Genomic DNA, 72,089 nt, shown 5'->3' with positions numbered 1-72,089 from the left:
CTGAGGCCGCGAAACTTGAACCGCGAATAATCGAGGGATTACTGTATATAGGTTAGATTGCCGCCCGGCACGTGACGAGGCACGCCGTTGCTCATGCACAAGATGCCGACCGAGGGCGGTTATCCCTGGCAATGGACGGCGCACCGTCGCTGGAGGGCGGACGCCATTTCTCACTCGCACACGCGTTAACACGCGACGCTGAGGTAAATTCTTCAAAGTTTCACGTCCTCTTCTCCCCCCACCCCAATGAGTGCAATTACTATTATAGGCTCGGTAGATAATACAATTAAAGCGATTAGACAGTATTATTGTAGCACGCGGGGGGGGGGGGGGGGTAGCGGCCCAGCCCACAGCCTCGGCCGGCTGGGCAATCTAGGCGAGGCCGGAGGCTCTGCACGGTACTAGGTCTCGACACCCCACACTTGTCAGGCGAAGACTTTGTGCTATAAACTCGATATACCCAGCGTTGCCCGGGGGGGAAATACATTAAAAATTTTCTGAAAACTTTAAAACATAACATACGAATGAAAATAAAACTCTGTAATACAAATTTTAAACCTTATCGCGCCAAGAATCGATTCTTTGATCGAGCAAAGGAATCCAAGGTTGTAGATTCATTTATAATCGCCCTATTCCCGTTTAATATACGTTGATGATATAGTCAATGTAAACTGCCCGGGGCAAAATATATTTAAAAACTTCTGAAAACTTAAAAACAACATATACAAATGAAAAGAAAACTCATTAATTAAAATTAAACCCGAGCGTGCCAATAATCGATTGTCTGGATCGCGCAAAGGAATCGAAGGTTGTAGATTCCTTAAGGATGTAGACAGTAGAAATTGTTATTAAGCTGGGTTAGTGTACTGGCAGTCTATAATGTAAACTGTAGCCTGGTTATTAAGCTGGGTGAGTGTACTGGCAGTCTATAATGTAGACAGTAGAAATAGTTATTATGCTGGGTGAGTGTACTGGCAGTCAATAATGTAGACTGTAGCCTGGTTATTAAGCTGGGTGAGTGTACTGGCAGTCTATAATGTGGACTGTAGCCTGGTTATTAAGTAAAGTGAGTGTACTGGCTGTATATAATGTAGACTGTAGCCTGGTTATTAAGTAAAATTAGTGTACTGGCAGTCTATGATGCAGACTGTAGCCTGGTTATTAAGCTGGGTGAGTGTACTGGCAGTCAATAATGTAGACTGTAGCCTGGTTAATAAGCTGGGTGAGTGTCCTGGCAGTCTATAATGTAGACTGTAGCATGGTTATTAAGTAAAGTGAGTGTAATGGCAGTCTATAATGTAGACTGTAGCCTGGTTATTAAGAAAAGTGAGTGTACTGGCAGTCTATGATGCAGACTGTACAAATAGTTATTAAGCTGGGTGACTGTACTGTCAGTCAGTAATGTAGAATGTAGCCTGGTTATGAAGCTGGGTGAGTGTACTGGCAGTCTATAGTGTAGACTGTAGCCTGGTTATTAAGTTGGGTGAGTGTACTGGCAGTCAGTAATGTAGACTCTAGCCTGGTTAATAATTAAAGTGAGTGTACTGGCAGTCTATGATGCAGACTGTACAAATAGTTATTAAGCTGGGTGACTGTACTGTCAGTCTATAATGTAGACTGTAGACTGGTTATTACGCTGGGTGAGTGTACTGGCAGTCAATAATGTAGACTGTAGCCTGGTTATTAAGCTGGGTGAGTGTATTGGCAGTCAATAATGTAGACTGTAGCCTGGTTATTCAGCTGGGTGAGTGTACTGACAGTCTATAATCTAGACTGTAGTCTGGTTATTAAGTTGGGTGAGTGTACTGGCAGTCAGTAATGTAGATTGTACAAATAGTTATTAAGCTGGGTGATTGTACTGGCAGTCAGTAATGTAGACTGGAGCCTGGTTATTCAGCTGGGTGAGTGTACTGACAGTCTATAATGTAGAATGTAGCCTGGTTATTTAGTAAAATGAGTGTACTGGCAGTCAATAATGTAGATTGTACAAATAGTTATTAAGCTGGGTGAGTGTACTGGCAGTCAGTAATGTAGACTGTAGCCTGGTTATTAAGCTGAGTGAGTGTACTGGCAGTCTATAATGCAGACTGTACACATGGTTATTAATTAAAGTTGCAGGTACCACCGCAGCAGTATGCACTGCTGTAATCATAGCAGGTACCACCACAGCAGTATGCACTGCTGTAATCATTGCAGGTACCACCACAATATGTACTGCTGTCATCATAGCAGGTACCACCACCACAGAATGTACTGCTGTCATCATACCAGGTACCACCACAGTCGGTATGTTATGCTGTCATCACAGCAGGTACCACCACAGTCGTATGTACTGCTGTCATCGCAGGTACCACCAGTCAGTATGCACTGCTGTAATCATGGCAGGTTCCACCACAGTATGCACTGCTGTCATCATAGCAGGTACCACCACAGTATGTTCTGCTGTCATCAGAGCAGGTACCACCACAGTCAGTATGCACTGCTGTAATCATGGCAGGTTCCACCACCACAATATACACTGCTGTGATCATAACAGGTACCACCACCACAGTATGCACTGCTGTCATCATAGCAGGTACCACCACAGTATGCACTGCTGTCATCAAAGCAGATACCACCACCACAGTATGTACTGCTGTCATCATACCAAGTACCACCACAGTATGTACTGCTGTCATCAAAGCAGGTATCACCACGGTATGTACTGCTGTCATCATAGCAGGTACCACCACAGTATGTACTGCTGTCGTAACAGGTACCACCACACTCGGTATGTACTGCTCTCATAGCAGGTACCACCACCACAGTATGTACTGCTGTCATCAGAGCAGGTACCACCACAGTATGTACTGCTGTCATCATAGCAGGTACCACCACAGTCGTATGTGTAGAGGTGTTATGGGAGGGCGAAGAAACACACCAGGGGTGGTTTTGCCCGCACACGGAAGGATGCTTACATCCACGTCCGCATCGTTTAGCCTGGGGGGCTGAAACGGCGCTGTGATCCCCCACGGCCCCACCCCTCGGTGGGGGAGTTGCTATATAAGGCGGTGAGCCGGTGGGCTCGGGGTTCAGTGTTTAGCTTAAACGAGCGAAGAAAGAAGTCCGGCTAGATAGGCCCTGGGACTCCCCTGGATTGCCGTCCTTCTCAGGACCGACCAGGGCAAGCCAGTGGCGTGGCCCCGAGAGCCCAGAGCCGATGTTCTTCTAAGAGCCGGTCTGGGGACTCAGGGTGCCGTAATCCCAGCTTAACCAGAGCTGGGTCAGCTAGCCTCCCCTAGCCCTGTAGTGGAGGACCTGGGAGTAGGCTAGCCGGGACAGAGATTGTGGGATCTCCCTGTTAGACGGGTGAAGGGGCCGATACCCCTTCAAGTGTTGTATATCTCGGCCTGTAATATACAACTGTAGTCAATAAATTAGTGTACCTCCGACTACATCGTCCAAGTCTCCTTAAACTTACTACAACTGGCGTCAGAAGTGGTCTTCTAAGGATGGATACGAGACGGACGGCTCGTACCAGGGAACCGGGGGAGGAGGACACCTCGGCCGACTCAGAGCCCGAGATTGTCGAAGGCGAATCCGAGCAACCGGGGCCGAGTCCACCCACACCGCAACGGCAGGACGGGTGGGGACAGTCGGCTGACGGACTGCGGCTGGCTCACTCCCGCTTGGCGGAGCTACTCTACGTGGCAGCCGACACGTTGGAGGAAATCACTCACCTGGGGGCTGGAGGAGCTGCACGGGGCGACGTCGGACGACATGCGACGCCAGTTCCCGCCATTTCAACTGGGCTGGAAGTCGGATTTGCTGCCATCAGTACAGTGAGTGCTGAGGGCGGGGCCGGGCTACATCAGGTGACCGACATTCGCCAACCAGAAGCCACCACGTCGTCAACAGCGGCCGGCGGCGCCGAACACCAATCAGCGGCCAGCGCGTCACCAGCAGCGCGACCGCCGATGGCGCCCGCCCTTCCCGCCGATACTGTACGGATTGGCGGGAACTACGGGGCACGATCTATGGCTACGGAGGCCGCGTTCCAGCAGCGATTGCCGCCCCTCAAAGAGCTTGTGGGGGAAGACGGTGACTGGGGAGCCTTCCAAAGACGGTTCCTTGCTCACCAAGAAATGACACGATGGACGGATGACGAAGCACTACGCGCGCTAGCGGCGATGCTTGACAGTGACGCCCTCGCTACCCTCACCTCGTCGCCAAGAACGGCGCGCGCCACACTGCAAATGGCGCTTCAACTCCTGTCTGCAGTCTACGGACCACCTTCTGACTGCAGACAGCTGTTTTACGATCGTCAGCGGGGCGCCAAGGAATCGCCCCTGGCATACCGCACAGCTCTCCTGGCCCTGGCGAAGGCGGCTTTCCCGCGGATGGACGAGGAAGGGGTGGACGCCATGGTGGCAGAGAAGATATTGCTGTTGGCGGACGATTTGGACATTGTCGTCTTGGCGCAAGACAACAAGGAGATATGTTCCCTGCCGGCCGCACGGCACATCCACGCAAACTTACTGTCCCAGCGTCGCAAGGCCAGCAAGGTGGCGGCAAGACATACCTTGGCTGCCACCACCCTCCCATCAGAAGAGGTCTGCGCTGTGGGTCGCCCGACGGAGTTGAGATCCGGGGGACGACCAGCTCGGGATGGACCGAGCCGCCAGGATCAGCCCAAGCTGTCTGGGGCGCTCACGCGCTGCTACAACTGTGGCCTCCGGGGCCATGTGGCTTCGGAATGCCGGGCTCCTCGACAGCGCGGTGCGACACCTCGGCCGGACGACGCGCCTCTATACAAGCCTCACCAGCAAACTCCGGCAAGTCGGGGCACCCCACATGTTTGGCCTACGCACACACCTGTGACACACTCATGCACTGCAACGAACGGGGGTCAGAAATCGCCTGTCGTTGCGTCGAAATGTGCCACAATGGGGAGGGAGTTCCAACCGGGCCAGTGGTCTGAGTTGGCCCATCGCGTTGTTGCCGCGTCGGCGGGGTCGTCGGTCGTTGTGGGGCATATTGATGGGGTTGAGGTGCGGGTCTTAGTTGATACGGGAGCATCGGCAACAATTGTGTCCGATTTAATTTATAACATTCTCCCCGTTCAAAGCCGTCCTTGTCTCCCCGTTGATGTTCCATGCTATGCTGCTAATGGGGGCTCGCTGGGCATTATCGGACAGATCAGCGCACAAATTTGTATTGGGGACATCAAATTATCCGGCCCGATATTGGTCTCCTCCTCGCTGGCAGTTCCGTGCCTGTTGGGGACGGATTTCTTGGCCAAAATGCCAATTCGAATCTTGATCGACCAGGGTTGCATCGAACTCCTGTCGGGCCGACGTATTATGTTCTTGTCCTCCCTCGCTACTGTCCATACGGCATTTGCGACGGTACAGGCGCTGGTTGCGAGGACGGTATGCGTACCACCAGGAGCTCAGATGCTCGTGCCTCTTAGGCTGCGTCGACCATTTGCTAAGGGGATTGGGGATCGGGGTGTTCTGTTGGGACCATCTAGGGCCGGGGTCAACGGACCTGATTTAATAGCGGCCCAGACCATTGTTAAAGGGGACGGGGACCCCTTCATCGCGGTCCTCAATGTGGGGTTGCGAACGGCTGTTGTTCCTCAAGGGACCGTGCTTGCGCACGCAACGCCGGTACCCTGTGAGGAACCGGTCAGTGGTCAGGTGAGCACCGCTCCTCCATCGTAACCGCATTCGGATCGTGATGAGGGGTGGCTGGATGTGCTTTGTGAGGGATCATCGGACCTGTCCGACTCACAGCGTGAGAGGCTACGAACCCTCCTGCGCGAGTTTTCCAACGTTTTAAGTCAACACAAATATGATATTGGTTGTATTAAACTGCTGCGACACCATATTGACATGAGTGACAGCGCGCCAATCCGCCAAACTTCTTTTCGGTTGAGTCCTGCCGAAAAGGATCATGTCAAATCGGCCATAGACGACATGTTAGCTGCGGATATTATATCCCCTTCTACCAGCCCTTGGGGTGTGCCGTTCGTGTTAGTTAAAAAACACGACGGCTCATTACGGTTTTGTGTCGATTTTCGTCGGCTGAACAAGATTTCCATAGCCGACGCATACCCGCACCCTCGGATGGATGAATCGCTTGATGCCCTGGCGGGGGCGCGGTTCTTTTCCAGGTTGGATTTACTGTCAGGGTTCTGGCAGCTCCCTCTGGATGATGAATCTAAACCTAAAACAGCTTTCCGTACGCCGCACGGCCTATTCCAATTTAACCGCTTGCCAATGGGACTCCACTCAGCGCCGGCAACTTTTCAGCGTTTAATGGAATTGGTCCTGGCTGGGTTGCAATGGGATTCGTGTTTGATTTACTTAGACAATGTCATCGTCTTTAGTAAAACATTCGACGAATACCTCCAGAGGTTGCGGGCTGTTTTCCTCAAAATGCGGGCTGCTAATTTGAAATTCAAGCCCCAGAAGTGTCATTTGCTTCGCGAATCGATGCGGTATTTGGGTCACATTTTCGGACGGTCAGGTATTGCCACAGATCCCGCCAAAACGCAATGTGTCAGCTCCTGGCCGACTCCCACCTCGGTGGGGGATTTCAGGAGTCTCATTGGATTCGCGTCATATTACCGACGGTTTGTCGCTGATATCGCGATGATTGCTAAACCCTTACATGCCTTGACATCAAAGGGGGTCAAGTTTCACTGGGGACAGGAGGAGGAGGCTGCTTTTCGCTCCCTCCGGGATGCCCTAGTGGGGGCTCCGCCATTGAGTTATCCAGACTTTTCAAAACCCTTCTTGCTCGATATAGATGCAAGCAACACGGGCATTGGGGGCGTACTTTCGCAGGTTGTTGGGGGCGTAGAGCATGTGGTAGCGTACGGCAGTCGGGTTTGTCTCCGGTGGAACAAAGGTACTGTGTTACCCGTCGGGAACTATTGGCAATCGTTTTCTTCATTCAGCAATATCGGCCATATCTGTACGGTCGCCATTTCACCGTCCGCACAGATCATGCGGCGCTGCAGTACTCCTTGCGGGTTCAACAGCCATCGGGACAATTGTCTCGATGGTTGGAGATTCTCCAAGATTTTGATTTTGAGACTACATATCGTAAGGGCGTTCGCCACACGAACGCAGACGCTCTGTCGCGTTTGCCGCCCACCTCCGAGTGCGCTTGCCTCCTGGGTTCGTGTTGTTGCAGACCTCCGAATGTGATCTCTGATTCGGTCCTTGCGGCCGCCGCTGATGCGACTTCAATTGCGGGTCCTATTGAGCAAGAAGGGAGGGATTCTTTGCTGGGATTGTCTGTTGCGGAGTGGGGGCGCCTCCAAATGGAGGACACCTCTCTCCTCGCGTTGTGCCGTCGCATCGGGGGAACTGGTCGGGGGGCGGAAAATTTCGACTCATGGGGGTTGTTCCAGGGTCTCTTCATGCATTGGGACGGGAGATCCCGCCGCCACCGTGTTGTGTCTATACCCTTTTTTTATTAAGAACAATAAAATGTATTTATTTATTTATTATATTTTTATATTATCTATATATCTTTTTTTTATTAAACAATGAAAACAACTCACTTCTCCTCACAAGCACATCAGGAATCCATGAAACATGGAGGGCGGTTAAAATGTTGAGAATTCGGTCACAAAGAGGTCATAGACATCCAGATGGACAAAATATGTATGGACTAGCATCCCAAGACATCTGGAGATGTACAGATAAGGTGCAGAGTAAATAACGGTTGCAACTCGCGTTTTCTTAACGTTTTCCTTACCGAAAAGTAGAAACTTAACAAAGATAATTAACCAACAAACAATAATATTTTTTTTATTAGTATATGTTTCCTACCTACACGACCTTCCTAAAAACTAAAGAGTACGAATTCCAGAAAGCTTAAGTGGAAACATAGTTACGCTTAACCTCAGGACATTAAAATATAACTCAGAATAAAACACCAATCTCTGGAGAACTAAACTTGGCGAAGCCCCAAAATAATAACGTGACGAGGATCATTACGAATATTCATTAAACATAGACGAATGATAACCCCGATACCAAGACCGAAGGAACTCATAAAATATAATTCAAGAATAAATGTAACACACACCACCACAGTCAGTATGCACAGCGGTAGTCATATGATACCACCACAATCAGTATGCACTGCTGTAGTGAAAGCAGGTACCACCAAAGTCGGTATGCACTGCTGAAGTCATAGCAGGTGCCACCACTGTCAGTATGCACTGCTGTAGTGACAGCAGGTACCACCTCAGTCGGTATTCACTGCTGTAGTGATAGTAGATACTGCTATCGAGTTGGTAGATCATGCTATAGTGAGTTAGTAGATACTAAAACAGTCAGTATATACCACTACAGTCAGTCAATACTGCTACAGTCAGTATATACTACTATACAGTCAGTACATACTACTACGGTGAGTAGCTACTAGAGTCAATAGATACTACTATAGAGTCAGCAGATACTACTTACAGTTAGTCGTTGCTACTATAGAGTCGGTAGATACTACTGTAGGGCCAGTAGATACTGCTATGGTCAGTCGTTACTACAATCAGTAAATACTACTACACAGTCAGTGGCTACTACTGGCTCAGTAGATACTACTGTACAGTCAGTAGATACTACTACAGAGTCAATAGATACTACTTACTCTGTTGTATTTAGGGTGTGTAGGTATATATACCTACGTGGGGGTAAAGACATTTTTTGAGGGGGGGGTCCACAATTTTCGGAAACCTTTTACATCAACTATTTACCCCACACTTTCTCTAACTTTTTGGACTTGACCAAGCCTCTCATAATTTTGTTGGTGGAGAAATGGTCAAACGGCCCCCCAGGCTTTCACAATACCTTAGTATCTGTGTATATGTAAGGTTTTTAAGATAAGTCTTGAAAGATATTTTTCACCCTGGCAAAGCCGGGTACTTCCCGATAGTCTAACCTATAAGACTCATTTTTGTCTGTCTGTCTGTTCGTCCATCTGTCTGCGTACGCTCGCTTGCGGGGGATTTGGGTCTCAGACCGTGGGGTTCGCCGAGATAAAATTTTGCCGGGAGGCACGCCCCGCGGTGGGAATAGGCATTTCCGTTTTTTCGTCCCCATAATCTTTAAAGTGGTCTAATTATCGATTTAGTGCGATTTCTCTTTATTTATTTATTTACGTTTGCCGACCGGCGCGCGACAAAGCACGCTGTTGCGCATGCGCGAGACGCCGACCCAAGGTTGCCCCTGGCAACAGGCGGTTGCCCCTGGCAACGGGCAGCGCGCCATCGCTGCAGGGTGGACGCCATTGCTCATTCCCGTTAAAAATATGCACATACATTTACACGCGACGCTGAGGTAAATTCATCAAAGTTTCACGTCCTCTTCTCTCCCCCCTTCACCGCAATGTGTGCAATTACTATTATAGGGTCGGTAGATAATAAAATTATAGCGATTAGACAGTATTATTGTAGCGCGGGGTGGGGGTGGTGTAGCGGCCCAGCCCCCAGCCTCGCCCGGCAACAATAACTGGTCAATCACTGCCCTGCATCTTAGAACTACTTAACGAGCCGTCTCCCTCCGGCATCACCTGCTTGTCTTGATGCGATCACACTGTCCATAGCCCGCGCGTGTTTACATTTTCCCCCCTTGGCATGCGTTAATCCACTACATCACCCCCCCCCCCCACCCCGTGATAAATAATTAGCCATCCTGGCTAAGCGCAAGCAACCTACTACTATATTTTACCACTGGTTAAGGAGGTCTCATAGTGTAAATGCTTACCCAAGCTCTCAATACTCTGATAGTGCGCTGTTTTTGAGTTGTACGCCTTTTGGCGTCATCTGGTCCAACACCAATGGAGACTAGGCTCTAAAAAAAGCTGTCTCGGGTGTGGACCAATCAACTTCAAGGACAGTGCATATCATTATAATTATCAGAGTTGTTTCTTTTTGTTTGCATTTTGACTGCTTGTGTTGTGGTTATTGCAAACATGATGCCTTGTATAAAGGTGTCAGTTTTTGTCCCAGTTTAAAGGGTAAAAACCTACTACTATATTTTGCCACTGGTAAAGGAGGTCTCATAGTGAATCGAAGGTTGTAGATTCATTTAGAACCGGCCTATTTCCGTTTTACAAAAGTTGGTTATAGAGTCAATATAAACTGCTACGAACTGGAAATACCCGGCGTTGACCGGGGCAAAAATATAGTTAACAACGTTTGATGACTTTAAAACATAACATACCAATGCAAATAAAACTCTGCTATAAAAAATTTCACCCAAGCGCGCCACGAATCGATTCATTGAATCGCGCAAAGGAATCGAAGGTTATATATTACTTTAGAATCGGCCGATTCCCATTTACTATAAGTTGGTTAAAAATGTAGACAATAGCAAGTTATTAAGCTGGGTGAGTCTACTGGCATTCTATAATGTAGACTGTACAAATAGTTATTAAGCTGGGTGAGTGTACTGGCAGTCTATAATGTAGACTGTACAAATAGTTATTACGCTGGGTGAGTGTACTGGCAGTCTATAATGCAGACAGTAGAAATTGTTATTAAGCTGGGTGAGTGTACTGATAGTCTATAATGTAGACTGTAGCCTGGTTATTAACCTGAGTGAGTGTACTGGCAGTATATAATGTAGACTGTAGCCTGGTTATTAAGCTGGGTGAGTGTACTGGCAGTCTATAATGTAGACTGTAGCCTGGTTATTAAGCTGGGTGAGTGTACTGGCAGTCAATAATGTAGACTGTAGCCTGGTTATTAAGCTGAGTGAGTGTACTGGCAGTCTATAATGCAGACTGCAGTCTGGTTATTAAGCTGGGTGAGTGTACTGGCAGTCTATAATGTAGACTGTAGCCTGGTTATTAAGCTGGGTGAGTGTACTGGCAGTCTATAATGTAGACTGTAGCCTGGTTATTAGGCTGGGTGAGTGTACTGGCAGTCTATAATGTAGACTGTACAAATAGTAATTAAGCTTAGTGAGTGTACTGCCAGTCTATAATGCAGACTGTAGCCTGGTTATTAAGCTGGGTGATTGTACTGGCAGTCTGTAATGTAGACTGTAGCCTGGTTATTAAGCTGGGTGAGTGTACTGGCAGTCTATAATGTAGACTGTAGCCTGGTTATTAAGCTGAATGAGTGTACTGGCAGTATATAATGTAGACTGTAGCCTGGTTATTAAGCTGGGTGAGTGTACTGGCAGTCTATAATGCAGACAGTAGAAATTGTTATTAAGCCGGGTGAGTGTACTGGCAGTCTCTAATGTAGACTGTAGCCGGGTTATTAAGTAAAGTGAGTGTACTGGCAGTCTATCATGTAGATTGTAGCCTGGTTATTAAGTAAAGTGAGTGTACTGGCAGTCTATAATGCAGACTGTACGAATAGTTATTAAGCTGGGTGAGTGTACTGGCAGTCTCTAATGTAGACTGTAGCCTGGTTATTAAGTAAGGTGAGTGTACTGGCAGTCTATAATGCAGACTGTAGCCTGGTTATTAAGTGAAGTATCAGGTACCACCACAGCAGTATGCACTGCTGTAATCATAGCAGGTACCACCACAGTCAGTATGCACTGCTGTAATCATAGCAGGTACCACCACAGTCAGTATGCACTGCTGTAATCATAGCGGGTACCACCACAGCAGTATGCACTGCTGTAATCATAGCAGGAACCACCACCACTGTATGTACTGTTGTCATAGCAGGTACCACCGCAGTATGTACTGCTTTCATCATAGCAGGTACCACCACAGTTTGTATTGCTGTCATCATAGCAGGTACCACCACAGTCAGAATGTACTGCGGTCATCATAGCAGGTACCACCACACTCGGTATGTACTGCTGTCATCATAGCAGGTACCACCACAGTTTGTACTGCTGTCATCATAGCAGGTACCACCACCACAGTATGTACTGCTGTCATAGCAGGTACCACCACTGTATGTACTCCTGCCATCATAGCAGGTACCACCTACACACTATGTACTGCTTTCATCAAAGCAGGTGCCACCACAGTATTTCCTGCTGTCATCATAGCAGGTACCACTACAGTTTGTACTGCTGTCATCATAGCAGGTACCACCACAGTTTGTACTGCTGTCATCATAGCAGGTACCACCACCACAGTATGTACTGCTGTCATAGCAGGTACCACCACTGTATGTACTCCTGCCATCATAGCAGGTACCACCTACACACTATGTACTGCTTTCATCAAAGCAGGTGCCACCACAGTATTTCCTGCTGTCATCATAGCAGGTACCACTACAGTTTGTACTGCTGTCATCATAGCAGGTATCACCACAGTCAGTATGTACTGCTGTCATCATAGCAGGTACCACAACCACACTATGTACTGCTCTCATCATAGCAGGTACCACCACAGTATGTACTGCTGTCATCATAGCAGGTGCCACCGCAGTTTGTAATGCTGTCTTCACAGCAGGTATCACCACAGTGAGTATGTACTGCTGTCATCATAGCAGGTACCACCACACTCGGTATGTACTGCTGTCATCATAGCAGGTACCACCACAGTCAGGATGCACTTCTGTCATCATAGCAGGTACCACCACAGTATGTACTGCTGTCATCATAGCAGGTACCACCACACTCAGTATGTACTGCTGTCATCATAGCAGGTACCACCACAGTCAGGATGCACCGCTGTCATCATAGCAGGTACTAGCACAGTCAATATGCACTGTTGTTATCAAAGCAAATACCACCACAGTCACTATGCACTGCTGCAATCATATCAAGTACCACCACAGTCAGTATGCACTGCTGTAATCATAGCAGGTACCACCACAGCCAGTATCCACTGCTGTAATTATAGCAGGTGCCACTACAGCAGTATGTACTGCTGTAATCGTAGCAGGTACCACCACAGTCAGTATGCACTGCTGTAATCATAGCAGGTACCACCACAATATGCACTGCTGTAGTGAAAGCAGGTTCCACCATAATATGCACTGCTGTAATCATAGCATGTACCTCCACAGTCAGTATGCACTGCTGTAGTGAAAGCAGGTACCACCTCAGTCGGTATGCACTGCTGTATTGATAGTAGATACTGCTATCGAGTTGGTAGATACTGCTTTATAGAGTTAGTAGGTACTAAAACAGTCAGTATATACCACTACAGTCAGTCAATACTGCTACAGTCAGTATATACTACTATACAGTCAGTAGATACCACTACTGTGAGTAGCTACTAGAGTCAGTAGATACTTCGTTAGAGTGAGTAGATACTGCTATAGAATTATTAGTGACTACTATAGTCAGTGGATACTACGATAGAGTCAGCAGATACTACTATACAGTTAGTCGTTACTACTATATAGTCGGTAGATACTACTGTATGGCCAGTAGATACTACTACGGTCAGTAGTTACTACAGTCACTAAATACTACTACACAATCAGTGGCTACTACTGGCTCAGTAGATACTACTGTACAGTCAGTAGATACAACTACAGAGTCAATACATACTACTTCCTCTGTTGTATGTAGGGTGTGTAGGCATATATACCTACGCGGGGGTAAATATATTTTTCGAGAGGGTGGGTCCACAATTTTCGGAAACCTTTACCCCACACTTTCTACAACTTTTTGGACTTTTGCTAGCTTCTTATAATTTTGTTAGTGGAGAAATGGACAAACGGCCCACCGGGCTCTCACAATACCTTAGTATCTGTGTATGTATATGTAAGGTTTTTAAGATAAGTTTTGAAAGACATTTTTCACCCGGGCAACGCCGGGTACTTCCCGCTAATATATTATAAAGCCTGCTGACAACTCAATGAGTAACCGCGAGTGACTATAAACACTTGGGTAGTCAGACATCTCTCTTCTTAGACGACGTAGCTTCTGGTCTCAGGAAAACTCGCAGACAACGGAGACGACCCATTTCTAAGGCGGCTACGACAGCAATTCAGCAACTGACAGCTCCGAGGTCTGCGCCAGCTGTTATTCCTCGCACGACCCGCCCACGCCCCTGTTCCTGAACTCTCGCTCGCCGCACACTTCCCTGTCAAACTCCGCCCTCGTTACACTTTGCCGCCGTTGGGTCCCGTCCTCCTCCTCATGTGACCCTGTCCACGCTTGTGCCATCAATCATCATTAGCACGTCCATTAGTAAACACAGTCCCGGAGAACCACACTTTCCCTCTATCGCTCCGTACTGTCTTTACACATGCATAGGTGCTGCTGCTGCTCGCTAACAGCACTTGTCCCAACGGTCTGTTAATGCTACACGACGGATCTTATCTTGTAACGAGACGAGGGTTGTTTTGTAACCCCTCCACCTACCACGATTAATGGAGGATCCAGCGGAGTAAGAGAGAGAGGACTCTCTGATGCCCTCTGGCCAAACCACGACTTGGCGTAGCCACAGTGAAAGCCTCCCCCCTCCTCCTCGGGGTTCCCCCCGGAACAGGGGGACCACCGCGGTTCGGCCGCGTGGAATATTAGCACTCTCGCCGCAGAGCAGAGGCTGCCGCTGCTCTGTCTGGAGGTGGATGGGTACCACATGGACCTTTGTGGAGTGCAGGAGGTCTGGTGGGTGGGTTCTGAGGTGTGTGTGGAGATGAGAGGCTGCCATTCCTCTGTCGCGAACTGGACCAGTACCGTATGGACGTCTGTGGAATACAGGAGGTGCAATGAACCGGTTCTACTGGAGAGGGAGAGAGGCAGTGTGTCCTCTTGGCCGTGCCCACTGCCGGATCCCTTTCCATCACCCATCGAGAGAAGACGGAGGCCGATGCCCGATGATGGCGGTGGCAGCGGCGACGTCGAGGCGGAGGCGGCAGGGGGGAGGGGCAGCCCGTTCACGACGAAAGTCGGCGGAGGCTTTAGGGTGACGCTGATGCAGCGAATGTCCAGCTTGCGGAGCCGAATTGGTGGAGCGTCGCGGCGCAGGTGAGAGACGTCGGTGCTCGGTGGGTGAATGGGGGCTGGGGAGGGGGGCTGGTGGTAAAAAGCTGAAATGAAGAAACATCATTGGTGGTTGTGGTGGTGGTGATAGTTGCTCGGCGGTTGTGGTAGTTATGATGGTTTTGGTGGTTGTGCATTAGTGGTTGTGGTGGTGGTGGATGGGTGGTTGTGTTGGCGTGTTTGATTAAGGTGATGGTCGGGTGTTTGGTGGTGGTTGGTTGTGGTCGGTTCTGGCGGTTCGGTGGTTGTGGTGGTGGTTGGGTGGGTGCTTGTGGTTGTGGTAGTGGTTGTGGTCGATGGGTGGTGGTGGTTGGTTGTGGGTGGTTGTGGTAGTGATGGTGGTGGATGGGTGGTTAATATTATTTGGTGGGTGGTTGTGGTGGTGATGGTTGTGGTGGTGGATCAGTGGTTGGGTGGGTGGTTGTGGTGGTGGTGATAGTGATGGTTGTGATTGTTGTGGTGGTAGGTGGGTTGTTGGTTTGATAAGTGAGGGGCATTCATTCAGCAGTGGATAGATCCTCGCCGATGAAGTGAACCCCACTCACAGAATCGGACATCAGAATCCACGTATGCAAATGTAGTGGTGGTATTGACGTGCGCCGACTGTGACAGTGATGGATCACGGGGCGGCGCGGGGTGCGGGGTTGGGCACGCGTTGTGGGCGTGGTGTGGACGCGCGCGCCGGGAGTGACAGATGACGGGGCGGCGCGGAGTGAGTGGTGAGGCACGATGAGATGTGGGAAAAGAGGATCGTAGCCAGCGCCCGGCGATTGGTCGAATAAGTGGGTGCTCGCAGCGACGTCCGCAGGTGGGGTATAAAGGGGGACGCGCGAGAGCACTCGGGGAGAGTTACCGAGTTGAAGACCCGAAGACGGAGCTGAAGACTTAGTCGCCAAGTAGCTAAGTGGATGTTGGTCATCCGAGTAGCTCAGTGGCGTTAGTCGCCGAGTAGCTAAGTGGATGTTGGTCATCCGAGTAGCTCAGTGGCGTTAGTCGCCGAGTAGCTAAGTGGATGTTGGTCATCCGAGTAGCTCAGTGGGCGTTAGTCGCCAAGTAGCTAAGTGGGTGTTTGTCACCCGAGTACTAAGTGGATGTTGGTCATCCGAGTAGCCCAGTGGCGTTAGTCGCCGAGTAGCTAAGTGGATGTTGGTCATCCGAGTAGCTCAGTGGGCGTTAGTCGCCAAGTAGCTAAGTGGGTGGTTGTCACCCGAGTACTAAGTGGATGTTGGTCATCCGAGTAGCTCAGTGGGCGTTAGTCGCCAAGTAGCTAAGTGGGTGTTTGTCACCCGAGATACAAAGTAGGTGTTAGTCACCTGTAACCAAGTTTGATAAAATAAAGAGTGTGTTACCCGTGAAGTCGTCTCCCGCCGAGTTACTACATTACAACTGGCGTCAGAAGTAAACCTGTCTTCAAGAAGTATGGACACAAGGAAGACTACCCGTACCCACGAGCGAGGTCGGGATGACGACGGCGTACCGGGGACACCGACCTCGGGAGTAGAGGACGAGGAGTTGCCGCCGATGCAGCACTTCGCGGTGATGGCCGACGCTCCGCTTGCCTCCGACACCAGCCTCCAGGACGCGCACTCCCGGTTGGCGGAGTTGCTACTCGCCGCCGCCGCTGTCTTGGCCGACATCTCCGTTCCGGCGAGCGGAAAAACGGCTGCGGGGGTCGTGGAGGAAGCGACGTTGGAGGATTCCCGCCAAAAGGCGCTTCGCGCCAAAAGTCTGGAAGTTGCCGCCGTTTTTGGGGGGCCGCCACCGATTGGCGGGAAAGACGGACGCCACGTGGCCGGACACCTCCGCGCAGCGCAGCCCACATCATCAGCGCACGCCGGAGCCCTCCATTTTGCGCCTGACAACCGAGCCGACATTTTACACAACTCCAGCGGAGCGCGGGAAAATCTCTCCGACGTCGACGACGATCGGGTCCTCCAGCAAAGATTGCCCGCGCTGTCGGCGTTCAAGGCGGATGGGGGCGACTGGGGAGCCTTCCAACGAAGGTTCCTCGCTCATCAGGAGATGTCGGGGTGGTCCGACACCACTGCCCTGCGTGCGTTGCCAGCGATGCTTGACGACGACGCGCTTGCAGCCTTCACATCTGCTGCAAGGTCGTCCCGCTCTACGCTCCAGGCTGCACTACACCTGATGGCGAAGGTGTTCGGGCCGCCCTCCACGTGTCGCCACCAGTTCTACGATCGGCGGAAGGTGGCTGGGGAAACGACGCTAGCCTACCGCACGGCACTACTCGCCTTGGCGGACGCAGCTTTTCCCCGCATGGATAAGGAGGGGAAGGACGCCATGGTGACGGAGCAGCTGCTGGTGTTGGCCCACGAGTTGGGGGTCCCCATCAACGTGGCAGACGAGATGGAGATCTGCTCCCTGGCGATCGCCACGAGCATTCACGCGTACGAGGTCCTCAAACGCAAGCCGGGGGTCGTCTGCAAATGGCCGGGGAACGCGGCACTGGCCGCCACGATCGCCGAACCTCAGCCAGCTGCGGTGCAGGAGCAGGCCTTCGCTGCATCGCGTCCGGGGGAGTGGAGAACGGGAGGTCGTTCGCCCACACGTTCGCCCCGCAAGCTGGAGCAACCGAAACCTACGACGTCCGTCGTCTGCTACAACTGCGGCCTTCGGGGTCACGTCGCAGCCGGGTGCCGGGCCCCGCGTCAGCGCGCCGCAGGACCACGTCGGGACGACGACCAGGGCCACAAGTCATCCCAACAAAACCCGGCAAGTCGCGGCACCTCACACGTTCGGTCCACAAACACGGCACATTCGGGTCGCCGCTTCGCGGTGGGGGGTTCGCGGCTGGGTGCCGGGGGTTCAATTCGGCGAGGGGGGTCCGTACGCGGCCCGCAAGCAGTCGAGTGGTCCGAATTGGCCCACAGGATCGTGGCTGCGTCAGCCGGGTCGTCCGTGGTAACGGGGTTCATTGACGGGGTTGAGGTCCGGGTGCTTGTTGACACGGGTGCGTCGGCCACCATCATCTCGGACCTTATTTATAACATTCTTCCCGTCCAAAGTAGACCCCTTCTGCCAGTAGACGTGCCATTTTATGCGGCGAATGGGGGATCCCTGGGGATCATCGGCCAGATTCGGGCGACTATTTGCATTGGTGACATTAAATTAGCGGGCCCTATTTTTGTATCATCATCGCTGGCCGTTCCCTGTTTGCTAGGTACGGACTTTTTGTCAAAAATGCCCATCAAAATTCTTATAGATCAGGCCTGCATAGAGCTTCCGTCAGGTCGGCGGGTTGCCTTCTTGTCGAGCCCTATCAAAGTGCGCACGGTTTGTGCGACGGTGCAGGCGCTGGCGACTCACACTGTACGGGTGCCCCCGGGATCGCAAATGTTAGTACCCCTTCGGTTCAGGAAGCCACTCGAGGTGGGTGCGGAGGCACAGGGGGTGCTGTTGGGGCCGTCAAACAGAGCCAGTAAGGGCCTCGACTTAGCGGTTGCTCAAACCATGGTGAGAGGGGACAGTGAGCCGTTCGTAATGGTCCTGAATACGGGGTCGCGGCCGGCCGTAATTGCGCAGGGAACGGTGCTGGCTCACGCCGCGCCGCTACCCGTTGAGGAACGGCTCGTGGCTCAAGCAGATTTTACTGTCGAGTCGCATCCTCAAAGTGATGAGGGGACTGAGTGGTTGGACTCGCTGTGTGCGGGTTCTGCTAACTTGTCCGGGGTGCAATTGGGAGCATTGAGGGGTTTGCTCATCGAGTTTGCTGACGTGTTCAGCAAACATAAGTACGATATCGGCTGCACTGACCTGTTGCGCCACCACATAGCTACAGGGGACGCGGCCCCTATTCGTCAGAATCCCTTCCGGCTCAGCCCGGCCGAGAAGGAACATGTGCAATCGGCGGTTAATGATATGTTGGCGGCCGATATCATTTCGCCCTCTTCTAGTCCGTGGGGTGCTCCTATTGTCCTAGTAAAGAAACAGGACGGGTCCTTGCGGTTTTGTGTCGATTTCCGCCGCTTAAACAAAATCTCGATGGCGGATGCGTATCCGCTCCCCAGGATGGATGAGTCGCTGGATGCCTTGGCGGGAGCGCAGTTTTTTTCCACACTCGATCTGCTTTCTGGATTTTGGCAATTGCCACTCGATAACGAGTCAAAACCTAAAACTGCTTTCCGGACACCTGGGGGCCTATTTGAATTCAACCGTTTGCCCATGGGCTTACATTCCGCTCCCGCCACGTTCCAGAGACTCATGGAATTGGTTTTGTCGGGCCTCCAATGGGATACCTGTTTGATTTATCTTGACGATATTATCGTCTTTAGTCGGACTTTCGAGGAGCACCTCCAGCGACTGAGAGCGGTGTTCCTCAGGATGTGTTCCGCTAAGCTTAAATTTAAACCGGCTAAATGTTTTCTGCTTCGGGAATCGGTCAGGTATTTGGGCCATATCGTGAGTCGTTCAGGGATCTCGACGGACCCTGCTAAGACGCATTGCGTCAGCTCATGGCCAACGCCAACCTCGGTCACGGAGGTTCGTAGTTTCATTGGTTTTGCCTCCTATTACCGTCGTTTTGTCAAGCAATTTGCCACCATAGCCAAGCCCCTGCACGCTTTGACGGCTAAGGGTGTGAGGTTTCACTGGGGGGCGGAGGAGGAGGCTGCGTTCTGCTCCCTCCGTGACGCTTTGGTGCAGGCTCCCCCCTTGTGTTACCCCGATTTCACACAACCGTTTTTGCTTGACACGGACGCCAGCAATATGGGTATCGGGGGGGTGCTCTCACAGTTGGTCGGGGGGGTTGAACGGGTGGTCGCCTACGGTAGTAGGGTTCTTTCCCCCGCAGAACAACGCTATTGCGTAACTCGTCGTGAATTGTTAGCCATTGTGTTTTTTACACAGCAATTCAGGACGTATCTTTACGGCCGTCATTTTACGGTCCGGACGGACCATGCGGCTCTACAATACGCTATGCGCGTGGCACAGCCATCGGGCCAATTGTCCCGATGGTTGGAGGTCCTTCAAGACTACCAATTCACGACGATTTACCGCAAGGGGTTGCGGCACTCAAACGCGGACGCCTTGTCGCGGTTGCCGCCGTGCACGGACTGCACATGTTTGTTGGGATCAGCGCGGTGCAAACCCCCGGTCGCCGGCACCCCGGGAGTTGCGCTCGCCGCCACTGACACCCCGGGAGAGGACGCCCCCACGGGGAGGGATTCGCTGTTGTCGTTGCCCCTCATTGAGTGGGGCCGCCTCCAGATGTCCGACAGCTCCCTACTTACGCTGCGTCGGAAAGTTGGCGCTCCCGAAGAAGGGGAGGCGCGGGTCGGTTCCTGGGTGTGCAGACAGGGCCTTTTGATGAGGTGGGACAACATGTCCCGGCGTCACGTGCTCGTTGTGCCTGTTGCTATGCGGGGTAGGGTTGTTCTGGCAGCTCATGAACGGCTCATGCATCTGGGTTTTCACAAAACGCTCGCCCTAATCCAGCGAGACTATTATTGGCCGGGGATGGGTAACGACGTGGCGAATATTCTTAAGGGATGCGTAGGGTGCGCCAAAAGGAAACCGCCACCATTGGCAGCTAATCCACCGCTGCAATCCATTCAGGTTTCGCGTATAAACGAATTGGTAGCGTTGGACATCTTGGGGCCCTTTCCGGTTACACCAAGGGGAAATAGGTTCCTGCTGGTTGGCGTGGAATACTTCACCCGATGGCCTATGGCATGGCCGCTCGCCAACCAGTCGGCTGCGGCGGTGGCGGACGCCTTTGTCCAGGGTTATGTGTTGGACAAGGGCGCCCCCGAACGCTTGCTGACGGATCAAGGGAAGAATTTTTCGAGCGTTTTGTTGCGCGAGGTGTGCGACCTGTTGGGTACAAAGAAAGTGCGTACTTCCCCCTACCACCCGCAGACTGACGGGATGGTTGAGCGTCTGAACAGGACGATTACGTCTATGTTGTGCCAGCAGGTCTGCGACGATCAGGTTGATTGGGACTTACAGGTGCCGGGGGTACTCGCGGCCTATCGAATGGCCCCTCATGCGGCGACGGGGTTTTCCCCATTTTTTCTTATGTATGGGCGGGAGGCCGACCCGGCCATGGACGTCCAACTGGGGATTTCCCAGCCACGTGCAAAATCTAAATTGGCAGACCACATCAAATTTAATATCGCCAAATTGACTGAAGCGCGCGAGGCGGCAAGGTTGAATTCGCGGTCGCGGCAAATTGCAAACGAGAAATTGCATGAGCGGAGGGTGCATACGCATGATTGGAAACCAGGCGATAAGGCCTGGCTGCATTGTCCACATGCACCGTTGGCTACGTCCCCCAAGTTGTTGAGACCTTGGAGGGGACCGGTGGAAATTGTGCGGGTTGCACGACCCCAGAGTATACAGATTAAATGGGGGAAACGCCGTTGGTATGTGCACCCCTCCCGACTGAAGCCCTATGCGGCACCGTGTGACCCCGTTCTGTGCCGTGACGACCGGGCGTGTGATGTGACCGTCGACTCGGGGAGGGAGGTGTCGCAGGCTGATCCTCACGTGTCTCCACCTGACCCACCCCCAGGTGCCTCGGGCTTGACGGCTGCTGACCGTCGAGAGCCTGAACCCCGGGGCACGCACGAGTCCTCGGTGCCTGGCCGATGTCTTCCTGAACCGCCGGCACCACCGGACGTTCAACCGCGTCTGGTGCCGTACGACGGACCGGCAAGGCGGACTCGGGCTAGGTCTCAACAATTTTCATGAAGACGGTTTTTTTTGCTCTACACCGAGCTCGCCCGGTGTTCCCCTCTGCCGGGGTAATGTCCCGTTGTAGGGACGCTCGGAAGAAAAGGGGACACTGCACGAGTCGAAAGAAAAAAAAAAAAATTTTCCATTTATTTTTTTTGTATACACATTGCTATTGTCACTCGCCGGTTTGTATATATTGTTCTATTGTCGCGGTGGCATTGGTTGAGGGTTGCGGATGGTAGTGTTCGCGTCGTGTTGTGTTGTTAGCTTAGTTGTTGTTCTTGTTGTTGTGTTGTGTTACGGGGCACACAGGGGGGGTTTGTATATTTTTATAGCAGCCGGGGCGGCTGCGAGCTATGTGGTAGGGGGTGATGTAGTGGTGGTATTGACGTGCGCCGACTGTGACAGTGATGGATCACGGGGCGGCGCGGGGTGCGGGGTTGGGCACGCGTTGTGGGCGTGGTGTGGACGCGCGCGCCGGGAGTGACAGATGACGGGGCGGCGCGGAGTGAGTGGTGAGGCACGATGAGATGTGGGAAAAGAGGATCGTAGCCAGCGCCCGGCGATTGGTCGAATAAGTGGGTGCTCGCAGCGACGTCCGCAGGTGGGGTATAAAGGGGGACGCGCGAGAGCACTCGGGGAGAGTTACCGAGTTGAAGACCCGAAGACGGAGCTGAAGACTTAGTCGCCAAGTAGCTAAGTGGATGTTGGTCATCCGAGTAGCTCAGTGGCGTTAGTCGCCGAGTAGCTAAGTGGATGTTGGTCATCCGAGTAGCTCAGTGGCGTTAGTCGCCGAGTAGCTAAGTGGATGTTGGTCATCCGAGTAGCTCAGTGGGCGTTAGTCGCCAAGTAGCTAAGTGGGTGTTTGTCACCCGAGTACTAAGTGGATGTTGGTCATCCGAGTAGCCCAGTGGCGTTAGTCGCCGAGTAGCTAAGTGGATGTTGGTCATCCGAGTAGCTCAGTGGGCGTTAGTCGCCAAGTAGCTAAGTGGGTGGTTGTCACCCGAGTACTAAGTGGATGTTGGTCATCCGAGTAGCTCAGTGGGCGTTAGTCGCCAAGTAGCTAAGTGGGTGTTTGTCACCCGAGATACAAAGTAGGTGTTAGTCACCTGTAACCAAGTTTGATAAAATAAAGAGTGTGTTACCCGTGAAGTCGTCTCCCGCCGAGTTACTACATTACACAAACATTAAAACTACCGGATTGGTGAGTCAGTGGGTGAGTGAGTGAGTGGGTGAGTGAGTGGGTAAGTGTGTGTGTGAGTGTGTAAGTGGGAGAGTGAGTGGGTGAGTGAGTGGGTAAATGAGTGTGTGGATGAGTGTGTGAGTACGAAGGTGAGTGAGTGGGTGGATTAAGTGTGTGGGTGAGTGTGTAAGTGGGTGGGTAAGTGGGTGGGTAAGTGTGTGGGTGAGTGTGTAAGTGGGTGGGTGAGTGGGTGGGTAAGTGTGTGGATGAGTGTGTGAGTAAGTGGGTGAGTGAGTGGGTGAGTCAGTGGGTGGCTGAGTGTGTGAGTAAGTGAGTGAGTGGATGAGTGAGTGGGTGGGTGAGTGAGTGGGTGAGTGCGTGAGTGTGTGAGTGAGTGAGCAGTTGGGAGAGTTAGTGGTTGAGTGGATGAGTGAGTGAGTGATTGGTTGACTGAGTGGGTAGGTGAGTGAGTGAGTGGGTGTGTGATTAGGTGAGCGAGTGGCAGAATGACTGCGAGGGTGAGTGGGTGGGTGCATACATATGTGAGTGGGTGAGAGAGTGTATGCCTCGACCCGTACCACTCACACTGCCTCTACCCCTACCACTACTAACCCTACCCCGACCACTACTATGACACTACCCCTACCACTACTAACACTACCCCTACCACTAATAACCCTACCCCTGCCACTAATACCTCTACCCCTACCACTACTAACCCTACCTCTACCACTACTAACCCTACCCCTACCACTCACACTACCTCTACCCCTACCACTACTCACACTACCCCTACCACTACTAACACTACCCATAAAACGAGTGACCGAGTGAGATGCAAATCTCCGTCTCAAGAGTTCCAGTTCAGGGCTCAGTGAGAAATTCATATTATACTGGCCACTTGAGTGTCCGTGGGTGGGGTGTCAGTTTAAAACGTGGCAGGCTTTATTTTATTTCTACATACGTGACTTTAACCGATAAAACCAATGAGTATAGTGAAGAAAGCTGCTGAGGCAGACTGTTTTAAAGGTTAGAAATGGGTGTAGCCCAAGGGTCATAAATGAAGTGGCCTGGGCTAGTGATGTTAATGTAAGATCGGTGGGCGGCGTCCAAGACGACTGCGTGGAAATATCACAGCCGGTTATTATTTAAACTGGTTAATGATTGCTCAGTTTGTACCCATCTTTTCGTTTGAAATTGTGTCTGTGTCTATAAATATGGATGGCTTCATGAACAAATCTTTGTTGATAGCCAGTGGGTTTGCAAAGTACCTTCGTCTTGGAGAAATCAATTTCGTGTGAGCCCACCGTATTAAAACAATGATCAGCCACGGCCGAGTATACTACACTATACACTACACTATACACTACACAATACACTACACTAGTATATACTACACTACACACACTACACTACACACACTACACTTTGCACTACACATTATACACTACACTATGCACCAGAGGTGGGACAAAGTCATTGTTATGCAAGTCCAAGTCGAGTCGCAAGTCATCAAATTCATGACTCGAGTCTGACTCGAGTCCAAGTCACATGACTCGAGTCCACATCTCATAGGTGGGACAAAGTCATTGTTATGCAAGTCCAAGTCGAGTCGCAAGTCATCAAATTCATGACTCGAGTCTGACTCGAGTCCAAGTCACATGACTCGAGTCCACACCTCTGCTATGCACTACACACTAGTGCTCTACTAGTGACGAATTGGCACGTTCTGTTTACGTGACAACCTTTACTAGTTGTCTGTGTCGGGTGGTATCGGGTTTTAGTGAAATATTTATATATTTACGCGATCTAACCCAAAAAAACCTATATTATGGTTGTCCCCCTTTGTGTTCCCTCGCTATGTGTTTTACCCCATTTCCACCTGATGATGATCGCTTGTGTTGCGTTTCGAAACGAGCGGAGCGACGCTCACAACAACGAGCGGAGCGACGCTCACAACAACGAGCGGAGCGACGCTCACAACAACGAGCGGAGCGACGCTCACAACAACGAGCGGAGCGACGCTCACAACAACGAGCGGAGCGACGCTCACAACAACGAGCGGAGCGACGCTCACAACAACGAGCGGAGCGACGCTCACAACAACGAGCGGAGCGACGCTCACAACAACGAGCGGAGCGACGCTCACAACAACGAGCGGAGCGACGCTCACAACAACGAGCGGAGCGACGCTCACAACAACGAGCGGAGCGACGCTCACAACAACGAGCGGAGCGACGCTCACAACAACGAGCGGAGCGACGCTCACAACAACGAGCGGAGCGACGCTCACAACAACGAGCGGAGCGACGCTCACAACAACGAGCGGAGCTCCGCTCACAACAACGAGCGGAGCTCCGGGTGGCTAAGGCACAGCAAGTTGGCACAGTACGGGGCACGGGTGGTGCATCAACCAGTCATCTCAGTCAGTCGACCCGTGGCACCTGCTGGGTCTGCCCCGTGACCTCCTGCTAGCGGGCGTTCGACACTTCACGTGGCCTCAACGTGCACACAGCCTGGCACAAGCATCGTGTTGACGTCATCACCACTTAGTGGCGAATGGCGGTTGTTATTGTTCTGGTGTGTGTACTTTCATGTTACATCAAAGTGCACCAGGACTGGCACAAGCCCCGTGGTGACGTCACTATCACGTTGTGTCGAATTCGCGCGGGTATTTGTATTGGTTGGTGTGTGTGTAGGGGGTACAGCTGGTGGTGCATCTACTGGTCATCTCAGTCAGACAACGCATGGCAGCTGATGACCTGTCCCGACATCTCCTGCACCTAGCCTGGCACAGTAGGGGGTACAGCTGGTGGTGCATCTACCGGTTATCTCAGTCAGCCAACGCATGGCAGCTGATGGGCCTATCCCGACATCTCCTGCATCTAGCCTGGCACAGTAGGGGGTACAGCTGATGGTGCATCTACTGGTAATTTCACTCAGCCAACCCATGGCACGTAATGGGTCTGTCCCGACACCTCCTGTCAGCAGCGAGCCTTCAACACTTCGCGTGGCCTCAAAGTGCACCTGGCCTGGCACAGGCGCCTCGGTGATATCACCGTCACGTAGCGGTGAATGGCGCGGGTGTTGGAATTGGTGCGTGCATGCGCGTGGGCAGAGTTCAACTCTGCTTTGAGCTACGTGCCCAGCGGATAAAATGGTGACCTGATTGCCGCCGAATGGGGAGCGGTGGTGTAGTGGCGGTTAGCGCTACAAACTCCGGCCGATTCCGGCCCAAGATCCTGGGCCTCCCCTCGGCCGACTCGGCCTCAAATGAGTACCTTGTGTAGTGGTGGTGGTGTAGTAAACATCGCCACCGGGGAGGCAAAGGCGGCCGGGCATGGCATCGGCATCCCACCAGTCTGTTAGGGCCTCACGGTGGGTGATCTTTGTCCTTGTTTGCAGGGCTCAACTCAGCTCTGACGAGATGCAGATGCCACCGGAGTTGCTGGTGAGCCTCTCCTACCCAGGGCTGTTCCACACGGACCCCCTGGACACACGGACAAGCGCCTTGCTCAGAGAACTCGTAGCAATGTGGACCCATCCATATTCCAACGGGAGAACGTGAAGTCCTTGCTTGACGTTGAGTGTGTATGTTGCACCTGTATGTTACGTGTCTGTTGAACTTCTATTGAGAGACAAAGTTACGGGAGAGAAAGTGATGAGAGATGAAGTGAAGAGAGATCAAGTGAAGAGAGATAAATTTAAGAGAAATAAAGTGAAGAGAGATAAAGTGTTGAGAGAAATTGTATATATTGTAGTAGTGTATAGTCGTGTATTTTTTTTTTTAGTCTATAATGTATAATAGTGTATTGTAGTGTATAGTAGTGTAGTGTATAGTAGTGTAGTGGGTTTTTTCGTGAAAATATATAGTAGTGTAGTGTATTGTAGTGTCTAGTAATGTAGAGCTCGAGTCTGTCGCCAGCGTAAGGGAGGTCTGGACCACCCTACTCAACACGCTGCCGCTGCTGCTGTGACCCTCACCAGGACTAGCGGATTGAGACACAAACTAATGGACGCATTCCCTTGCTGTAACTGTGCGCTCCCCCTCCCCGCCCCCTCACCGTCGCCTTTCGAAGACCTCTCCAAGCGGAGAACCGAGCGTGACTGCGCACGACGGCGTCGTCACGACGATGCCGGGCTGCGCAGTCATCGCAGTCACGCCGGATTTCTCTGGCGACGCCTACTCGTGAGCGCACCAAAAACCCTCGTACAACGTCGTGCCAGGATGTGGGTGGATGAGTGGGTGGGCGTGGTCAGTCCGGTCACAATGATTTACTTGTGACACAGAGTACTCGGATCCGGCTGGGTACGCAAACCGAGCGACCGCCCTCCCCCGATTCACGCTGGCACCTTGCGACTCGTACTTTCGCTCCACTCACGGGGGGAGCGGATGCATAGAGTCAAAAGATACCACCCCTGCCATCACGTCGACGTGGATTTGAGGGTGTAACTCTATCGCCAGTGCTAGAAACGAGTGCCAATGAAAATACCTCTAGCGTTCTAATATAGAACTCGCCTTAAAGCTTTCGTAACTTGCACAGGAATTCGTATTCTTTGGGCATTTCGGTAAAGTCACGTAGATAGGTTCAAATTAATAAAAATAAAATAACCAAAAACTACGACGTTTCGATCACAACACAAGCGGTCATCATCAGGAGGAAAAAAGAGGGGGAAAGCTGCCTTCAGCAGACAGTCTGTTTATTTTATTTTTATTAATTAGAACCCAGCTACGTGACTTTACCGAAAGATCCAAAGAATACGTTCTAATAGAGTGATAATAATCTAAAGTGTTCTTACATATTGAAAATAATCATCTATAGTGTTCTATCTGAGCCGGATGCTATTGATGATTAGTGAATAATTTACTATTGTACTTCTTTAGACATTAATGTACATGTATAATTATTTTTATACACTTACATTGTGTATAGATACGCTACAGTTTAATAGTAATATGCAATAATATACTATTTGGGTCTTTCGGTAAAGCCACGCACATAGAAAAATTATACAAATATCACGACGTTTCGATCGCAACCCAAGCAATCGTCATCAGGTGAAAAATATAGTGGGAGAGCTGCTGAGGCAGGATGTGGCATAGGTTTGAGATGGGTGTAGCCCAAGGGTAAGGGGGCGGGGCTATAAATGGAATTTGCATGAAAATTTAAGATCGGAGAGCTGATTTACCTCCACGACGAAGAGGCTGTGGGGGTGGCCATTGTATTGTATAGCATTGCATCATGACAAATTTCATAAATCTTGTGTTTGGTGACTTCGGTTATATACCTTTCTGTTTCGGTCTCGGTCGAAAGTGTAGTTAAACTTTCGGTTTCGGCCGAAAGTGTAGTTAAACTTTCGGTTTCGGTCGAAAGTGTAGTTAAACTTTCGGTCTGGTTTCCGTTTCGGCCGAAACCAGAAATTCAGTTCGGTCGGCCTCTACTAAACACTACACTATACACTACACTGCACACTACACTATACACTAAACAATATACACTACACTATACACTAAACACTATACACTACACTATACACGACATTATTGTACACGATACACTACACTACTATACACTATACACTACACTATACACTACACTATACACTACACTATACTCTACTGTACACTACACTATATACGACACTATCCACTACTATACACTACACTACACACGATATTACTATACACTATAACACTATACACTACACTATACACTACACTATACACGACACTATACTCTAGTGTACACTACACTATATACGACACTATCCACTACTATACACTACACTATACACTACACTATACACGACACTATACTCTAGTGTACACTACACTATATACGACACTATCCACTACTATACAGTAAACTATACACTACACTACTATACACTATACACTACACTATACACAACACTATACACTACACTTTACACTACACTACTATACACTACACTATACACCACACTACACACTACACTATATACTACACTTTACACTAAACTACTATACACTATACACTACACTACTACGCTAAATTTTCCTCGCAGGTTCGACGCTTCATCAGGCGGCACCTTCCACTGTAAAGCCACCGATCTCATCTTTGAGGTGGGCGCAGCCGGGCGGCTTCGCTACGGCCTGAGGGAGTGGCCTGCCGAGCTGTCCCAAGAGCAGTTCGTCCCCATCAGCTCCACATTTGACATCAACTGGGATGGCTGCGACGGCGGCCTTCGCGCCCTAATGATCCCGCACTACCTGGACCTGAAGCGTATGCTTTGTTACAATGAACGCAGCCCACACGCACGATCCATTCGCTGACTGCCAATTCGGTCGTGAGTCGTTAACAGTCACTGTGTTCGCTTGAGTCAAGAGTCGTTTGAGTCACGAGTCACTTGAGTTACATCTCATTTGAATAGTGAGTCATTTAAGTTGCAGGTCGTTTGAGTTGCAATTCGTATTAGTCGTAAGTCACTTGAGTTGCATCAAATTTGAGTCACGAGTCATCTCAGTCGCAAGTCATTTGAGTCGCAAGTCACTTGAGTTTCATCGCATTTTAGTCACGAGTCATTTGAGTCACAGTGCCACTGGGACCCTTGGCAAGTGAGAATTGGCGAAATAAATTGGGCATCACGGTGGCTAGGAGATGTTAACGACGTCACCTGGTATACAGGAGGACCCTGTGTGCTATCCCGACCCTGATGCCTGCTGTTTATTTGGAATATGTGTCTCTCTTTCTTCCCATGGTGGTCACTGCGTGGATTTGTCTCCATGTCCTCCTCTGGTTTTTTTCCCCTTCACATTTAGAATCAGTGTGACACGTTTACAGTTTTAGGCTGCCTCGATAAACGCCCACACGATGACGATGATGATATCCGTGCACTTCGTTGAGCCGCTTTCATTTAAATCTTGACTTAAAGCTTTCGTTACTGCAGGGATTCATATTCTTTGGGTCTTTCGGTAAAGTCACATAGATAGGTTCAAAGATAATTACAAAAAAAATGAACAAAAAACTATGATGTTTAGATCACAACACAAGCGATCGTCATTAGGAGGATCAGATGACGAATTTTATGTACTCTGTTAAATCGAACCTGGATCTTGTGTTTGTTCATGATTTTGGAGATCTTTTTGCTATCATTTGTGATGGACGGGTCGCTTCTGAAAAAGAGCGACAGAGTAGTGGGGCCTTTAAATGGTTTATAGTTTAGTTTCATCGTTTAGTTGAAATAGTTTAACCATCATCGTGAACAAAATAAATAAACGACAACATCACCGTATTGCTCAGAGTTTAGTTTGAAGGCGTCACGGAGAGGGGGAGGAGTCACAGTGGGATTTGGTCCCTCTCCCCCAGTTCCCCCTATGGACGGCCCTGGGTACTGCATCAAACTAAAACCGAAAAACATTTTGCGCACTCGAATTGTGTAAATGAGGTTGTGGCTTTGCTCTGAAACACACACAAGCGGTTAGTGCTGAAGAAGTAAATTAGTAACTAAAATTGGCACGTTTTGTGCTACGTGACGCAAACCGCTCACTCGCTGGCTATGGTGGGGGTGGTGGTGGGTTAGCAACACATTTATATTAACATAAAAAAACACTTTATTGTGGATAAAACAAAAGATTGAACTACGTTCTATTTTTACCAGGTGGTAAAGTCCACTGAGTTGTTTAGCTTATTGTTCAGATGTGACCTGGCTATCACAAATGACAGCTCAACAAAGTGGCTTAGCACGTGGACATTTATAGGAGCAGTGAAATACTTTAAATGCATGATGTCCATTATAAATGTGGAGAGAAAAACCGGAGGACCCGGAGAAAAATCTACGCAACCATCACGAGGAGAGAAAGAGAGAGAGACATGCAGACTCCAAATATAGGCCGGGATCAAACCCACCACCTGTATACTTGGCGAGGTAGATAGCATCTTCTTTCCACCGTGGCGTCAGGGTCCATGATCGAATCCACGACCTCCTGTATACCAGGCGAGGGAGTTAACATCTCCTAGCCACTGGTCATCAGGGTCTGCGATCGAACCCACGATCCTCCTGTATACCAGGCGAGGTAGTTAACATCTCAGTTTCACACTTCACACCTAGAAACTATTATATATTGCGGACTCCTCTCGCCCTAATCCACATTGTCGTTATGCTCACGGTCTCAAACATTTAATGGACAGTGCTGAGCCTATGGTGCAGTATTAAGTCTATTGTGCAATGCTGAGTATATGGTGCAGTGTTGAGTCTATGGTGTAGTGCTGAGTCTATGGTGCAGTATTAAGTCTATTGTGCAATGCTGAGTATATGGTGCAGTGTTGAGTCTATGTTGGAGTGCTGAGTCTATGGTGCAGTGTTGAGTCTATGGTGCAGTGCTGAGTCGATGGTGCAGTGTTGAGTATATGGTGCAGTGTTGAGTCTATGTTCGAGTGCTGAGTCTATGGTGCAGTGTTGAGTCTATGGTGCAGTGCTGAGTCTATGGTGCAGTGCTGAGTCGATGGTGCAGTGTTGAGTATATGGTGCAGTGTTGAGTGTTGGAGTGCTGAGTCTATAGTGCAGTGTTGAGTCTATGGTGCAGTGCTGAGTCTGGTGCAGTGCTGAGTCGATGGTGCAGTGTTGAGTATATGGTGCAGTGTTGAGTCTATGTTGGAGTGCTGAGTCTATGGTGCAGTGTTGAGTCTATGGTGCAGTGCTGAGTCTATGGTGCAGTGCTGAGTCGATGGTGCATTGTTGAGTCTATGTTAGAGTGCTGAGTCTATGGGTAGCAGTGCTGAGTCTATAGTGCAGTGCTGAGGAGTCTCTGAGTAGCATGAGCCCACTGCGACCCCTCTCCCGTCCCCAGGCTGGAAACACACGTCCACTATAAAAGTCCTCCACACGAGGGACGGCAACATCGACGTGAGAGACCCGCAGCGCGTTTCGCAGACACACGTGAGGGTCCTCACGTCGTCGCTGTCGATCTTCACGGCGGTGCTCCGGTGGCTCCCCGGACTCATGTACCACGTGCATGCGGCCGTGCTCGTCTTCAAGGTTCCCAGCTCGCTCACGAAACTGCAGGTGCACGTCGTCCCCTACGCCGACGCTAACATCCTAGTGAGTTGGGTTTTGCCCTTCAGCAGCGTCGATCGTGGGAGACTGTCTCGGTTTGTCCACGCTTGATAACGGGGAAGGGGGGGCGGCCGATGGGCGATTGAAGAGTCGCGGGTAATCCAAAAGTGTCACCGTTATTCCGCGGATCTCTCAAGGAAAGCCGAAAGTAAAGGCATAAATTACGTCGAAGCTTCTCCTGCCGTCGCACAGTTTCGTAAATGTAAACTCACAAATAAAGATCGGATAATATCACTTGAAATGAAGCACAGCTGACAATTTTTATTGTTTAGAATGAATATGAGATCAATGTTGCGCGGTTACTCAGTGATAACACTTTCTTGGCTTCCGTCCAGGAGACGACTCGGTCCACTGAGTGGACAGCAAAGCCACAGCCAATCAGACATCAATCAAACTCTGTCCCACTGAGTGGACAGCATCGTCACAGCCAATCAGACATCAATTAAACTCTGCCCCATTGTAATGATATTGCAACCATACTGTGGAGGCGATCACGTGGATTCCATTAATATTTCATGTCAAAATCTCAGGTGCGTGGTTATTCCAGAAATTGGATAACATTCACGGAGATCATCGAGAATTCACTGCAGTTATTGCTGTTGTAATGGTTTGGTGGACCATAGAACAAGATAGGCGTGTGTTGGTGGAACACGTGGCTGCGAGTCCTTAGCTTGAGGTGTGGCTGTCACACTTACAACGCGTTTTTCTGTAATGCAGCAGCCAGGAGATGTGAACTACCTCGCGTGGTACACAAGAGATCGTGGGTTCCATTTTGAGATGTTAACTACCTTGCCTGGTACACAGGAGGTTGTGGGTTCGATTCCGAACCCTTACGTCCACGGTTGCTAGGAGATATTGACTACCTCGCCTGGTATGCAGGTAGGCGGTGGTTTCGAGTCCATTGCTGTCGCCTGCTGTATACTTGAGCTTTGCATGTTCTTCCCGTCGTGGTTGCAAGGATTCTTTTCCTCAAGGGTACTTCTGGTTTATTTCCCCTCCGCCTTTAGAATCAATGCATTTTACCGCCAGTATGATTGTGTGGTTAATGCGGACTCGCTGGTGCCTTGTCGTTGTCTATTTGGCCTTTGAAGATTATTATTACACCTCCTGTGTTATTGATTCAGGAAAAAAAGATCCTGCAGATATAGCTGCACGAGCCGAGCAACTGATGCGTTGGCGTTGCGTAACTGCCCCCGTGCTCGTCCACCTTTTGGAGTCTTGCATAATTTTTTATGGTTGTTAAAAACGACGGGTCGTCGAATCGGACGGCGACCCCCCCTGAACCCTGAGCGACTCAAGTCGGCACCGGTTGGCAGGCGTGCAGGGGTGGAGAGCGTTCCGACACCGTGGACCCGTTTGATTTCGCAGCGCCTGAAGAGGATGCTGCGGCAAGAACGCTACGAGTATTACAATATTCCTCCCAAGTCGGACGAAACGCTGGTGGTGGCCAAACGGTACGCGCTGACCTGCAACGTCGCCACGAATTCCATACAGCCACAGGTGAGCCGCCCTTCCCGTTTTCATCTGCGGTTTAAAATTTCGAGTTCATATCGTCGAGCGAACGACCGTTTTCGACTACGGTGGACTCGCGATAAGCCACGCGAGCGGTTCATCCGACCTGCGGATTTAACTGCGCGCGTTGATATTTTAACGAACGTTATTGACCCGTGGTTTTTTACCCCTGGAGCCCAAATTAATAATCTAAAACAACAGTTGTACACCGTTGTGACATCTTAGGCATCGTCAGGGTCGGGATCGAACCCACGACCTCAATGGATTTCTCCTCCAGTATCAATAAATAATATTTTTCTGAACCAGAACAAAAATAGCCCTCTACCATCAATGATGCGCGAGAAGGGGGGGGGGGGAGGGTGGTGTCGCCTTCGGCTTTTTCTTTTTGGCCGCCCGTTTCGTCCGCGCAGAAACTGACGATGGAGAACCCGGCGAGCGACAACAACTTCATTCACGTCTCGTTCGACGGCGCCTTCGAGGAGGTCTTCCTCACCCTGACGAAGAGGGGCAAGCAGGAGAGAAACGTCTGGACGAGAACGGTCCAATGGCGAGGTGAGATAAACTTTAACAAAAACATTATTATTATTATTCTTTATTTACTCGCAAAATACCAGGCCGAAATGTTCCACCAACATGGTACGAAAAGTCACGTCTTCCTCAAGACGACTGCTTGTGTTGCGATCAAAACGTCGTAGTTTTAGTTTTTGTTATTTTCTTAAAAACTATCTAAATTATTTTACCGAAACACCCAAAGAATATGAATTCCTGCAGTCACAAAAGCTTTAAGTCAACCAAAATATGAGAATAGGTTTTCCCCTTTTTCTGGCAATAAAACAGCAGTGTTAAGATGTTAAAACACCAAACTGAAACCTTTAACAAGGAATCATGTTCTAGATTTGAAGCTTTCGTGACTGCAAGGAATCATATTCTTAGGTTTTTTCGGTAAAGTCACGTAGGTAAAACATCAAAATTAATGAAAATAAAATAAAATAAAACAAAAATCATGACGTTTCGGAGGCAACACAAGTCTCCGTCATCAGGTGGGACCGTCACAGCCAGATTAGCTGCATCAAGTGAGGCAATGATTCAAGATGTAATCCCTTATAAGCAAGTTGAAGGGGGGGGAGGAGAGGGGGGGGGGAGTTCATCAGAATGTGGTAGCCAATGAATGGAACGTATCGGGAGGGAGGGGGGCGGGAGGGGGAGGGAGCCAACAAAAAGTTGGCGACGGCTTGGACGCGGTTGCTGCACACGCCAACACAATGGACAGAGAGGGGGAGGGGAGGTCTGATACACATGATAGAACAAAGGAACGAAAATGCCCATGTTTATACCAATGCTGGCTGAACAATGAAGAGAGTACTGTTAAAAATAACTGGGGATGTTAACACTCGGTAAAGTAAAATAAAATAGTGCCTGTCAGAAAAGAAGGTCCAAAAAAGTATAATTAAGTCTTTTTTGCGTGGTTGATAACATCTTTCCAATGATTACTTAGTTTGTACCCATCATCACGGTTGAAATTATGTCTGTGTTTGTACACGAAGCCATACAAATATACAAACACAGACATAATTTCAACCGTGATGATGGGTACAAACTAAGTAATCATTGGAACGATGTTATCAACCACGCAAAAAAGACTTAATTATACTTTTTTGGACCTTCTTTTCTGACAGGCACTATTTTATTTTACTTTACCGAGTGTTAACATCCCCAGTTATTTTTAACAGTACTCTCTTCATTGTTCAGCCAGCATTGGTATAAACATGGGCATTTTCGTTCCTTTGTTCTATCATGTGTATCAGACCTCCCCTCCCCCTCTCTGTCCATTGTGTTGGCGTGTGCAGCAACCGCGTCCAAGCCGTCGCCAACTTTTTGTTGGCTCCCTCCCCCTCCCGCCCCCCTCCCTCCCGATACGTTCCATTCATTGGCTACCACATTCTGATGGACTCCCCCCCTCTCTCCTCCCCCCCTTCAACTTGCTTATAAGGGATTACATCTTGAATCATTGCCTCACTTGATGCAGCTAATCTGGCTGTGACGGTCCCACCTGATGACGGAGACTTGTGTTGCCTCCGAAACGTCGTGATTTTTGTTTTATTTTATTTTATTTTCATTAATTTTGATGTTTTACCTACGTGACTTTACCGAAAAAACCTAAGAATAAGGTATCATGTCTGCATCAACCACAAAATACTCAGAATGCAAACAAAAAACTCTGACAATATATGACAGCTTTCTTTTGAGCCTCGTCTCAAAACGCCAAAAGGCGACCTCTGCACGCAGCCTTGGAATATACATCAGCAGGCATCGTCATTGTTGGAATCAAACCAACGACCTCCTGCATACCAGGCGAGGTCGTTGACATCTCCTAGCTACCGTGGAATCAGGGTCCGGGATCGAACCCATGAAACTGTATACCAGGAGAGGTAGTTAACATCTCCTAACCACCGTGGCATCAGGGTCCGGGATCGAACCCACGCCTACTGCATACCAGGAGAGGTAGTTAACATCTCCTAGCCACCGTGGAATCAGGGTCGGGGATCGAACCCACGCCTCCTGCTTACCAGGAGAGGTAGTTAGCATTTCCTAGCTATTGTGAAATCAGGGTCTGGGATCGATACCATGAAACTGTATACCATGACAGGTAGTTAACATCTCCTAGCCACCGTGGCATCAGGGTCTGGGATCGAACCCACGCCTCCTGCATACCAGGAGAGGTAGTTAACATCTCCTAGCCACCGTGGAATCAAGGTCGGGGATCGATCCCACGCTTCCTGCATACCAGGAGAGGTAGTTATCATGTCCTAGCCACCGTGGCATCAGGGTCCGGGATCGAACCCACGGCCTCCTGCATACCAGGCGAGGTAGTTAACATCTCCGAGCCACTGGGTTGTTCAAAAGCGGGTGTGGTGTGGGGTGCCGTTGAGTGGGCCGTGGGAGCAAAACTCGCAACTCCTCATCTCACAAACACTTGCCATGTCAACCCTTCTCTCCCACCTCGCATCCCAAGACAAGGAGACAGCTCTCCAAGCCCCCGAAGCTGCGAAGAGTCGACGCGTCAGCCCCCAGAGTCCGGAGCAACTCTTTGACAAGATCAGATCGGAGTTCCCCACGTTGGTGGGAGCTCTGCAAGGCAACTTGACGCCCCTGCTCATTGAATTTGCTGCAAAAAAGACATTGACGCAGTCGGAGATATCGGTACGTGTCTCTTCGCCGGGGCCTACCGTACACGTGTCTGTTATTGTAAATGCAGCGATGAACGTTGTCAATGTGCAATGAGTAACCCATTTAACGCGAGTTCGCACTACCGGATTTTCACTCTGCCACGTTTTTTTTCTCTTTTCTTCCACTACAACACAAGTACATTGCTTGACAAACTACTCACTGCAACGTGAGCCTAGCATGTGACAGACTCTTCACTATAACGTGAGTATAGCGTGTGACAGACGACTCACTACTACATGAGTCTAGCGTGCAGCACCTATGAAGGCCGGCACGGCACACGAGGGGGCGGGTGGCCAGCTCCACGCCCGGCCGCCATTGTCTCCCTAGTAGCGATATTTATACACCAGGTACGTATTTTAGGCTGAGTCGACCTTGGGGAGGCCCAGGACCCGTTCTAATTATCGTCACTGGTGTTGACCGAAAGCGGGAATCAGAATACAATTAAGTCGCTAGGTTTGTTGCGTAGCACTCCCCACAGACACACACACGCACACAGACACACAAATTCACACACTGACACACACAACAACAACAACAACAACCGCCATTCGCCACTAAGTGGCGGTGACGTCACCACGACGCTTGTGCCAGGACATGTGCACCTTGAGGCCACGTGAAGTGTCCAACGCGCGCTGGCAGGAGGTCACAGGGCAGACCCAGGTGCCACGGATCGACTGTTTGAGATGATCGAGATGACTGGCCGATGCACAACCTGTGCCCCCTACTGTACCAACTTACTGTGCTTTAGCCACCCGGCGCTCCGCTCGTTGTTGTGAGCGTCGCTCCTCCGCCCTCCGTTGTTGTTGGAGGGCGACTGCCTCCAACTGCCCAGTAGCGTCCTTCACGAGCCTCCTCCACAGAGCCCGATCTTGACACCGCTGGTACCAGTCATCGGCAAGTCCGCTCAGCCCCACGTTGTCCTGTTCCACATCACTCCATCTCTTGTCTAGCCCGTGCCGCACCCGTTTAGCCCCCTCGATCCGGCCGAACGAAAGCTGTTTAGGCATGCGGTTGCTGGGCATGCGGGCTACATGACCCAGCCAACGCAGCCTTGCCTGCCGGAGGAGCTCACCGATGGGACTTTGCCCAGATCTTTAAATAATTTGTGAGCTCACACCATCCAGCCTGGTTAAACCCAGGATGGATCGTAGGCAGGCCAGCCTAAATGTTTCCAACCGGCAAAGATGCTCCATTAGGGGGGGCACGTTTCGCAAGCGTAGAGAAGGGAGGGAATGACTGTGGCCAAGAAGACCTGAAGCTTTGTGCGGAGCGACAGACCAGGTAGCTTCCACACAGCGTTACGCAACCGATAAAAAAGATATTGCCGCTCGACTGATTCGGAGTGAGACCTCTGCTATTAAACTGGAGCCGGTCATAAGCACACTGCCCAGGTATGGGAAACTCTCCACTCTCTCTACTACTGCCCCATCACCGATTGGGAGTTGTGGGGGTGGAGTGTCCGATGGTACAAAATACCCAGGCAGGTGCTTAGTTTTGGTGGGGCTGATGGTAAGGCCCCACCTCTTAGTGGCACGCTCCAGTCTCAGCAGCAGCGCCTCCAACTCCTCCTCTGAATGAGCAGCTATTACCAAATCATCGGCATACATAACGTGGTTGACCAATAGGGAGCCATCCCTTGATCGCTCCCGGGCATCGATCAGCCTCCCATTTTATCTGTACCAAATGGAAATTCCCCTGGTACAGCCATTGAATGCTTCACGAACTACGCGGTCAAAATAGATGTTAAATAATGTGGGAGCCAGAGGACATCCCTGTCGCACCCCAAGGTGTACACACACACACTGACATGCGCACACACAGACACGTATGCAACGCACGTTACCTGGCACACGAGCTTGCTGCTACTGCCGCCTGCTGGTATCTTCTGTCACCTCCAGCAAATCCGAGCGGTGTCCTGCAGCAACGGCGGATTCGAGGCCGCCAGCCAGCTGGTGGCGCGCATCCTCGAGAAGCACGCGGGCATCTCGGTGCCCGTGTGGGAGGCGCTGTGGCAGACCCGCGACACCTACCAGAAGCTCCGCGGCCTCCTGTGCGACGTCTTCCCCGACAGGGATCCTTGAAATCGGCACACCACCACCACCACCGCCGAGAGAAGGAGCCCTCTCAGGAGCGTTTGGGCACCCGTCAACGCTTTGAAAGGAAACAAAGGGCACATAAAGCAAAGCATTGAAAGAAAATCAAAACGAAATGATGAACGAAGCAAAGTGCCGACTACACCGAGCATTTTCTAGTATCCTCTAATCGTAAAGGACACGTGTTCTCGAAGATAATCGGGGCCCGTCCATAAATGACGTCACACACCTAGGGGGGGAGGGAGGGTCAGACATTTGTGACGATGTGTGATGAGGGGGGGAGGGGGGGTTTGAGAAATGTGACGTCACGTCAAAATGCGCAACTTTGAATAAATATAAACGATAGAATTGTCATAACACAAATTTATATACATTTTCATTATTAACTGTTTGATTATTTAATTAACAAAGGTCACCTTTTATTTATTCCATGAAGGAGCATTTTGCTTCTCCATGGGAGAATAGAGAAACATACATTTTGTAAAAATTTTGAATGATTGTTATTGAAAATTTTGATTCTAATGATTCTACCAGGGCTTTTCATTTTTCGAAATGAATATGTGATTGTTATAATTGTACTCCTCATTTTGCATCGTTCTACAACGAAGGTGCAAATACTTTTTTTTAATAGTTTTAATACTTTGAATATTTGATGATTATAAGAGAATTTCAACATAATATTCTGAACATCTGCAGTTTTAGTTAGACGATGAATATTTTCAAGTGAATTTTATGCTAAATTTCAGCTTTCCAACACCTCCTTTTTAATAAATGTGTAATTGGCGTATGTGACGCAGGATAAATCGATGGAGGCAACACGTATTTATTAAAATCAATACAGCAGAGTAACGACTCTAACACTCGAAGAGGTATCGGCCTCTTCACCCGGTCTATTTAGAGGAAGTGTTCCCCAGCTAACGCTCCCCGTTAACTCCTTACTTCCCTCTATCCCAGACCTTCTTCTAATGTAGGCTAGCTAACCTGGCCCAGCTTCGGCGCAGGTTCCGACCCTCAGCCACACGAGTCTGGCCCTTACAAGGACATCAGACCTCGCTGCTCTGAGGTCGCACCACTGGCTTGCCCTGCTCGGCCCTTACAGCGAGTCAGGGGAGTTCCAGGTCTAGCTAGCTGGCCTTCAGTCTTCACTGGTTCTTCATCTTGACCCGTACCCGACAACTGCCTCTCGCTCTCTCGCTCTCCGCCTTATATACCAACATACCCTCGAGGGGCGGGGCTGTGTGGGATCCCAGCATTCCCCCCACACAGCCCCCCAGGGCGGTAACCATTTGCGGATGTGGATGTAGACACCCCGGTGTAACTGCCCGTTTTTCCCTCTCGCAATACCCCTACATCACCCCCCCCCCTGTACAGCCCGCAGCCGGCCTGGCTGCAACAACATTTTTCAATGAAGAATACAACAAAACCCAGAACCGTGCATGCCTCATAACAACAACAATGACACAACAACAACCGATTTCCCCAATAATTAACCCAACCCACCAATATCTCAACACCCTGAACATATATACAACATTGATGAAAAAAAAATGACATTACCCCCTCCATGTGACCCGCGCCCGCGACCCGACACGCCCGACGTGGGGAGAAGCGGGACATCCGGACAGTCAAGGGGGCCGCCCTGGCACGGGCAATCTGGTGGATCCGACCATTTGTCATGAAAAGTGGCGTGATTTAGCGCGAGTCTGCTTGGCCGGTCCATCATACGGGACAGGGCATGGTTGTCCGACGGGCGGGGCTGGTAGCCCTTGCAGGCCCGAACCGGGTCCCCCGGTTCCACGTGTGTCCCGGGGATCCGGTTGCTGACGTTCGGAGGCCGCAAATTCCGGGGCACCTGGAAGCGGAATGTGGCATGTGAGGATCAGGCGGCGGCACCCCATTCCCTGAGTCGACGGACACATCACATGCTCGGCCATTTTGACATGTAAGGAAGGTATGAGGTGCAGTAAAAGGTTTCAGTCGGGAGGGGTGGACATACCAACAACGCTTCCCCCACTTAATCCGAACACATTGTGGGCGCGCAACTTGTACAACCTCGACCGGTCCCCACCATGGCCTCAGCAGTTTTGGGGATGTTGCCAATGGCACCTGTGGGCAGTGCAGCCAGGCCTTATCGCCCGGCTTCCACTCGTGCGTGTGTATCCGATGTGCCCATAACCGCTCGTTCACCTTCTGGCGAGAGTTCGAGTTCTGTGCTGCCGCTTCCCGTGCCTCGGCCAGTTTTGAAATGTTAAATTTGTTGTGATCAGCCAATTTGGATTTAGCATGGGGTTTTGAAATCCACAACTGGGCTTCCACGGGTGGATCAACGTCCCGGCCATACATAAGAAAGAAGGGGGAAAACCCCCTTGCCGCGTGGCGAGCCATTCTGTAGGCGGCGAGGACACCTGGAATTTGTAAGTCCCAATCCACCTGAGCCTCGCACACCTGATGGCACAACATGGACGTAATTGTCCTGTGGAGCCGCTCCACCATCCCATCAGTCTGCGGGTGGTACGGGGAGGTACGCACCTTTTTAGTGCCTAAGAGGTCGCAGACCTCCCATAGCAAGGTGCTCGAGAAATTATTCCCCTGATCGGTCAGCAACCGCTCCGGTGCACCCTTGTCCAGGACATAGCCCTGGACAAAGGCCTCGGTAACGGCTGCAGCCGACTGGTTGGCAAGTGGCCAGGCCATGGGCCATCGAGTGAAATATTCCACGCCAACCAGTAGGTACTTGTTACCCCTAGGTGTCGCCGGGAAGGACCCCAGAATATCAAGCGCAACAAGTTAATTGATGCGCGAGACCTGAATGGATTGCAACGGCGGGTTAGCCGCATTGGAAGGTGGCTTCCCTTGGGCGCACTGCACACACCCCTTGAGAATTATGGACACCTCTTCTTGGTTCTTTCGGTAAAGTCACGTAGAAGGGAAGTAATAAAATAATAAAAATAAAACATAATAAAAGAGACCCCACCAACAGCCTCGTCTCCAAAACCAACAACATCATTTCTGCTTCAACCGCATTAATTGATCAGACCAAACAGTTCTCGTTGAAACCTTCTGCAGCCAGGCCACCAAGATTGTACGGCTTGCCAAAGATACATAAAGAAGATACACCTCTTCGTCCCATTGTCTCTACTATCAACTCCCCGACTTACAAACTGGCTCGTTTTTTGTCCGAAATCCTACGGCCTTTCACTGGAAAAACCACCTCTGCAGTACTAAACTCTACTGACCTGGTATCAACAATCAAGGGGATTGCCCTGTCCCCAGACGACCTGCTTGTCAGTTTTGATGTGGTTTCCTTGTTCACCAAGGTGCCTGTGCCTGACACCATCGCAATCATTGAAGACTTGGTTCATCAAGGACTGAATGCTGGGGTACCCCCCCTGGTGAGACACTGCTTAACCAATACATACTTCACCTGGAATGGAACCTTCTACAAGCAAATTGAGGGCACCCCAATGGGCTCCCCCTTATCTCCGGTTGTAGCCAACATCTTCATGGAGAAATTTGAGACGGACGCCATCCAGACGGCCACTCTACGCCCGACCTTATGGAAGAGGTACGTAGACGACACTTTTGTCATCTGGCCACATGGCCGGCCTGCTCTAGACCAATTTCTCGACCATATCAATTCCATACACCCAGCCATCAGATTCACCATGGAAGTCGAAAATGATGGCAAGCTACCCTTTTTGGATGTCCTAATCAAAAGGAGACCTGATGGTTCAATGAGCCACTCTGTCTACAGGAAAGCCACCCACACGGATGCTTATCTAAAACCGGATTCCCACCACCATCCATCCCAGAAGAATTCCCTCATCAAGACTCTATATCATAGAGCCCAATGCATCTCCGACCATGAACACATTTCCAGTGAACTCAAACACGTACGCCAAGCTCTTAAGGCTAATGGTTACTCCGACTACACAATCCGCAAAGCCATCACTCCAACCACCAAGAAGGATCCTGTTGAGGAGCCTTTCAAGACCATCACCTTACCCTACATTGCTGGGGTCACAAAAAAGATCTCCAAAATCCTGATTAAACACAAGATCCAGGTCCGATTCAACACAGTACATAAAATCCGTGATCTGGTACCGTCTGTAAAAGATGTGGTTCCAGACATACAGTACCCTGGTGTCTACAAACTAAGTTGCCTCTGTGGTAGCAGTTACATTGGGGAAACCAAACGACATGTCTCGGACCGCATCCGTGAACATAAAGCTGACCTGAAACACTGTAGGACAAACACCTCAGCCGTGGCAGATCACTGTTACAACTCAGTGGGCTCACATGACATTGACTTCTCCAAGACAGAGGTTCTCTGCAAGCCATCTGGCTATCATGAGAGATTCGTACATGAGGCGATCCACATTTACAAACACAGAGACAATTTTAACCGAGAAGATGGATTCTGGCTTAGCAATCACTGGAAGGACGTAATAAACCATTTTGATACACATTAGGGTGGGTAGAATAATACATAGTGTTATATTAAAAATGTATAAGGTATAGGGTGGTTTATAGCAATACAGTATGTAATTTAATGTTGGTTTTGCCTATGGAAGTATATAGTACGGTATAGACGCGTGTGATGTAAGAGAATAAAGTTTAGATGGAAGCATATTATATAATTTTTTACAACGTAGAATTTTTCATGTATTACTTACTGTTAGTAACTCAGCTTATTGTAGAGTATAGTAAGTTTACTGATGATGCTATGTAGTTTATACTTTAGTTTGTCATGCAGTTTATACTGTAGTTTTTTTACGTGGTTGTTTAGTAACTACAGCTACATACTATTAACATTCCTTTCCTTTGTTAATGCTCCCCCCCTCCCCCCCCCCCCCCCCCTTTGATGCTGCTAATCCTGCATAATGCACGGGCATAGTATTGATTTGGAACCCCCCCCCGCCCACCTCCTACGCATTTTCCATATGCTGAATTCCTCTTGATATGCAAATTATTTTGTTTAGGCGCTCTTCTTCCCACCTCCCCCCCCTCTAACCCAGCTTAAATATACGCTCCAAGCTTGGGGTGTTTCATTCTTCGCCTGAGGATGGCTGCTTGCGTTGTGGCCGAAACGTCGTGAGAATTGTTTTATTATGTTTTATTTTTATTATTTTATTACTTCCCTTCTACGTGACTTTACCGAAAGAACCAAGAAGATGAATCCCTGCAGTCACGAAAGCTTTAAATCGAAAAATTATGGACACATCCCTTGCCATGCAGGGCCAATAGTATTCACGCTGTAGCATGGCAAGGGTTTTGTGAAACCCCAAATGTAACAGCCGTTCATGAGCGGCCAGAACAACCTTACCCCGCACGGCAGACGGCACAACAAGTCTATGGCGAAGGGACCTAACGTCCCAATTCATAAGCAGCCCCTGTTTCAATATCCATTAATCGACGCCAACCACGCCTTCTGCGGAACCATTTGCCTTGTGACGCAGCGCGAGCAGGGACGCGTCTCCCATTTGGAGCCGGCCCCAGTCAACGAGGGACAATTGGAGCAATGAATTCCCACCCGTGTGAGGGAAGGGAATCTCGGGTTGCGGTGTATCAGCCACGGCGGCCAAGGCCACAGGAGGGACGACATTCTGGGGTTTGCAACATCCCGATCCCAAAAAACATGCACATTCTGTGCCCAGTGACAACCGTGACAGGGCATCCGCGTTCGTATGGTGAATACCCTTACGGTAAGTGGTTGTGAATTGGTAGTCCTGAAGAACCTCCAACCATCGGGAGAACTGCCCTGATGGCTGGTCAACACGAAGCACGTATTGAAGTGCCGCGTGGTCCGTACGGACAGTAAAGTGCCGGCCATAGTGATACGGTCGATACTGTTGGATAAAAAAAACAATAGCCAGTAACTCGCGACGGGTTATGCAGTACCTCTGTTTTGCCGGTGATAAAACTCTGCTACCGCAGGCGATGACACCTTCGACACCCCTGATCACCTGTGAGAGTACTCCGCCAATGCCAGTGTTACTGGCATCTGTGTCGAGCAAAAACGGCTCGGTGAAATCAGGATAACACAAGGGCGGAGCACTCACCAAGGCATCACGAAGGGAGCGAAAAGCGGCCTCCTCTTTCGGACCGCAGCGAAATTTTACACCTTTTGCTGTCAAAGCGTGCAGGAGTTTGGCTATGGTGGCAAATTGTGCGACGAATCGCAGGTAATAGGAGAAAAATCCGATAAAACTGCGGACCTCGCTGACCGAAGTGGGCGTAGGCCAAGAACTGACATAATGTGTCTTAGCGGGATCAGTAGATATACATGAACGGCCCAAGATGTGCCCCAAGTACCGCACCGATTCCCGGAGTAAATGGCACTTTTGCGGGTTAAACTTCAAATTGGCGGACCTCATCCTGAGGAACACCGCCCTCAGACGTTGGAGGTGCTCCTCGAGCGTTCTACTAAAGACGATGACGCCATCCAGCTAAATTAAACAGGTATCCCATTGAAGGCCGGACAAAACCAATTACATTAGCTGCTGGAACGTTGCGGGAGCTGAGTGGAGTCTCATAGGCAAACGATTGAACCGAAATAGGCCCACAGGTGTCCGAAACGTGGTCTTGAGTTTTGACTCCTCATTAAGGGGGAGTTGCCAAAATCCCGATAGCAGGTTTAACGTGGAAAAATACTGTGCACCTGCTAAGGCATTCAAAGATTCGTCCATCCTGGGGAGCGGATATGCGTCAGCCACAGAGATCTTATTAAGGCGACGAAAATCCACGCAAAACCTCAGGGACCCATCGTGCTCGTGAAAAAGCACGAGGGGTCCCTGAGGTTTTGTCGGCAGGCAACATGTCATTAACAGCTGATTTGACATGTTCCTTCTCGGCTGGGCTTAGCCGGAAGGGTTTTGACGAATGGGGACAGCGTCACCCGCGTCAATATGGTGGCGTAACAGGTTAGTGCAACCGATATCATATTTATGTTCGCTGAAAACGTCAGAAAATTTGATCAACAGAGCGCGTAATGCAGCAAGCTGTGAACTGCACAGGTCACTGGATCCAGAACACAGTGAATCCATCCACCCTTGATCACAGTCCGATTTTGAATGCGGAGCCGGACCAGATTCACATGTGCTATCACCGGCTCCCCCACGGGTGCCGGCGCTGCGTGAGCGAGCACGGTACCCTGTGGAATCACAGCTGTCCGTGATCCCGCATTTAAAACCACGACGAAGGGGTCTCTGTCCCCCTGCACCGTCGTCTGAGCCACCGCCAAATCCAAACCCCTCACCGCTGCGTTAGACAGGCCCAACAGTACACCATGCTCTGTCGTACCCACACCGAGAGATTTATGCAAGCGTAGGGGCACTAACATCTGTGACCTCGGCGGTACATGTACCCTCTGGGTAGCCATCGCCTGCTCCGTCGCACAGGCCGTGCGTAGATTGCTAGGGGAGGACAAAAACGCTATGCGGCGGCCAGACGGAAGCTCGATGCAGCCCTGATCAATGAGGATCTTGATCAGCATTTTGGCTAAAAAATCCGTTCCCAACAAACATGGGACTGCAAGAGATGATGAGACCAAGACTGGCCCTGACAACTTAATATCCCCAATGCAAATACCCACGCGGATTTTACCCACAATGCCAAAAGATCCTCCGTTTGCCGCGTAGCATGGAACGTCTACTTGGAGCAAAGGACGACATTGAACAGGAAGTATATTATAAATAAGGTCGGAAATGATCATTGTTGACGCCCCCGTGTCAACCAAAAACCCGAACCTCGACACCCTCAATTGATCCCGTAACCACGGACGAGCCGGCCGACGCAGCCACCACCCTATGGGCCAGCTCAGACCATTGACCTGGTCCAAGCGCCCGTACAAACCTTCCTCCCCTCACTGAACCGGCACCCAAATCCCGTGGACTGTCAGGCGCAGCGCGGTGACTCGTGTGCAACGTGTGAGTGGGCCAAGCATGTGTGGTGCCGCGACTTGCTGGAGACTGTTGGGATGACTTGGGACCTTGGGCGTCGCCTGGCCGAGGTCCTATGGCGCGCTGACGCGGAGCCCGGCACCCAGAAGCAACGTGGCCCCGGAGGCCGCAGTTGTAACATGTGACGAGGGCCGACGCTGGTTTCGGTTGCTCCAGCTTGCGCGCCGTGTGCTGGGGCGACCGACCTCCCGACCTCCTGTGCCAGCGCTAAGAGCTTTTCCGTGACCATGGCATCTATGCCTTCACTGTCTATGCGAGGGCCAGCAGTACAGTGCGATAGGCGAGGGGAGTTTCCTTCTCTCCCTTACGGCGATCGTGAAAATGGTGTCGACTGGCAGATGGCGGTCCGTAAACCCTGGCCATCAGCTGAAGTGCTGCGTGCAGTGTAGAGCGGTCAGACTGTTGGATATATGACCCTTTTTCCAAAATTCACATTAAGAATAATTCTGCCAATACTTTTTTTATATAATCACTCGCGGGGTCGCTGGGAGCACAAACAAACGGACCCCCCCCTCCTCGAGCAGCTGCCTTGTCACGGTCGCAACCGGAGATGAACCATAAGAGATAATGACACCCTCCCCTCCCACCAATGGAAAGGGTCAGTCATAAAGTAATAAAAACACACACACACGCCCCCAGCCCCGGACGAAGGATAACAAACAGGCGTTTCGTTTTGGTTAACTTTTTCATGTTTCTTCTAATAACGAAAATCCAAAACTTAGCGACAAAGATTAAGTGAACATTACCGTAGTACGCCTCACACTCACTCCAAGTAAAAACCAGGCTACAATCCACATCAGTGGATTATTATTTCCCATTCATTATTTTAATACTAATGTCATGTATTTGTATCTTTATCTATGCGACCAAGTCAAAACAAATTCCCTAACCTCGGGATATCATAGAATAATACTAATAATAACTCGAGAACAGACAGCACAAGCCCAGGATGCAGGCAGTGGAAAGAGGGTTAGTAAAACCCTATGAAATACATAATAATAATAATGCTAGATCACAAATCTTGAATAAACACATACCAAATAATAATTATGAAGAATTAGACCAAGGGTCATCTAGAAGAATTAAAGGCGAAATAAGTCAGTCATACCTAACCAAGATGTAATGTACTCCATAAGAAAAGAGCCTCCCAACCGCCTTTGTCTTCCCGCAGTACGTGATAGCAAGATTGCACACACAAGCAAAGAACATCTCCCCATAAAGAAATCAAACCACGATGGAAATACTGTGAACACGGCTACAACATACCTAGAGTAACTTACAAATCAAAACTACAAGTAATATTATAAGAGGTAAAGTGAGTTTCATTTTAACTTCCAAACAGAAAACGGAAAGTTTGTGTGAGACAGAGTCACACCCACCGCGGGAAGACGGAGAAATCCCCCTCCTTCCAAGTTAATAATTAAAGGGTGAAGGGGTCTGAGGGGATGCACGAGTGGGGGAATCTGGGGCAGCTGCTTCGTTTGAAGAACTTATATTATCCCAATTAATCAGAACACACACACACGGACACGCATGCAGCTGTGTCCACAAGCGGATGAACGAAAACAAAGAATGGTTGCGGTCTTTTGTAAGAAGGCGTGCCAAGCAGAGATTTTTCAGATATAACCAGAGACGCGGCTATACATCGACACACCACCGAATCCAGAAGAAGCTTGCCAGCAGAAGAAGACTGCAACTCATCAAGGATGGCGAGGCTCGCTGAGTAGCGACATGCTATGCAGTGCGAGTTCAGCGCCAATAGAAGAAGTATCGCTCCACCGAGCCGCTGCAGTGCGAGTGAAGCTGACGATAATTCTCGCGCCAAACGTCGATCAAGCCAGCATCGCCAGAGAACCCGGAGCCGTAGAGCGTGCACAGCCGCGCCGCCCAGTGCCACCGAGCACAGGTGACAGCTTGCCAGCGGACGAGTGGACGAGCGACCGAGCCTCTTCAAGGCCAGCATCGTGCCCACAGCTCATCCAGCGGTGGAGAGAACGTCAGCTAACGTCAGACACGCCCGAGCGAAAGCGAACTCCTCCGAAGCCGTTCGTATGATACGCCCTCCCCCACACTCACAAATGCACGACGTGCCCGGCGTCTGCTTAATACAAGAATTTACCAAGGAGACAATCCAACACACCCACACAATGGAACCAACCCTTGCCAATCATAAGACGAATAATTATAAAAGTGCATGAACCATCAGCTGGCCGCGAAGGCATCGCGGCTCATCGAGTGATAAGAATACGTCGTTTATAAGTGCATTAGTCGTTTTTTTTTCTTATTTGGTTTTATTTTATTTTTAATCGCATAAATTACCAATAGATTAATCGATGTGAACTAAACTTTTGAAACCTTCGTCACGAATCTACACGCTCACAGAGAGAATATCGTGTTAACCCTGTTTTCTTTTTTCATAGAATCTTGTCCACGAATTAATTAAAACTTAGCCAAAGAAAAAAATCTCCCGTAAGAGGACACGTACACCGTCGCACACCATTGTTCCTAGACATTTCGTTAATGATCTAATCTTGCTGATGAATCTATTGACATATACTTTTGCCTTCGGGATGTAATAATTTGCTTATTGCCTTTTATTTTGAATATCGTTGCATGCCTGTTTTAAGAACTCTCCCTATCGTCGTCTATGCTCGTGTCACGCGGTGGAATTAATTATATGTTCGGTGGCCAAAGTGAAACAACACAATCATTGATGGTTAGATGTACTGCTCAATGAGGGAAATTTCCCCGATGGTACCGTGGATGATTCCAAGCATGAGAGTTCGCATATTAGAGTGTCATGTTTTGTTTAGAATTAAAATTTCTTAACACAGAAGTGTATGAGTGTTTTTTTCCTGAGTTCATGCGTAACAATCTTATTTATAAGAACTGTATCCTGCGTTGAGATTTGAATTCTGAAACCTGACGTAAACACACTAAGATATAATCAGTAAATGTTTAAGCAAGTGGTGTTCATTCAGACGCTGTCTTTCAGACAGACCTATTTTTCACCTGAGGACGGCTGCTTGCGTTGTGGCCGAAACGTCGAGAGAATTGTATTTTATTATGTTTTATTTTTATTATTTTATTATTTCCCTTCTATGTGACTTTACCGAGAGAACCAAGAAGAAGAAGAATTCTATTATCCCGATTGATGATACGACCATGGGCAACGAAACTAAGCCTAATTATCATAACTACCCACACGAGCATGATTGCATATGTAATATCTTCAATAATGGCGGGAGACGAGTTGACGGGGCAGCACTCTTTTATTCACAATGGTTGCACACGTAACAGTCCCAACCGAGATAACACCTATCTCTCACGTGCCTGACTCGGCCACGTACTCCGTCTTCCCCGTGGGGTACGCGTACCTATCTCTGCCTCGACTCAGGCTCTCTGGCTACGCTCTCCCCACGGGGAGCTATCAGACCCCTACACACACTCGGCTCGGGCCGTACTCAGTCTCCCCCGTAGGGTACGCGTGCCTAGCTCTGCCTTGACTCAGGCTCTCCGGCTACACTCTCCCTACGGGGAGCTATCAGACCCCTCTTGTCAGACTACGGGTCTCGACCACTGGGCTACACAGCCCGAGCCCTTACAAGGGCGTCGGACCCTGAATCCCAAGGCCTCGCCTCTGAGCCTCTCAGAACCCCGGCCCTTACAAGGGCAGCAAGGCTAGGGGTCCCAGGGCCTATCTCTTCCTCCGTCTTCCGTCTTCTCTGGTTACCAACTCCCCGAGTGCCAGCGCGCACCACCTTACATAGCCTTCCGCTCCCGAGGGGGCGGAGCCTATGCGGACCGCGATGCGAGCACCCACTCGATGTAACCAATCACCACGCGCTGCCTCACGATCCCTCCTGGCAGCGCGTATCACCACTACATGAGCACCCACTCGATGTAACCAATCACCACGCGCTGCCTCACGATCCCTCCTGCCAGCGCGTATCACCACTACACATACATTCGCATGCAATAATATGATTATCTCACTAACCAGCATAATTTATGCGCATAATTACATAAATTAGCATGTTTATTTGGTGCCTTCACAATTTTCAAATTTTCATTAAATTTTTCTTCTTTTTTAATAAATTTTTCAAAACCCGACATATACAACAAGACCTCGGAGTCGACATGAGGGTGGCCAGAGCGTCATCGTTCAGAGTCGCCGGGAGCGCACGCGGTGCCTCGGCGTCGGTCCAACCCAAAATCTCCTGGTGAGTGCGGAATCACCGTTGGAAAGCTCCCCAGTCGCCTCCTTTCACTTGAAAGGCCATTAACACGGGCAGTCGCTGCTGGAACGTCTGCTCCACTTCAGGCTGCCAACGTTCCCGCGTGGCGCCGTCGTACAGTGGTGGCCTTTTGTCCCGGTAGCAGCCCGTCCGACGCAGAGGCCACGGGTTGGTCGCGGCAGCGTCTGCCACGTAGAGATGACGTGGCGGGTGCTGATTAGAGACCTTCTCCCACGTGGTGCGCCTGGCCCCCACCACTCGGGAAGCTCGTTGGTAAAATGGTGCTAAATTCAACCTGCATCGTGGTCTCCGTGGCGGGAGCCGGCGTTTGGCGCCAATTTTCATGTCGCGGTGTGGCGCTGGCTCCCTACTTCCCTCTGTCCTAAACCTTCTTCCAAAGGAGACGAGCTAGCCTGGCCCAGCTTCGGCACAGGTCCCGACCCTCAGCCACACGAGCCCGGCCCTCACAAGGACATCGGACCTCGCTGCTCTGGGGGTCGCACCTCTGGCTTGCTCTGCCCGGCCCTCAGAAGGGCAGCAAGTCAGAGGAGTTCCAGGGTCCTGCTAGCTGGCCTTCAGTCTTCACTGGTTCTTCGTGTTGGGCTGATACGAAACCGAGCTCTGCTCTCCAGGTCTCACTTATATACGATTTTCCCCTGAGGGGCGGGGTTCTGTGGGATCACACGAGCTCCCCAGCCCCCTCCCCTCAGGAGGCCCTGAGCGTCCCTTACACAACCGCCCAGAACAGGTTTGTACCGCTTCTCCCCTAGGGCGGTGCTTTGTGAACCCCCACATGCCCCACAGCCTCCCGCCCCTCAGGAGCTCTGGCCAGGGATGACACAATCGCTCACGCCGGTAAGTATTACAAGTCAGCCGGTTTGGCGTGTGCGTACCCCGGTACCAACACCACACATGCATGCGCAGAGGCGTGCTTTTGGCGCCACGATCAGCGTAATGATAAATTTATATGTGTGATTTACACTATGAGATCTCTTTTACCAGTGGCAAAATATAATAGTAGGTGTTTACCCTTTTAACTGGTACAAAACTGACACCTTTATTCAAGGCATCATGTTTGCAATGACCACAACACAAGTAGTCATAAAAGCAAACAAAAAGAAGCAACTCTGATAAGGATGATAATATGCACTGTCCTTGAAGTTGATTGGCCCACACCCGAGACGGCTTTCTTTAGAGCCTAGTCCCCATTGGTGTAGGGCCAGATGACACTAGAAGGCGTACAACTCAAACACAGTGCAATATCAGAGTATTGAGAGCTCGGGGAAAGCATTTACACTATGAGATCTCTTTTACCAGTGGCAAAATATAATAGTAGGTGTTTACCCTTTTAACTGGTACAAAACTGACACCTTTATTCAAGGCATCATGTTTGCAATGACCACAACACAAGTAGTCAAAAAAGCAAACAAAAAGAAGCAACTCTGATAAGGATGATAATATGCACTGTCCTTGAAGTTGATTGGCCCACACCCGAGACGGCTTTCTTTAGAGCCTAGTCCCCATTGGTGTAGGGCCAGATGACACCAGAAGGCGTACAACTCAAACACAGTGCAATATCAGAGTATTGAGAGCTCGGGGAAAGCATTTACACTTTGAGATCTCTTTTACCAGTGGCAAAATATAATAGTAGGTGTTTACCCTTTTAACTGGTACAAAACTGACACCTTTATTCAAGGCATCATGTTTGCAATGACCACAACACAAGTAGTCAAAAAAGCAAACAAAAAGAAGCAACTCTGATAAGGATGATAATATGCACTGTCCTTGAAGTTGATTGGCCCACACCCGAGACGGCTTTCTTTAGAGCCTAGTCCCCATTGGTGTAGGGCCAGATGACACCAGAAGGCGTACAACTCAAACACAGTGCAATATCAGAGTATTGAGAGCTCGGGGAAAGCATTTACACTTTGAGATCTCTTTTACCAGTGGCAAAATATAATAGTAGGTGTTTACCCTTTTAACTGGTACAAAACTGACACCTTTATTCAAGGCATCATGTTTGCAATGACCACAACACAAGTAGTCAAAAAAGCAAACAAAAAGAAGCAACTCTGATAAGGATGATAATATGCACTGTCCTTGAAGTTGATTGGCTTTCTTTAGAGCCTAGTCCCCATTGGTGTAGGGCCAGATGACACCAGAAGGCGTACAACTCAAACACAGTGCAATATCAGAGTATTGAGAGCTCGGGGAAAGCATTTACACTATGAGATCTCTTTTACCAGTGGCAAAATATAATAGTAGGTAGTAGGTGTTTACCCTTTTAACTGGTACCAACTGGTACCAGTTAAAAGGGTAAACACCTACTATTATATTTTGCCACTGGTAAAAGAGATCTCATAGTGTTGTAATGCGGGCGTAAAGGGCTTGGCGGATGTGACGTCATGTGGGGGAGGAGTCAGGGTCACGTGAGAGGGAGATAGTATAGCGGTGAGACAGGAAGAGATCGAGGCAGTCGGAAAAGGGAAGAATGGAGACTGGACGAGGGTGAGGCCACGGAGGGCGAAAGCTGGGAGCAGCGAGTGCAGCCGGAGAGGCTGCGTGTGAGAGACAGCAGCGAGGCTGCTAGGGGCTACAGCAGCCAGCCTGGAGCTGCAGAGCAAGAGGGCTACGGGAGCGACAGCAGCCGGAGGGGCTGCGTGTGGGGAACAGCAGCAAGGCTGCTAGAGGCTACGGGAGCGACACGAGGAGACCAGCAAAGAGGCTATTGGCGGCGACGGGTGCGACAGCAGCGTCGGCGCCGAGCGGAGGGTCTGAGAGTGAGTCAGCCGTGTGGGAAGAGAAGACGAACCCAAATAAAGGACACTAGACCAGACATCGTGGTCGAGTCCATTTATTACAGTGTAAATGCTTTCCCCGAGCTCTCAATACTCTGATATTGCACTGTGTTTGAGTTGTACGCCTTCTGGTGTCATCTGGCCCTACACCAATGGGGACTAGGCTCTAAAGAAAGCCGTCTCGGGTGTGGGCCAATCAACTTCAAGGACAGTGCATATTATCATCCTTATCAGAGTTGATTCTTTTTGTTTGCTTTTTTGACTAACTTGTGTTGTGGTCATTGCAAACATGATGCCTTGAATAAAGGTGTCAGTTTTGTACCAGTTAAAAGGGTAAACACCTACTATTATATGTGTGATTTTATTAGTTTAAATTTGACGGAAAAACATATAGCGCGTTTTCGTACAGGGGATTAGTGTGTATCTGTGTACTTGGTCGAAACGTAAACCCAACAGTTTGTCAGTTAAAAGCGTTGCAAGGCGTGTGCAGACAGAGAGAGACAAAAATGACTTTGTAGGTAAGACACACAAATACACTCACGCACAAAGATCCCCCATATAGACTTTAGCAGATTGTTATGGCAATCGCTATTAGCGAGCAGCACCTATGAAGAAGGCTGGCATGGCACACGAGGGGGTGGGTGGCCAGCACCTTGCCCGTTTGCCTTAATCTGCTGAGTGGCAATGTTTACACATCGCACCAGATACTAATTTGAAGCCGAATTGACCTAGGGGAAACCAACGACCGGTTCAGATAATCGTGAATGGTGTTGGCCATGAGCGGGAATCAAACTCCGGTTCATTCTGCAGTGCACCAACAACAACAACCACCATTTGTCACTAAGTGGTTGTGACGTCACCACGTGATACTTATGCCAGGCTATGTGTACCTTGAGGCCACGTGAAGTGTCGAACGCCCGCTGGCAGGAGGTAACAGGGCAGACCCAGTTGCCATGGGTCGACTGACTGAGATGACTGGCTGATGCATCACATGTGCCCCCTACTGTGCCAACTTGCTGTACTTTAGCTATCCGGCGCTCCGCTCATTGTTGTGAGTATCGCTTCTCCGGCCTCCGTTGTTGTTGGAGGGCGACTGTCTCCAACTGCCTAGTAGTGTCTTTCACGAGCCTCCTCCACAGATGCCGATCTTGACACCGCTGGTAGCAGTCATCGGCAAGTCCACTCAGCTCCACATCCTCCTGTACCACATCACTTCATCTCTTCTCTAGCCCGTGCTGCGCCCGTTTAGCCCCCTCTATCTGGCCAAACAAAAGCTGTTTAGGCATGCGGTGACTGGGCATGCGGGCTACATGGCCCAGCCAACGCAGTCTTGCCTGCCGGAAGAGCTCACCGATGGGACTTTGCCCAGATCGTGCATGGATTTGTGAGCTCCTCATACAATCCAGCCGGGTTAAACCCAGGATGGATCGTAGGCAGGCCAGCCTAAATGTTTATAACTGGCAAAGATGTTACATTAGGGGGGTCCACGTTTCGCAAGCGTAGAGAAGGAAATGAATTACTGTGGCCGAGAAGACCTGAACTTCGTGCGGAGCGATAGACCAGGTAGCTTCCACACAGCGTTACACAACCGATGAAAAGATAATGCTGCTCGACTGATTCGGAGTGAGACTTCTGCTGTCAAACTGGAGCTGGTCATGAGCACACTGCCCACGTATAGGAAACTCTCCACTCTCTCCACAACTGCCCCATCACCAATTGGGAGTTGCGGGGGGTGGAGTGTCCGATGATACAAAATACCCAGGCAGGTGGTTAGTTTTGGTGGGCTGATGGTAAGGCCCCACCTCTTAGTGGCATGCTCCAGGTTCAGCAGCAGCGCCTCCAACTCCTCCTCTGAGTGAGCGGCAATTACCAGATCGGCATACATAACGTGGTTGCCCAATAGGGAGCCATCCCTTTACCACACCCGGGCATCGATTAGCCTCCCATTGTATCTGTACCAGATGGAAATTCCTCCGGTACAGCCATCAAAGGCTTCACGAACTACGTGGTCGAAATAGATGTTAAAGAATGGAGCCATAGGACATCCTGTTGCACCCCAAGGTAAACAGTGAATACCCGGGCCTGCTCACCATCATGAAGGTCCTTAATGATAGTGAGCAGAGGGTCAGGGACTCTGAAAGCACGAAGAATGACTCAGAGCCCAAGCCTACTGATGGTATCATAGGCCTTGATGGACAGAAAATATGGCATCTTTGCAGAAACCGCAAGCCTCTCCTCAGTGTACCTAGCATGGCGATGTTAAATAATCCTTGCCAGGATCTTTCCTGGCACACTGAGGAGTGAGATGCCCCAATATAGTTATTACAATCTGTGTGGTCCCCTTTCTTAAAGAGGGGGACCACCAGGGCATCCTTCCAGTCCTGCAGAACCCGTCCAGTGGTCCAGACTGTTGTTATGATGTCACGTAGGGCAGTCTGTGCACAAACGCCATCCTCCCTCAGCATTTCGCTTGGGAGATCATCTCTCCCCGGTGCCTTTGCTGGTCTCAGACTCTGGATCGCCTTTAGTACTTCAACAGTTGGCACCTTAGTGCGCTAAAACACATACAAAGATGTACAAACATACACATCAACAAAAACACACACGTGCACTCAAAACGGACACAGTGTGATAAGTGTCCTAAAATAAATATTAACCAGGGCAAGTAACACCACCTCATATCGTAGGTCATATATTTGGATACTTGTACGTCGTTTCCAGCCAATGCTTGATGCAGAGAAATAACAACACCCAAAAGTGTGCTCGCATGTTGCAGGAACGCACCATGCCCCTATTGCCTCACATGCAAGGTGGGTGGGGGTGGAGCGGTAGCGTTGTTGTTTCATGTGGATGAAAGATTACGACAAATCAACCAAACCAGCAATGCTATGGAGGGGTGTTTAATCACATGAAGTAACAATTCGCAAATAAATTGAAGCGTAAATTGAAGCCCAATCAGGTCTTAAAACTTAAGAAATACGTACATTTTTACGCCATGAACATGATTAATAAATTGATATACAAGCCATTAAAGCTATCATTAAAAAAAGAATCATACATTTTTGGTTCATCTCACAAATCATAAGATTACAATGACAATATTTGGTATCTCAAAACATGTTTGAAAAGTCCCTCTCAAAAGTTGAGCAAGGTGATTGTCCCAGTGGTGTCACGATTCTTCAGAGGTGATCTCAGGCTGGACTTGTCCAAGTTCCAATGGTTAGTTTCTTCTCCGGAGTGGGCATGGAATGGAGGTGAAGGATGATGATTCTGGCGAATGGGTGCCTATGCATTACGGAGCTGGGGCCTTTGTGGTGAGGATGGTTGTGACGATGAGGGTCATGGTAGTTGAGGCTGGAAGCTGAATCGAATTAAACAGATAGTGGATACAAATGCTAACTTGTACAGTGCATGTTGGTCTCCAAGGCGGTTGGTGATGTAGAGAATCACTCTGGCTGAAGTGCTGACAAAGAGTGTGTAACTGGGTTGTGACAGTGGATGCAGGGTTAATGAGTCTTGAGACACGCGAGATGGCTGGGTAGGATGCGTGGGTGTTGCATGGGTCCGTAGATAGGAGCCAGATTCGGGGTTGTTCTGGCCTGGGATGATTCCAACAGAGGCAGTACCAGAGTCCCGGCTTTCAGTCCCTGGCTCGCTCAAGGAGGCGCCAGTGGAAGCTGGGATCAGTCAGTTGGGTCGCTGTGTGCCAGCAGAGTGAGAGGGATCTAGGTAGGTCCCTTTGGGTAACTCCAGCAGTGATGGAGATACTCACAACATGAGGTGCAACGAGTCAAAACCATTACAAGGTAGAGAGTAAGTATTAGTGTACATCTAGAAAGTAAATAATTCACCGAGATCCACGTCCCTGTACGGGCTTTGCTCTTTAAACGTAAGCAACACGTACATTCTTACACCATGAACATGATTAATATATTGATATACAAGCTATTAAAGCTATAATACATTTTTTTATACATTTTCGGTTCACTCACAAAATCACAAGATTACAATGACATTATACAACAGGTTCCACACTGCCCACCAGGGATTATTTGTCTGTCTGTCGTGCATATGGGGAGGGGAGGGTGGGAGGGGTGGGGCTGGGTGGAGAGGGGAGGGTGGGGAGGGGCTGGGTGGGGAGGGAGGGGCTGGGTGGGGAGGGGAGAGTGGGGCTGGGTGGGGAGGGGCTGGTCACCGTGGTACCCGTATAAAACTCAACGTTTAACCTATACACTACACATACACGACACGACACACTACAATTATACAGGTAGGAACAACAGGTTCCACACTGCCCACCAGGTATGAGTTGTCTGTCTGTCGTGCACGAATGCGCTGTCCAACCAAGTTCATACCTGCCCACTCCGACGGAACGTGTTTTGGTATCTAAAAAATAAATGTTTGAAAAATCCCGCTCAAAAGTTAGCAAGGTGATTGACCGAGTGCAGTGACGGACATGCTTGTCTTGTCCGACACTATCACCATACAGGAGCAGAATTTGGCAAATTGATCCCCATGAATACTGGTCCTCAGGCGGGATTGTCGAGGTCATTTTAGGGGGAGAGTTGTGTTTATTATAATTTTATATAAAGAGACCTAGGTGAGAAAATATGGTGGGGAAAGTGAGAAAGTGATTTTGCCAGGTAAAACGGTTTCAGACCGATAGAGAAAATGTTCAAAAAATGAAAAGTGTGATAAAGGTCCTCGGGGTATAACAATCAAATCGATTGTGAGGTAATTATGGATGACTTTATATTATATGCGCTCAAAGTAGGAGTGTAGAGAAAAAAATATTTATAAGGATCATTTGACTCGACTGGGAATTTAGTGCGAATCGGTGTGTGAGGTTGCGTGTTTGGAGAGATTTTTTTTTTATCCCAGTAATGTTCACATAACCGTGTGCAATGTATCGCAAAGAGTCGGTGGTAAATTTCTTCATAAGATTCCAAAATAGGTTTATATTTTCTATTTTCCCGTATTTTTCTCTCAAGTTGTTTTCCACAGCGTCCTTTGTTACAAGAGCCCATTCTTCTGGGAGTTTTGCTGATTTGGTTTCATACATCTTGGCAAGTTTTTTTTTATTGTATTTAGAAAAAACAAACTTCCAAAGTGGTGGCTCCGGGTCAATGGTCTCTGGTGGAATGTCCCAAGATTTGTAATAGTCATTAACGTCAGGATAGTTCCTGTACTCATACCACTCTTCATTAGTATCCTCGTTAGCTCTTTGCCACAGACGTTGTGCATACATCGACGATCAGAGTTTCGTCACTACACTTCCTGCCGCACAGCCCTTGAGGGTAATGCATCGCTGCCCCGGTCTTGAATATCACTTCATGTGGTTTCACTGGCATTTCATCCAATAATGTGTTAAGGTTTTCTAAGCCACACAAATCTTTCATAATTTCGGAGCTCACTCGCTTAATTCCTTCACCAACTTCTTTTTTAAACTCGCTGATCTTGTCTGGGTTTTCAAGAGTGTGGGGTCCCACAACTTGAAGAACGTCAAATTTCATGACGATGTCTTTTATGAGATTAGATTTAAGTTTTTCTAACAAATCAGCCACTGTAATAGATGCAGTGTGTTCCGTTTCTTTTAATATCGCATCGTTTAATTTTTCCATGATCCCATCTAGAATAGGTTGTGCAGAGCATTGGATTTTACAGGGCTTCCCTTCTTTCGTTGAATCCCTTTGTGTGCAATGCTCTACAATGAGACCCTTTATCACTGACATAGTGCATCCGTTGGAGTCGTGGATGAAACTGGTTAAGGTGTCAAAGTTGTCTCCGTTCAGTAGGGACGACAAAATAGTCGCTTGAAGTGCTTTACGATTTGAAAGAATAATGTTTGTCCTCGTTTTCCAGACAATAATTGTCCCTAATTGTTCTTTCAGAACTGCCAAGAATGCGGGTTTAAGGCATCCATCACAAAGGGCGATAACATTTCTTTGTTTTCCATCTTCAGTTTTACACATTGATGTCAGCAAATTGCAATATGATCTTTTAATCTCTTCAAGTCGAGTCAATGGGTCGTTTTGCTTAAGAAAATGCTCGTGTTGCTTTGCGAAAGGTTCGATGGCAATGGAGCAAACATACATCTTGATGTCTATTACGAAACATTTGCTGTATTGTTTGTTATCATCGGGTGTGTTTTTCAAAATCAAATCTACGTGCTGCAGCAGTTCATCACAGTAAGCTGGCCAGTAATCTGTGGCAGCATGTGCTTTGGTTTTTATGAATTGTTTGCAATTATCAATAATGTCACTGGAGAGATTTACAATGCTGTCTAGTGCAGTTTTTTCTTCAAATGACTTTGCTTTATTATGCATTCCATTGGAGTGGGTTTTAATCGTCTCAAAATTTTTTCTTCCCATATCAGACCAAGAACAACTTTGCAACCTTTCCTTGAAGAAACTTGCGTCTGTCTTCACCAAAGAAAGCAATGCTTTTTCCATGTCACGTTTCACGTCACATTCTTGCAATGTAATTCTTTTGAGATCAGAAACCGTTTCAGACCAAATTACATTAAATATCTTCTGAAGTTGTTCTTCGTCCAATCCTTTATCTGAATGTGTGCAGTTTTCCAAGACCCTTTTAACTTTCTCGCCTATAGTTTGTTTGTATTGAGTTTCTACATTTCTGTAAGATTCTAGGCATTCATGTGTATCGATGCACTCCTTGCATTTGCTAAGAGTCTCTTTTGACACCACAGAGCATAAATGTTGAACACTAATGAGACAATCCTCTGTACTTCTCAATAAGGGTGTTTTTTTCAGAAACCTTAAAATAATCTGACAAACAGTTCTCAAATATACGTTGTTGATTTATAATTTCGTCAGTCACATCTTTATCGAGACTTATTTTCAAATTTTGAAGCTCCTCATGTGATGCACGCTTTACTTGATTGGACACATTTTGCATCCAGGAAATCATATTCATACGAAGATTTAATTCCCATCCTGTATATGCAGTGCATAACGTGTTGTATGCTTCAAGAACAAGAAAGTTCTGGAAATGGAAGACGTATGTTTATTTTTTCATTGCAGTCCACATCGTCTTTATCCATGTGTAATAATCCTTCTGAGACGGCTTCGGAATCGGTCCTCTTTATTTTCACTTCCACAATACACTTCACTCACACACTCTCCGTTGCTGGCAGACGACAGAGAGCGGGCAGACTTCACACAGTTCCCACCGCGCACGTGGCACCCAGAGCCCCTGTACACGCGTGGCTCTCGCTCTGTTCGTTCCCCAGTCTGCTCTCGATCGTTCTCTCTCACTCCCTCTTAATCCCTTCGTCACGTGGTCCCCCCAGCCAATCCTCCATGGACAGCCTTGACCATTCTCGATGGTTCCCTGTCAATCCCGGGACCACGCCTCTCATCCGGCTCCCCATTAGCTGGGGCCCCGAATGGCTAGGCCAATCACTCCTGATGACATGCCGTGATCACGCTGGGGCCATGCTTCCTATCTCAACCCTTATTGGCTACAAAGCAGGACCGGCAAGCCAATCCCCACGTGAACCCTCTATGGCTGTTATTACATCACCCCCCCCCACCCCCCGGTGAAAAAAATTAGCCGTCTCGGCTGGGAAAAGGGTGATGAACCAATTCCGACATCTTATTAGGGCACCAAGGTGCGTTTAACAATACGAGGGTGAACCGGCGTCCCCGCGCCTAACAACATTTAAAACAGTCACCCATGAAAAATCACAACATACATTAGGGCGCCCCTGCAGCGCAGTAACGACAGGGAATTTAGCGAAACGATCAAACGTTAACAAAACGGAAGAGATTTCGACCGCGTACGCGACGCGGGACCCTCTCCGCTCCCAGCGCATAGTCGCTTTGCTTCCGGATGGACAGGAGGTGGTAGGCTCGAAGAAGAAGTAGGTTGTTGGTGCTTGGTCATGTCCAGGGCAGGCCCCGTTGGAGGGGGGGCGGCTGGGGCTTCTTCAGCCCTCAGAACCTATTCATCTGTAGGAGGCACAACACAGTCCGCCTTGGGATCAACGGGTGTGGCAATCGGCGTAGTTGGCTCGGCAGAACCCGGCAGGTCAATTAGTGGGGATGAAGGGCCGACACGCGCGTCAACATAGGGTTTAAGTCGCGAGGAGTGAACATACCACCGCCATTTTCCGTACTGAACGCGGATACTTTGCGAGTTCCGAACATCTACCAGCGTCACAGGCCCCCGCCACGGCCTGTGCAGTTTGGGGGATGTGCCCGCCGGTACCTGGGGGCAGTGGAGCCACGCCAGGTCCCCCACTGACCAAAGCATGCGAGTATGCGATCGACGCGCATACCGTTCTTTCCTTGCCTGGGCACGGGCCGTCGCACACCGGGCAGCCTCTCGCGCCTCCGTTACTCATTAAAGCGAATCACGCACGTGGTCAGGCAAGGAGCGGGACGGTCGTTTACCCGGCTTACCCAGCTGCACATCGATGGGTGGAACATTTTCACGGCCATACATCAAAAAAAATGGTGAGTATCCCGTGGACGTGTGTGGAACCATGCGGTAAGCCGCTAAGACGCCTGGTATGTGCAGGTCCCAATCGGTTTGCTTTTCACTGACCGTGTGACAAAGCATAGCCGAGAGGGTACGGTTGAATCGTTCCACCATACCATCTGTTTGTGGATGGTATGGAGAAGTGCGAATTTTCTTCGTACCCAGCGCGTCACAAACTTCCTTAAGCAATTTAGAAGAGAAATTCCGCCCTTGATCTGTGAGCAGCCTCTCAGGTGCCCCCTTGTCCATGACATACCCATTCAAGAAAGCGTCGGTAATGGACGCTGCCGTTTGGTCGGGCAGAGGCCAGGCCATCGGCCATCGAGAAAAATATTCCACCCCGACCAGAAGGTATTTATTGCCCCTAGCCGACGGGGGAAACGGGCCCAGAATATCGAGAGCAACCAATTCGTTGATACGGGACACCTCAATGGAACGTAACGGTGGTACATAGGGGTTCCGAGGTGGCTTCCTCTTCGCACAACCCTGGCATGAGCGGACAAAGTCATTGACGTCTGCCGTCATACCGGCCCAAAAGAAATCCTTCTGCATCGCGGCCAAAGTCTATTGGACGCCGAGGTGCATCAACTTATCAGCGTGCAGAGCACGGAGCAGGTCGTAGCGAAGCGAAGTAGGCACCACCAAGCGTGGTCGGTCAGACAACCCGTCGGTACACATTAACAATCCCGACTTGCCTCGGAACATCTGCCACTTCCAGCCCGCCAATTGAGATTTTTGTTTGCCTATCAATTTCCGTAGCGGAGACAGTGAGGCATCAGCCTCCTGCTCACGTAACCAGACCGCGTGCGGCAGCCGTAAGGTATCATCGGTGTCCACCGACACCTGCTGGTCGTCCTCCTCCGCTTTAGCCCCTGCGTCGTCCTCATTCGCTATCGCCCCCATAACCGGACAGGGCGAGGTGGGCGGTGCCGCACAGCGGTGCGTGCCCGTCAGGCAAGCGCACGGAGGAAGGGGCGGCAGCCTTGAGAGCGCGTCAGAGTTCGCGTGACGGGCCCCCTTTCGGTATGTAATATCGAAGGAAAATTCCTGTAACGATTCCAACCACTGAGCCAATTGGCCTGATGGTTGATCCAATTTCAAGGAGTATTGCAAAGCCGCATGATCAGTGCAAACTAGGAACTTCCGTCCATACAGGTACGGCCGGTACAATTGAACAAAGTGGACAATTGCCAAAAGTTCTCGTCTTGTCACGCAATAGCGCATTTCCGCAGGGGATAGAACCCTGCTGCCGTACGCCACCACTCGCTCAACCCCGTCCTTACGTTGCGACAAAACGGCCCCAATGCCCATATCACTAGCATCCGTGTCAAGGATGAACGGCTGTGAGAAGTCAGGGTAATCTAGCGTAGGCGCCGTGGCGAGGTGGTCCCGAAGTGCCACAAAAGAACTTTCCTCCTCCGCTCCCCATTTAAACCTTTGATTTTTGCCAGTCAGAACGTGTAATGGTTTTGCTAACGTCGCAAAGTTCTTAACGAAGCGGTGATAATAGGAAGCGAACCCAATAAACCGCCGAACATCACCCACTGAAGTGGTGTAGGCCACTCTCGTACACATTTGATTTTCAGAGGGTGAGTGGACACGCCGTCTGAACTGACAATATGACCCAAGTAACGGACGGAGTGTTGCAGAAGGTGGCATTTTTTAGGTTTAAACTTAAGGTCAGCCGCGCGCATTCTTTGAAAAACCGTCTCTAGGCGTTGGAGGTGTTCCTCGAACGTGCGGCTGAAGATAATTATATCGTCTAGATATATGAGGCACGTTTCCCACTGTAGTCCAGCCAACACCAATTCCATGAGCCGCTGAAACGTCGCCGGCGCCGCATTCAAGCCCATAGGCAACCGATTAAATTCAAAAAGACCGTGCGGCGTGCGGAATGCCATTTTGGCCTTCGACTCATCGTCGAGGGGAAGCTGCCAGAAACCCGAGGACAGGTCAAGGGTGGAAAAGAATTTAGCACCCGATAAAGCATCCAATGAATCATCCTTCCTCGGTAAGGGGTACGCATCCGCCACCGAAATTTTTTTCAACCGGCGGAAATCAACGCAAAATCTCGTACCACCATCCTTTTTCTTAACCAGAACGACGGGCGCGCCCCAAGGGCTGTTGGACGGCGAAATAATATCCGCCGCCAGCAATTCATCTACCGCTCCGCGCACGTGTTCCCTTTCCGCCGGGCTCATGCGATGAGGGTGCATACAGATGGGAGGTGCCGCACTGGTGTCAATATGGTGCGACAAAAGCGACGTGCGGCCGAGGTCCAAATCATTTCTGCTGAAAACATTAGTGTACCGTAGCAATAGTGAACACAGGGCGTTCCTTTGTTCATTCGACAAGGAAGAATTCTCTCCGCATAAATCTGCGATCCAGCGTTCTTGTGAACGATCGTGCGGAGGCCCACCCGCGGGCATCCGAGCGCGCGGCGTTTTGTCACAAGCGGCGAAATCGGTAGTGGCGTGAGCCAGCACCGATCCCTCCTGAACAACAACGCGGTCAGGTCCCCCATTTAACACCTGTATGAAAGGTGCTTGACCTGGTCGCACGATCGTTTGTGCCGCCGCCAAAGAAAAAGATTTAGATACCAAATTCTATGGGGATAAAAGCACGCCCTTCGCATCCCTTCCCATTCGAAGGGGTTTTCGATAACGCAGCGGAATTAGCATTTGCGCTCCCGACGGAACCTCCACCGTAGCAGCAACCACGGCAGTAACTGCGTTACCTGTAGGTGCGTTGGCCAACAGGGAAGGCAGGAACGCCATTCTACGACCCCCCGGCAATTTCAAACAGTCCTGGTCGACCCGTATTCTCAGCGGCATCCGGCGCAGGAAATCAGTACCGAGTAAGCATGGAACAGCTAGCGAGGAGAGATTAACACAGGTCCTGCGGCGGTAATATTTACGATAGCGATGCTCACATCTACCTGACCACAGATACCCATGCTTCCCCCATTTGCGGCGACACACGCGTCATTTAACCTGCGTATCCGCGACGTAGGAATGGACAACAAATGGAAAATAACATCTGAAATGATGCTAGCAGACGCGCCCGTGTCCACCAAGATACGGACGTCAACGTCGTCGATGGTACCCCGTACCGTCGACGAGCCCGACGCCGCAGCCACAACCCTGCGAGACAATTTTTTCCACTGTGTAGCAGAGCGCGTAAATGGAGCAGGGGAAGTAAATGTATCCTTAGGAGTGCAAGAATGAGTGCGAGTGGATGAGTGATGTGATAAGACCTGCCGGGTGTCCGATTTGTGCCGACTCGCCCGAGGTTGTTGCAGCTCCACAGCAGGTGGAGGAGATGGAGGTCCCCTTGGCGGAAGAGGCGACAGCAGAGGTCGGCAGCGGCAGTCACGGGCGAAATGGCCCCGTCTGCCGCACTTGAAGCACGCGGCCGATGTCGGCCGGCGGTCGGACGACCCGGCCCTTGCGCATGGACGGCCCGTGTAGTCGCCACGCTGGTCGCGCAGCCGCCGTCCCGGAATCCTATGCGGAACAGCAGCAGCCAGCATGTCGTCGTCGCCCGAGTCTTCGGAGCAGTGGACCACCAGTCGTGGAGACCACCCCAAAGGCGGCCCGTCGATTTCGGGTTTCCCCGTCCATGCCGCCATCTGGTCCCAACGCTTAATATTAAATTTAGCGTCCAGGCAGCGTGCCACCCATCGCGATGTAAGCGGTTCGTGGCCGCACACAGGTAGCGAAATGTTGAGCTCCTGAGCCAACTCCAGCATACGGGAAAGGATGAGAGGATCCAAATGATCGGCCGTCGCGTCGGGGTAGGCAGCCATGGCCAGCGCCATCAACGCCCCCCGATAAGCCAACGGCGATTCCTCTGATGCTCGGCGACGCGACATAAATTTCCTGGTGGCTGACGTCGGTGGGTCATAAAATTCCGCCATCTCTACGAACGCGTCCCGCAGTGTCTTCTTCTTGGACGCCGGGATGGAGCGGAACACCCCCAGAGAAACATCATCAAGCAGTGCAGGTAGCGCTCCCAGTGCTTCATCCTCCGTCCAGTTGACGGATCTAAAAGCTGACTCGAAGCGCCACGTAAAAGCACTCCAATCGCCCCCAGCGATAAATTCTTTAATTTGTGGAAGGCGATGTCCACGGTGGCAAGCGCGCGCCGCGAGCGTCTCCGACTGCCGTTCCTGCTCTCCACCCGTTGCAGGCAAAATGGCGTCCGGCGGCCGCGTGGCGGTAGGCGCGCCCAAAATGGCGCCCGACGGCTCCAGCGCAGCCGCCCCACCCAAAATGACGGCGTCCTCCCGCGTGGCAGGAGTAATGGCGGACGCGGATTCCTTTGCAGGACCCCTTCCCGCGGCGTCCAGCTGTTCGGCGATCTGGCGACCCGCGGCTGGCGAGGACGCCACCGCGGTCACCAGGTTGAGCAGAATGGCGCGTAATGACTCAATCTGCTCCGCCATCAGCCGCCACTCGTCTTTCGTTCCTGCGGTGGTCGCATCTTCCCCCGGTCGACGCTGAGAGGCGTCGAGGAGAATATTATCAGCAGGCGGCATAGGGGCTGTAGCTCCCAACAGCTCATCTTCATCCGTCTCGACCTCTTCCTCCGATAGAGGCACGGGCAGGTTCTTTTTTCTGGGGTGCTTGGACATCTTGACGATCGTCCAAACAGTCGCAGAAGCACTTCTGACACCAGTGTAATAATCCTTCTGAGACGGCTTCAGAATCGGTCCTCTTTATTTTCACTTCCACAATACACTTCACTCACACACTCTCCGTTGCTGGCAGATGACAGAGAGCGGGCAGAATTCACACAGTTCCCACCGCGCACGTGGCACCCAGAGCCCCCGTACGCGCGTGGCTCTCGCTCTGTTCGTTCCCCAGTCTGCTCTCGATCGTTCTCTCTCACTCCCTCTTAATCCCTTCGTCACGTGGTCCCCCCAGCCAATCCTCCATGGACAGCCTTGACCATTCTCGATGGTTCCCTGTCAATCCCGGGACCACGCCTCTCATCCGGCTCCCCATTAGCTGGGGCCCCGAATGGCTAGGCCAATCACTCCTGATGACATGCCGTGATCACGCCGGGGCCATGCTTCCTATCTCAACCCTTATTGGCTACAAAGCAGGACCGGCAAGCCAATCCCCACGTGAACCCTCTATGGCTGTTATTACACATGCACTGAATTCTGGCAACGTGTAAATGTTTCCCAACTTTGAACGTTTTTTACATTTTTCTAGGAGGTGTTTTTTTAGTTTCCATACCTCATCACTATATGTACAACTGACCCGAGCCATAGAGGAACCGCCAGCCCAGAGTCCAGGGATGTACCATTTGTCGTTTTCTGCATCATAATCTATAACATCTGTGAATTGTTTATAATACATCGATTTTTCTTCCATTTTTGCAGCCGCCTCAGTCATATCATTCAGTATCTGAAGAAGACGTTCCTGGTCCTTTTTAGTCTTCTCATGAGACGCCTTCACTATTCTGATGAACAAACACACAGCTGGGTTTCTTTCCACCTTCAGTCATTCTCAAAAGGCGTGAACAACAATCTGCAGAATGTCTTTCATTTCTTCTGCATTTTCCATCTTGACATTGAGAATTGTAGCATTGCTGAGACCAATAGCCAGTGTTGCTAGCTCATTGTCATGCTCATAGCTGTTTTCTAGTGTTGTCAGCTCAAGAGCTTTTAACCCTCCTGTGTCGATCACCAGGATGAACTCAAACCCGAGCTCTTCTGTTAATTCATTGTCAATGCGGAGGAGCTGCATGAATGCGCCGCGTGTGTATCGACCAGAACTCACTGCGAACTGCAGCCCAAACATGGTGTTGAGCAGCGTGGACTTCCCCGAGCTCTGCACGCCCAGCACAGACAGCACAAATATGCGGGGGTCTCGTTTCAGAATGTTGTGTAATTCTCCTAATAGAATGTTGTTTACTTCTCCGAACACGTCTGTGTCCCAGTCAATGGGAATGCAGCCAGCGTCTCCATCTAGGAGCTCCATGGGAAATCCATCAAGAAACAAATGTGCCATACGAGCTGAAAGGTTTTTGTGATCTAGATGCATCTTGCACTCTTTAGATGCTTCATAGATCTGTGCAACTTCACGAAATAAATGCTCCAAACCAACTGTAGACAAAGACGACTTCATATTTGATGGCTGAAGCTCTTTGCTTATGTCATGAGCACCACATGCATTGACGTTTTTATTTTCTTCACGCATTGTTCTTCTTGTTTTATCATTCAGTTCAAGTTCCAGCCCATGTATGAACAGTTTACACTCTTCTTCATCAAATTTTGAAATGTTTGAAATAAATTCTGTCATTGTTGGTGTAATCTGTTTCATTTGTTCAATGCGGAGATTTTGTTTTTTCGTTCTCAATTGGTTCATATATTCAGGACCGCTTCCTTTTTTCAACCGGCAAAATTCTTTTTCTGTGTCTGACCATTGGTGCCACAACTTTTCACCTTGACAAGGAAAACAATTTTCACGGACATCTTTACAGGCTCCCATTTTTTGCAGAATATCTTTGATCGCTTCTGCACTCCTTTGACGTTTAATGTTCTTTGCATCAATTTTAATATTTAAATCTGTGACATTGTCAGATATCATTTTCAGATTATTTTTGACTTTACAGCAAGTTAATACAGCCTTAATGAATTCACGAAAAAGGTTGCCATTGGCAGCCTTGTTATTTTTCTCTAAATCACATACATTTACATCCTGAACACCCAGTTCATCTAACGTTTGCTCTAAAAGTTCATCCGTTTCATCATTTTCATCTGTATTTTTCAGCCAAAACATTTTTTAATGAAAATATGTGGTTACAAATTTTTGTTCATTTTTCTCCATAATTTTCAATCAGAATAACCATTGCATCACAGGCCTTTATCAGAAAATGTAATTGAGTCGGGCTCTCTTACATCACCTCGGAGACACTGCAAATATATCTGACCAGAGATCTGACCTTTTGTCCCCAGGTGGAAAATAGAAACTTATTTCCCCCCCCCCCTCCTCCTCCTCCCCCCCCTCCTCCTCCTCCTCCTCCTCCTCTCCCCCCCATCCACCTCCTCGCCCCCCCTCCTCATCCTCTCCCCCTCCTCCTCCTCGTTCTCTCCCCCCCCTCCTCCTCCTCCTCCTCTCCCCCCCCTCCTCCCCCCCTCCTCCTCCTCTCCCACCTCCTCCTACTCCTTTCCCCCCCTCCTCCTCCTCCTCCTCCTCCTCTCCCCCCTCCTCCTCCTCATCCCCCCCTCCCCCTACTTCTCTCCCCCCTCCTCCTCCTCTCCCCCCTCCCCTCCTCCTCCTCGTTCTCTTCCCCCCCTCCTCCTCCTCGTTCTATCCCACCCACACCTCCTCCCTCCCCCTCCTCTCCTTCCTCCACCTCCTCTCCCCCCTCCTCCTCTTTATCTCCCTCCCTCCTCCTCCTCCTCCCCCCCTCCCCCTCCTCCTCCTGCTCTCCCCCTCCTCTGCCCCCCCCCTCCTCCTCTTCCTCCTCTCCCTCCTCCTTCTCCTCTCCCCCTTCCCCCCCACTTCCTCCTCCTCGTCCTCTCCCCCCTCGTCCTCTCCTCCCTCCTCCTCCTCGTTCCCCTCCCCCCCCTCCTCCTCCTTCCCCCCCTCCTCCTCCTCATCCTCTCCCCCCTCCTCCTCCTCATCCTCTCCCCCCTCCCTCCTCCACTCCCTCATCCTCCTCCTTTTCCCCCTCCTCCTCCTTTCCCTCCTCCTCCTCTCCCCCTTCCCCCCCCCTTCCTCCTCCTCGTCTTCTCCCCCCTCCTACGCTCCGCCCTCCTCCTCGTTCTCTCCCCCCCCTCCTCCTCCTCCTCCGCTCCCTCCTCCTCCTCTCCCCCCCTCCTCTCCCCCCCCCCTCCTCCTCGTTCTCTCCCCCCCTCCTCCTCCTCTCCCCCTCCTCCTCTCCCCCCCTCCTCCTCCTCCTCTCCCCCCCCTCCTCCTCCTCCTCCTCCTCTCACTCCTCCTCCTCCTCTCCCCCCCTCCACCTCCTCGTCCTCTCCCCCCCTCCCCCTCCTCCTCCTCCTCTCCCCCCCTCCTCTTCCTCCTCCTCCTCTCACTCCTCCTCCTCCTCTCCCCCCCTCCTCCTCCTCGTCCTCTCCCCCCTCCTCCTCCTCTCCCCCCCCCTCCTCGTCGTCCCCCCTCCTCCTCCTCCTCCTCTCCCCCCTCCTCCTCCTCGTCTCCCCCCTCCTCCTCCTCGTTCTCTCCCCCCCCCACTCCTCCTCCTCCTCCCCCCCTCCTCCTCCTCTCCCCCCCCCTCCTCCTCGTTCTCTCCCCCCCCCTCCTCCTCCCCCCTCCTCCTCCTCTCCCCCCTCCTCCTCCTCTCCCCCCTCCTCCTCCTTCTCTCCACCCTCCTACTCCTCCCCCCCCCTCCCCCTCCTCCTCCTCCTCTCCCTCCTCCTCCTCTCCCCCTTCCTCTCCCCCACTCCTCCTCCTCGTCCTCTCCCCCCCGTCCTCCTCCTTGTCCTCTCCTCCCTCCTCCTCCTCTCCCCCTTCCACTCCCCCACCCTCCTCATCCTCGTTCTCTCCCCCCCTCCTCCTCCTCTCCCCCTCCTCCTCTCCCCCCCCTCCTCCTCCTCGTTCTCTCCTACCCCCGTCCTCCTCTCCCCCCCCTCCTCCTCCTCCTCTACCCCCTCCTCCTCCTCCTCGTCCCCCCCCCCTCCACCTCCTCCTCTCCCCTCCTCCTCCTCTCCCCCCTCCTCCCCCTCCTCCTCCTCCTCCTCCCCCCCTCCTCCTCCTCGTTCTCTCCCCCCCCTCCTCCTCCCCCCCTCCCCCTCCTCCTCCTTCTCTCCCCCATCCTCCTCCTCCTCTCCCCCTCCCTCCTCATCCTCGTTCTCTCCCCCTCCTCCTCCTCCCCCCCTCCTTCTCCTCTCCCCCCTCCTCCTCCTCGTCCTCTCCCCCCCCCTCCTCCTCCTCCTCTCCCCCCTCCTCCACCTCGTTCTCTCCCCCCTCCTCCTCCTCTCCCTCCTCCTCCTCTCCCCCCCTTCTCCTCCTCCTCCTCTCCCCCCTCCTCCCCCCCCTCCTCGTACTCTCCCCCCCCCTCCTCCTCCTCGTCCTCTCCCCTCCTCCTCCTCCTCCTCCTCCTCCTCCTCCTCCTCCCAATCCTCCTCCTCTCCCCCCTCCTCGTCCTCGTTCTCTCCCCCTCTCCTCTCCCTCCTCCCCCCCTCCCCCTCCTCCTCCTCTCCCCCTCCTCCTCCTCTCCCCCCTCCTCTCCTCCCCTCCTCCTCCTCGTCCTCTCCCCCCCCTCCTCCTCCTCGTTCTCTTCCTCCTCCTCCTCCTCCTCCTCTCCCCCCTCCTCTCTCCCCCCCTCATCCTCCTCCTCTTCCCCCTCCTCCTCTCCCCCTCCTCCTCGTTCTATTCCCCTCCTCCTCCTCCTCCTCTTCACCCTCCTGCTCCTCTCCCCCCTCTTCCTCGTCCTCTCCCTCCTCCTCCTCTCCCCCTCCTCCCCTCCTCCTCCTCCTCTCCCCCCCCTCCTCCTCCTCCTCCTCTCCCTCCTCCTCCTCTCCCCCCCCTCCTCTCTCCCCCCCTCCTCCTCCTCTTCTCTCTCCTCCTCCTCTCCCCCCCTCCTCCTCCTCCTCTCTCTCCTCCTCCTCTCACCCCCTCCTCCTCCTCCTCCTCTCCCCCCCCACTCCTCCTCCTCCTCTCCCCCCTCCTACTCCTCGTTCTCTCCCCCCTCCTCCTCCTCCTCCTCTCCCACCTCCGCCTCTCCCCCCCTCCTCCTCCTCTCACACCCCCTCCTCTCCCGACCCTCCTCCTCCTCCTCTTCCCCCTCCTCCTCCTCTCCCCCCTCCTCCTCCTCGTTCTCTCCCCCCCCCCCCTCCTCCTCCTCCTCCTCTTCCCCCTCCTCCTCCTCTCCCCCCGCCTC

At 50.6% G+C, this 72,089-nt stretch overlaps 1 pseudogene; it reads right to left on the bottom strand.

The window, feature by feature from the left end:
* Positions 1 to 48,439: 48,439 nt before the first annotated feature.
* LOC144953512 (interferon-induced very large GTPase 1-like) lies at positions 48,440 to 68,371 on the bottom strand (annotated as a pseudogene).
* Between the last annotated feature and the right edge of the window lie 3,718 nt (positions 68,372 to 72,089).

Source organism: Lampetra fluviatilis, chromosome 77 (assembly GCF_964198595.1).
Source record: "Lampetra fluviatilis chromosome 77, kcLamFluv1.1, whole genome shotgun sequence".
Classification (NCBI taxonomy): Eukaryota; Metazoa; Chordata; class Hyperoartia; order Petromyzontiformes; family Petromyzontidae; genus Lampetra; species Lampetra fluviatilis.
The sequence above is the reverse complement of the archived record's forward strand: the minus strand, read 5'-3'. Positions and strand labels throughout refer to the sequence as shown.